At 43.6% G+C, this 61,404-nt stretch overlaps 1 protein-coding gene across 2 annotated transcripts; it reads left to right on the top strand.

The window, feature by feature from the left end:
• The first annotated feature begins 2,560 nt into the window (after positions 1-2,560).
• On the top strand, positions 2,561-27,790 carry LOC115478565 (neuroepithelial cell-transforming gene 1 protein-like). Of its 2 annotated transcripts, XR_003943546.1 has the most exons (10): positions 2,561-2,795; positions 12,703-12,810; positions 15,290-15,457; positions 17,161-17,320; positions 17,862-17,938; positions 19,944-20,201; positions 21,193-21,363; positions 23,391-23,577; positions 25,474-26,462; positions 26,515-27,790. XR_003943546.1 is itself a non-coding variant. In XM_030216008.1 (9 exons), exons 1-9 carry the CDS (start codon positions 2,703-2,705, stop codon positions 25,869-25,871), a joined length of 1,620 nt encoding a protein of 539 aa, XP_030071868.1. In that variant the 5' UTR covers positions 2,561-2,702; the 3' UTR covers positions 25,872-27,790. The 2 variants fall into 2 exon arrangements, 1 of the variants encoding a protein (XP_030071868.1); XM_030216008.1 differs by having other exon boundaries at positions 25,474-27,790.
• The last annotated feature ends 33,614 nt before the right edge of the window (positions 27,791-61,404 follow it).

Below are 61,404 nucleotides of genomic sequence, written 5' to 3'. Positions count from 1 at the left end.
AGCCTGCGCGGCCACATTGGTGATCTACAAGGGCCGACTTCTACATGGAATGTTGCTAGTGGAATAGCAACATTCCATGTAGAATCTCAAATAGTAGCAACAGTGGAGGAGTGGCCTAGTGGTTAGGGTGGTGGACTCTGGTCCTGAGGAACTGAGTTAAATTCCTGGCACAGGCAGCTCCTTGTGACTCTGGGCAAGTCACTTAACCCTCCATTGCCCCATGTAAGCCGCATTGAGCCTGCCATGAGTGGGAAAGCGCAGGGTACAAATGTAACAAAAATAAAATAGATACTATTGGAGATTCTACATGGAATGTTGCTACTATTGGAGATTCTACATGGAATGTTGCTATTCCACTAGCAACATTCCATGTAGAAGGCTACGCAGGCTTCTGTTTCTGTGAGTCTGACGTCCTGCACATACGTGCAGGACGTCAGACTCATAGAAGCAGAAGCCTGCGCGGCCACATTGGTGATCTACAAGGGCCGACTTCTACATGGAATGTTGCTAGTGGAATAGCAACATTCCATGTAGAATCTCAAATAGTAGCAACAGTGGAGGAGTGGCCTAGTGGTTAGGGTGGTGGACTCTGGTCCTGAGGAACTGAGTTAAATTCCTGGCACAGGCAGCTCCTTGTGACTCTGGGCAAGTCACTTAACCCTCCATTGCCCCATGTAAGCTGCATTGAGCCTGCCATGAGTGGGAAAGCGCAGGGTACAAATGTAACAAAAATAAAATAGATACTATTGGAGATTCTACATGGAATGTTGCTACTATTGGACATTCTACATGGAATGTTGCTATTCCACTAGCAACATTCCATGTAGAAGGCTGCGCAGGCTTCTGTTTCTGTGAGTCTGACGACCTGCACGTACGTGCAGGACGTCAGACTCACAGAAGCAGAAGCCTGCGCGGCCACATTGGTGATCTGCAAGGGCTGACTTCTACATGGAATGTTGCTAGTGGAATAGCAACATTCCATGTAGAATCTCAAATAGTAGCAACAGTGGAGGAGTGGCCTAGTGGTTAGGGTGGTGGACTCTGGTCCTGAGGAACTGAGTTAAATTCCTGGCACAGGCAGCTCCTTGTGACTCTGGGCAAGTCACTTAACCCTCCATTGCCCCATGTAAGCCGCATTGAGCCTGCCATGAGTGGGAAAGCGCAGGGTACAAATGTAACAAAAATAAAATAGATACTATTGGAGATTCTACATGGAATGTTGCTACTATTGGAGATTCTACATGGAATGTTGCTATTCCACTAGCAACATTCCATGTAGAAGGCTACGCAGGCTTCTGTTTCTGTGAGTCTGACGTCCTGCACATACGTGCAGGACGTCAGACTCATAGAAGCAGAAGCCTGCGCGGCCACATTGGTGATCTACAAGGGCCGACTTCTACATGGAATGTTGCTAGTGGAATAGCAACATTCCATGTAGAATCTCAAATAGTAGCAACAGTGGAGGAGTGGCCTAGTGGTTAGGGTGGTGGACTCTGGTCCTGAGGAACTGAGTTAAATTCCTGGCACAGGCAGCTCCTTGTGACTCTGGGCAAGTCACTTAACCCTCCATTGCCCCATGTAAGCTGCATTGAGCCTGCCATGAGTGGGAAAGCGCAGGGTACAAATGTAACAAAAATAAAATAGATACTATTGGAGATTCTACATGGAATGTTGCTACTATTGGACATTCTACATGGAATGTTGCTATTCCACTAGCAACATTCCATGTAGAAGGCTGCGCAGGCTTCTGTTTCTGTGAGTCTGACGACCTGCACGTACGTGCAGGACGTCAGACTCACAGAAGCAGAAGCCTGCGCGGCCACATTGGTGATCTGCAAGGGCTGACTTCTACATGGAATGTTGCTAGTGGAATAGCACCACTAGCAACATTCCATGTAGAATCTATAGAAATCAAACAAAATAAAACATGGAAAAGAAAATAAGATGATACCTTTTTTATTGGACATAACTTAATACATTTCTTGATTAGCTTTCGAAGGTTGCCCTTCTTCGTCAGATCGGAAATAAGCAAATGTGCTAGCTGACAGTGTATATAAGTGAAAACATTCAAGCATTACTATGACAGTCTGACAGGGTGGGAGGGTGGGTCGGAGGTATGCATGGGGACATCAAAGCATTTCATTGATATTCTAACAGGATGGGTGTGGATAGGTGAGGGGTGGGGTGATCAACAGAGACATACAGCTTTATGGTTTATAATGGGCTAGGAACCCCAGGTCCTTGTTAAGTCCTTTCTGTTGGGTGTTAAAATATTCAATCATTCTGACTTCAAAGGTCTTACGTTCTTGTATGGTTTTAAAGTTACCTTTCAGGATTCTCACTGTGAAATCACTGGTACAGTGTCCTGGTCCTGTAACATGATAACCTTAAGAGTGGACTAACACGGCTACCACACTCCTCTACTTAAAGAAAAACGAAACAGTGGCTGTACTATGTAAACTGAGAAGTGCTGAGCTGGGGGGGTGGAGAAAGGCCACCTGATTCCATTTGAACACGCCCTTGGAGCGTAGCCTCCTTGCCCCACTCCCAGTCCCCTCCCAGGCCAGCTCAGTTGCAGTCGGGGAAGCATGCAGCATGGGAAGGAGCTGTGAGTGTTTCTTAGCACACCGTAGGCTCATTTATGAAAAAGTGGCAGCTCTTTACCGGACTGACCCGGTTCGGTGAAGGAAACCTAGGAAAGCATGGTGGCGCATGATGACATCGGAGGGCTCCTACCGATTAAAAGGACTATCCGAGTCCTAGACGTTCAGAATCAGTCGTCCAGAGAACTTGAGGTGAGGATTGCACATTTTGCTCGGCTTTGTTTAATCACAGCACCGTTTGAAACGGAGAGGAAAGGTTTTATTTTCACCTCCTCCTCTGTAGCCTTAGGATTAACAATATAGTGTGAGCCACAGCTGCGAAGTACTTGAGCATACAAGACCTACAATCGTCACATTATAGCAGGTTGGTTTAATTTGCCTTGTCCAAAAAGAGGTCAACTTTTTGGTTTGTGCTGGTCCCCCCTCCTCGATTGAATTTTCTTAATGGCTATATTGAGGTTTAGAAGGCAGCTGTGAGATTGTATGTCATTTCGGCTGCCTGAAGCAAGAGTCTGCATGAAATGTTGTGAAAGTTTGGAAGCAAAAGGCCCCCTTTCAGGCAAAGCTTTCAACTACTGATTAAAATCGACAGTCCCTTTCAGTAGCTTTTGAAGTACTCTGGATGAATGTGGCTTCACAGGCGGGCGAGGGTTATTAGGAAAGGGTGTTTAAAAGACGCCTTCCTCCTTCTGTTAAGCACGATGAATATTATTACTCTTCAGTGCTGCTAGAATTAAGTTTAAGCTTTCTTTGTCTTGGATTTATGTCCCTTTTTCTTGCTAAGCAGACAAGTTTTCTGCTCACAGTAGACTATTGGGGAAAAAAATCTAGTTTAATGTAACATCTTTCATTTTTAGCCTTGTGTATATAAAAAGGGTTTTGGTTTTTTTTGCAGTGCAAAGTATGTTATTAATCCAACTTACCTTTCTCCAACACCTTTCATAATGAGATTTCTGTCATAACCATGTTGAGTGTTTTGCTAGTTTTGATTTATTTAATCTGTGGCGTGAGACACCTCCCATCTAGCATCTTTCATTTTCAGAGAATAAGCTAATATTTTATTATTTAAAGCAGGTTTGGGAAAAAAAAATCCATGGAGCTAGGGGCACTTGGATGTTAACATTTGGTACCTAGCTGATAAAATTCAAAAAGGAAAAAGCAGCAAGCAATGAACAAAATGAGGAAAAGAAAACCAAAATAGTTGCAACAATAAAAGGAGTGAAAAATGTAGGAAAAAATTTTAAGAGAATTTCACCAGTCTCAAAAAAAAATAAATTAATTGACTTATGCCTAAGTTTTTAATAAACCCATTTCCACCTCTGTCCTATAGTATTGAATTTTAGGTTGTAATTTTTATTTATTTATTTATTTATTACATTTGTACCCCACATTATCCCACCTATTTGCAGGCTCAATGTGGTTTAGAGTGTTATTATGACATATTCATGAGAGGGATAATAGATATAGTCAGTGGTAGGACGAAGATATTTGAAGAAAGAGAAGGGGGTGTTAAACAGGGTGATGTAGGAGGTGTAGGTGGGTTGTGTGTGGTGATTTGTGTCTTTAGAGGTTCTTTTTGTAGGCTCTGTTGAAGAGATGTGTCTTCAAGGATTTGCGAAAGTTGCTTAGATTGTCCATGGTTTTTAAGGTTGGGGGTAACGCATTCCATATCTGTTTGCTTCTGTACGAGAAGGTGGTGGCGTATGCTTGCTTGTATTTAAGTCCTTTACAGCAGGGGAAGTTCAAATTGAGGAATTTGCGGGCTGATCTCTTGGCGTTTCTGGGCGGTAGGTCCACTAGGTTAGACATGTAAAGTGGGGCATCTGCGTGAATGATCTTGTGTACGACCGTGCATATCTTGAATTCGATGCCTTCCTTGAGTGGTAGCCAGTGAAGGTTCTCTCTTAAGGGTTTCGCACTTTTCGTATTTGGTTTTACCAAATATGAGTCTGGCTGCGGTATTTTGGGCTGTTTGGAGTTTCTTAATAGTCTGTTCTTTGCGTACAGAGCGTTACAGTAGTCCAAGTGACTTAATACCATAGACTGTACCAGGGTACGGAAAATGCTTCTCGGGAAGTAAGGCTTAACTCTTTTGAGTTTCCACATCGAATAGAACATCTTTTTTGTCGTGTTCTTCACGTGGGTATCGAGAGTGAGGTTTTTAAGTTTTCACCAATAGAATTTGAATAGGCATATCAGTATTTGGTTTTATTTGTTAGTTATTTCATGAGCTTGAATAGATGGACTACAGTTAGACAGACCCACCTCAATTTGAAAGTTGGTTTATATTGCCTATATCAATGAACATTAAAATATTTGAAAAGCAAGAAGTAAAATACTTGATGCTTGCTTCTAATATCTTATCTGTGGGGCATATACAGAGTTGTGTGAGGATGAGCATTATCTGTGTTAAATTATCACATAGGTTCATGAAGCAGTAATCTGGACCTGCTACTTAAGTCTCTTGAGATATAAACTGTCCAGTTATTTGGAGTTGAGTGGAACCTTTGGTTCGATCGTAGACGAACTGTGCGAAACGATACAGCTTCACTTAATGTGAGCATTGTGGTTAGGTCCCAGTGCAGCAAGAAGGTAGATCTCCAGTACAATCAGAAAAAAAACTTCCTAAAAGTACTCTTGCTGGAGAGGGTGTTGTCTTAATTAGAGATGTGAAATTACGCCTTAAATTTGCCAGTCAACAGAGCTGCTGTATAACTCTTTTATGTAATACTTTTGCCAATTGGATTTTTTTTTTTTGTTACGTTTGTACCCCGCGCTTTCCCACTCATGGCAGGCTTAATGCGGCTTACATGGGGCAATGGAGGGTTAAGTGACTTGCCCAGAGTCACAAGGAGCTGCCTGTCCGCCACCCTAACCACTAGGCCACCACTCCACCGTTGGCCAATGTGGCCGCGCAGGCTTCTGCTTCTGTGAGTCTGACGTCCTGCACGTGCAGGACGTCAGACTCGCAGAAACAGAAGCCTGCGCAGCCTTGTACATGGAATGTTGCTAGTGGAATAGCAGCATTCCATGTAGAATCTCCAATAGTAGCAACATTCCATGTAGAATCTCCAATAGTATCTATTTTATTTTTGTTACATTTGTACCCTGCGCTTTCCCACTCATGGCAGGCTCAATGCGGCTTACATGGGGCAATGGAGGGTTAAGTGACTTGCCCAGAGTTACAAGGAGCTGCCTGTGCCTGAAGTGGGAATCAAACTCAGTTCCTCAGTTCCCCAGGACCAAAGTCCACCACCCTAACCGCTAGGCCACTCCTCCACTGTTGCTACTATTTGAGATTCTACATGGAATGTTGCTATTCCACTAGCAACATTCCATGTAGAAGTCGGCCCTTGCAGATCACCAATGTGGCCGCGCAGGCTTCTGCTTCTGTGAGTCTGACGTCCTGCACGTACGTGCAGGACGTCAGACTCACAGAAACAGAAGCCTGCGCAGCCTTCTGCATGGAATGTTGCTAGTGGAATAGCAACATTCCATGTACAATCTCCAGTAGTAGCAACATTCCATGTACATCTCCAATAGTATCTATTTTATTTTTGTTACATTTGTACCCTGCGCTTTCCCACTCATGGCAGGCTCAATGCGGCTTACATGGGGCAATGGAGGGTTAAGTGACTTGGCCAGAGTCACAAGGAGCTGCCTGTGCCGGGAATCGAACTCAGTTCCCCAGGACCAAAGTCCACCACCCTACCACTAGGCCACTTTAGTCTGTCCAATATTTTTAAAAGGTTCTGTAAATGGTGGCGCATTCAGAAATGTGGCCCTGGCAGAAGAGAGGCACCAATGCTGCTATGCCAGGAAAAGTACAAGAGATTCTGAAACATTTGGCTCTATTTTATGATTAAATATTGTATCTCAGGGAGGAAGGGGAATACTGAATCTTCCCTGACAACTGTAATACCCCATTCCGTGTGTCCGCCCTCTTTCAGAATGAAAGAATAACATTGTTTTCATAGAATTATACAGTACATGACAGAAAACCAGTTTTTGATAAGCTATAAAACCAAGCAGTATTCCTTCCTCGGAGCTAAACCTTTCTGGGGATAATTGTTACAGAAGTCTTGGTGTAGCCAGGTGCCTGTCTTTAAATTAGTTGCTCGGGATGTTTTGTAGTTCTTGAGAGCAGTACTGTGTGCTCTGAGGAAAACCATGTTCTTTTTGTGGTTTTCTTTATTTAAAACTTGTGTTAGACGATCATGTTTTGCATTTCAACATATCTTTGTCTGGAGGGTGGTAATTATATCTGCATTCAGACAGGAGGCTCATTGTTCTGCTTGTTGCAAAAGGGGAGGCATGCCCTCTACCAGGACCTTGTACATATGCCTGTGTCATGTCAAATGTGCCGGAGAGGCATTCACACATGTCCACTAGCAAATCTAATGTGTCACTGTGGTACATACCTGGGATGCTGAGCAGCTTTAAAACGGAGCTTTTACAAGTGGGCAAAATTAAAACATCCATTAGTTGGAACTTTTCTGAAGGAAAATTGGTAGCTGTGCTAAATGCTTACTCGTGAGTCACCAAATAACTGAATTTACAATAGTGACAGTTTCCTTCTGTCTATTCAGCGTATGTTGGACTGGTGGACTTTGGATAATTTGGAAGTAAATAAGCTAATAAAACACAGAAGCATTAGGGTCTTGCTTTGACGCTGATTAAAGTCTTGAGTTCTTTCAGTGCACAGACTTGACTGAAAATTGATTTTTTTAAATTTTTGTTACATTTGTACCCCGCGCTTTCCCACTCATGGCAGGCTCAATGCGGCTTACATGGGGCAATGGAGGGTTAAGTGACTTGCCCAGAGTCACAAGGAGCTGCCTGTGCCTGAAGTGGGAATCGAACTCAGTTCCTCAGGACCAAAGTCCACCACCCTAACCACTAGGCCACTCCTCCACTGTTGCTACTATTTGAGATTCTACATGGAATGTTGCTATTCCACTAGCAACATTCCATGTAGAAGTCGGCCCTTGCAGATCACCAATGTGGCCGCGCAGGCTTCTGCTTCTGTGAGTCTGACGTCCTGCACGTACGTGCAGGACGTCAGACTCACAGAAACAGAAGCCTGCGCAGCCTTCTACATGGAATGTTGCTAGTGGAATAGCAACATTCCATGTAGAATGTCCAATAGTAGCAACATTCCATGTAGAATCTCCAATAGTATCTATTTTATTTTTGTTACATTTGTACCCTGCGTTTTCCCACTCATGGCAGGCTCAATGTGGCTTACATGGGGCAATGGAGGGTTAAGTGACTTGCCCAGAGTCACAAGGACCTGCCTGTGCCTGAAGTGGGACTCGAACTCGGTTCCTCAGTTCCCCAGGACCAGAGTCCACTATCCTAACCACTAGGCCACTCCTTCACTCACGCAGGATGTCAGACTCACAGAAACAGAAGCCTGCGCAGCCTTCTACATGGAATGTTGCTAGTGGAATAGCAACATTCCATGTAGAATGTCCAATAGTAGCAACATTCCATGTAGAATGTCCAATAGTAGCAACATTCCATGTAGAATCTCCAATAGTATCTATTTTATTTTTGTTACATTTGTACCCTGCGTTTTCCCACTCATGGCAGGCTCAATGCGGCTTACAGGACGTCAGTTCCCCAGGACCAAAGTCCACCACCCTAACCACTAGGCCACTCCTCGACACTCTTTCTAGCAATCTGTATTACAAACCACATTAAAAAAAAATGTATACTGCATCCGGCTAAGCTCTGTCCGTTACCTGGACCAGACTAGCGAGTCCAAACCGGGTTTTGGAATTGAATCCAGGTCTTCCATGTGGCAAAGCCTTAGAGGCATTTTTAAAAAATATACTGTAATACAAGATGATTTCTTAGTCTGTTACAATAACTTATAGGTTGTGTTGTAAACGTTCACAACTCTAGTCCTTTAATCATTCCTTGGTTAGGCAAATGAGCTTGTTTTAGTAGTGGAATAGCCGCCTAATGGTTAGTGCAGTAGTCTGAGAACTAGGAAAACTGGGTTCAAGTTCCACTACAGCAGCTTGTGACTCTTGGGCAAATCACTTAACCCTCCATTACTCCGGGTTCAAAATAGGCACCTGTATATAATATGTAAAACACTTTGTAACCACAGAAAGGCGATATTTCAAATCCCGGCCCTGTTCCCTAGTATACTGTCAACTTCTGTGAGCATGAAACATTTTACAGTGACAGGAAAGATGACTACTCATACAAAAGGCCACACGTGAAGGGTACAGAATCGTACTAGCCGCAGGCTTGGAATAGATGGAGGAAAATGCAGTGCATGGGAAGAGAGGATACCATTCCCTGTTAAAATGCACAAGGACATTTCACAATAAACTCTTCTAATACAGGAGCTGCACACAGTATTATCAGTCCATTTATAAATAAAGTTTTACAGATCATTTATAATATTCAAGGGGGGCTTCATTTGTAGGAATTAATTATGGAGCTCTAATAATTTAAATGTATGACATGAGAGAAATTGCCTTTTTGGACAATCTACTCATGACTCCTTTACTTTGGTAGTGAAGAGATAGATGGATGTTGATGTGTGAGCAAGACTGAATCTTGAAAAATGTTTTAACAAACATCTTTATGCCAGTTTTTAGATTGGTTTAGGCCTCCTGCAATGAGCATTTATCATTTTATTTTTCTATGTTGGTATAAGGATGTTTTACTCTATGTTCAAGCAGAGGCAGACTTTTTATTGGCAAAACCTGTTCCCTAAATGCAACACTTTGGGAGTCATTTAATAAATGCCTGGTGTATACAGGAGTGAAATTAGGCTCTGGGAAAGCATAGCAGCTGCTTTTATGTAACCTGCGTTTATGCATTCTCAGGGGTGGAGAATGCACGTGAGGGTGTGATTGACACTTCTGTATGTTTTCTAAGATACACACATGCACAAGTTGCACCTGCCTCAGGGCAGTTTCTGCTGGAGCTTTCAGGGAGGTGGTTCCGTAACGGCACATGGGTTACACCTGTTTTAAAAAGGAAGCATATACATGTTCTTAGGCAGCCTGATACAAGATTACTTCAGTTGAAGTTGGCAGTCCAAAGTTGGGAATAGGGAATTTTGAAAATTCACCTTTGCACAGATTCAGATGAAAAAAGTGTTACAGTACATAAGTAATGCCACACTGGGAAAAGACCAAGGGTCCATCGAGCCCAGCATCTTGTCCACGACAGCGGCCAATCCAGGCCAAGGGCACCTGGCAAGCTTCCCAAACGTACAAACATTCTATACATGTTATTCCTGGGATTTTGGATTTTTCCAAGTCCGTTTAGTAGCGGTTTATGGACTTGTCCTTTAAGAAGCCGTCCAACCCCTTTTTAAACTCTGCTAAGCTAACCGCCTTCACCACATTTTCCGGCAATGAATTCCAGAGTTTAATTACACGTTGGGTGAAGAAAAAGTTTCTCCAATTTGTTTTAAATTTACTGCACTGTAGTTTCATCGCATGCCCCCTAATCCTAGTATTTTTGGAAAGCGTGAACAGACGCTTCACATCCACCTGTTCCACTCCACTCATTATTTTATATACCTCTATCATGTCTCCCCTCAGCCGTCTCTTATCCAAGCTGTATAGCCCTAGCCTCCTTAGTCTTTCTTCATAGGGAAGTCGTCCCATCCCCAATATCATTTTAGTCACCCTTCGCTGCACCTTTTCCAATTCCACTATATCTTTCTTGAGGTGCGGCGACCAGAATTGAACACAATACTCAAGGTGCTGTCGCACCATGGAGCGATATAACGGCATTATAACATCCTCACACCTGTTTTCCATACCTTTCCTAATAATAACCGTTGACTCAGTGCAGCGTCCGCGTACTTTGATCTATTGAGGCGCTGCACTCGCATATTGGGAATTTAAGTTCCGTCCACACCCAATCTTAAGCTAAGTAGTTTTAACACTTGTTCATATAGTGTTTGAAAGGTTTGCCACTAAATGACAATATTTGGCTGGAGGCAGGGTTGTGCGATGGTGTGAGTAATGCTTCTCAACTCTTTGGGTTACAGTAACACACCAAAAAAAAACTGAGCACAGAATTACTCATTTAAACAGTGGCTATATTTTTTTGTTTTTTGTTTGCACAAATTTATATATTTTTAGTATGTTGTTTTGAACTACGGTTTCTGGATGTATTCATCAGTCCAAAGAATTGGCCAATCATACCCAGTTCACATATATGTATTGGTTAGCCTTAAATTTGTCGGGATAATGCTGAAAGCTAGTGCAGGCCAAAGTATAGAACTGGTGCAACTTCTGTGCTCAGTTGTTTTGGGGTGTGATGCAGAAAAGGGTTTTGCACTGAGTTAGAAACTAATGCCCATCCTGTTTAAAGTGGAGGAGTGGCCTAGTGGTTAGGGTGGTGGACTTTGGTCCTGAGGAACTGAGTTTGATTCCCACTTCAGGCACAGGCAGCTCCTTGTGACTCTGGGCAAGTCACTTAACCCTCCATTGCCCCATGTAAGCCGCATTTAGCCTGCCATGAGTGGGAAAACGCAGGGTACAAATGTAACAAAAATAAAATAGATACTATTGGAGATTCTACATGGAATGTTGCTATTCCACTAGCAACATTCCATGCAGAAGGCTGCGCAGGCTTCTGTTTCTGTGAGTCTGACGTCCTGCACTTACGTACATGCAGGACGTCAGACTCACAGAAGCAGAAGCCTGCGCGGCCACATTGGTGATCTGCAAGGGCCGACTTCTACATGGAATGTTGATACCACACCTCTCTACATGTAAAATCTCAAATAGTAGCAACAGTGGAGGAGTGGCCTAGTGGTTAGGATGGTGGACTTTGGTCCTGGGAGACTGAGTTCGATTCCCACTTCAGGCACAGGCAGCTCCTTGTGACTCTGGGCAAGTCACTTAACCCTCCATTGCCCCATGTAAGCTGCATTGAGCCTGCCATGAGTGGGAAAGCATGGGGTACAAAAAAAAACAAAAAAACAAAAAACAATGGTAATGGGACGCTATTCCATCCTGATGCAGGGAACTGCTGCAGAAAACATTAAGGCAAGTACATTGCAGGAGCAAGATTGCCAGGGCAGAGGAAGTGTTGAAAAGTTGTCTCCTGCAGCAGTCTCATCAGGGTAGAACAGCAACAGCCCCATTATCTATGGCCTCAGGCCACCCCCCCCCCCCCCTTGACCCCAGAAGGGGACCCATAATCCTTCTTCCATTACATGACCCCCAAAAATCCCTTTTAGTTTAGTAGACCCCCATCCCCTCTTCCTCAATTTGCAGGTTGACCCGCTACAGTGCATCCCAGGATGCATGGTGCAGGATCAGGCTTTGCCATTTTGTAAAATTGAACACGAGAACAAGTTGGCACCGCTCTGCTTCTAGTTAAGGATACTGGGGTGGGGGGAGTCGGAGTCAGCTAAACTACTTTTTGGGGAGGGCAGGTATAGAGGTACAGACTACCAGGGGGTTTCTTGAGTAGTGGGGGGAGGGGGAATTGAAGCATGGGGGATGCTTTCTTGGGTAAGGGATCAAGGGATTTTTTGGGAGATGGAGGTGTGACCCATTACACAACACCCAATCATGCTCGCACACCGGTAGGGAGGGAGACTTGCTGTTCAGTGACAAAAGACTGCTTTGGTATGTACTGTTTCCGACAATACATTCTTTTTAACGCTTTGGTAATTTGCATGCCATTGGTTTACTAAATTGAGGGGCAAAAATTGTGCACTCGGCGTGCATTAGAAGCTGTGTGCTAAGCCATCAGCTCATGGCTGTGTTGTAAGTTTTCTGCATTGGCCCCTCAATATTCTGGCATGGATAGGTTTCAATAGTAGCTGCATTATTTAGAATTAAATGGAAGGGCATATCTTGGAATAGACTTTCAAGCATTCAAACCGCTTATACTTACAAAACAGGTGTGCTCAATTCATGTATTGGGATTTATTGATCGCATTTTATGAAGTTTATTTTGTGTTTCAATGAGTTTTGATAGATTGCATGCACTTTTTAATAACCGTTTTGGACAATGCCACTCCGGCTTAACAACTCAGACTTGTTAAAGAGTTCAAACTTTAACCCTTGCTCACTATTCCTTACTTTTCACTTCACAGGAGCCAAGTAATAAACGAGTTCGACCTTTGGCACGTGTTACATCACTGGCAAACCTAATCTCGCCAGTCAGAAATGGTGCAGTCAGGCGTTTTGGACAAACAATTCAAGTAAGTTTGAAAACTGTGTGTCTATATTAAAAGTGGGTAGTAGACAACACACATGGTCGTCCTCTTTTTTGAACAGATGCCCTGGAGTGTCAAAATTAAGGAACTTCTATTTCTAGAGGGACAGGCTGTACTGCTGCCTTTTGGAGCAGATCAGAAATGTGAATCACTGCCTTTGTGCACACACTTCATTTTTTGTATGGCTAGGAAGTAGGTCAGACTTTATTATAAGAAATGGACATGTGATTGTATTACATAATGTCTTTTGTCAGGTGCAGCATTCATAGTTAATATTATCTACTAGAGAGTTTCAAAGAATTCTTGAGATGAATTGGTATGGACAGCTGTCCATCTTAGAAAGGACATCCAAGTCAGAATATCACAAATGTTGCCATACTGGGACAGACCGAAAGTCCATCAAGCCCAGAATAATACTATTTCCAACAGTGGCCAGCCAGATCACAAGTATCTGGCAAGATCCCAGAACAGTAAAACAGATTTTATGGTGCTTGTCCCAGAAATAAGCAGTGGATTTTCCCATGTCCATTTTTAATAATGGCTTATGGACTTTATTTTAGGCAGCTAGCCAAACCTTTTTAAAACCCTGCTAAGCTAACTGCTTTTACCACATTCTCTGCGACGAATTCCAGAGTTTTACACGTTGAGTAAAGAAATATTTTCTCCAATTTCGTTTTAAATTTACTACTTTGTAGCTTCATTGCGTGCCCCTAGTCCTAGTATTTTTGGAAAGAATAAACAAGCGATTCACATCTACCCGTTCCACTCCACTCGGTATTTTATATACCTCTTTCGTGTCTCCCCTCGGCCGTCTTCTCCAGGCTAAAGAGCCCAAGCCATTTCAGTCTTTCCTCATAGGGAAGTCGTCCCATCCCCTTTATCGTTTTCATCGCCCTTCTCTGTACCTTTTCTAATTCCACTATATCTTTTTTTTTTTTTTTTTTTTTTTAAAGATCTGGCGACCAGAATTGCACAGTATTCAAGGTGCAGTTGCACCATGGAGCAGTGCAAAGGCATTGTAACATCCTCCATTTTTATTTTCTGTTCCTTTCCTAATAATACCTAACATTCTATTTGCTTTCTTTGTTGCCGCAGAACACTGAGCAAAGGGTTTCAAAGAATTGTTAACGATGACTCCTATTCCTGGTCGGTGACTCCTAATTTGGAACCTTGCATCACATAGCTATAGTTTGGGTTCCTCTTTTCCACATTCATCACTTTGCACTTGCTCACATTAAACATAATCTGCCATTTGGATGCCCAGTCTCCCAGTCTTGTAAGGTCCTCCTGCAATTTTCACAATCCTCTTGCGATTTAACAACTTTGAATAACTTTGTATCGTCGGCAAATTTAATTACCTCACTAGTTATTCCCATATCTAGATCATTTATAAATATGTTAAAAAGCAGTGGTCCCAACGTAGACCCCTGCAGATCCCCCCAGTATCTACCCTTCTATATACTCTTCTAAAATGCAAGCGAGATGGATATCTGTATATTGGAAACGTCCAGCATGAGCATCCATTTTACAAACCGAATGGTGAAAACAAGGTGCCTGGCTTTCTGCATGGCCCCACAGACCTTCGTATAGAGCAGTGGGTTGAGAATCAGGGGACCCAAGTTCAAATCCCACTTCAGCTGTTTTTTGTGTTTTTTTTTTTTAATTGTAAGCCCTCAAGGAATTGAAAAATACCTACTGTAGCTGAATATATATGATGCCTGCATTTATTGAAGTAGTGTCTATTCAGGTACAGCAGATATTTTTCTGTTCTGGAGGGTTCACAAAAAAAAAATCACAACAGTTGAAGTGAAATTTGAACCGGGGTCCCTTGTCTCAGTCTACTGCACTCACCATTAGGCTGCTCCACAAATCTGCAGGCTGCTTAGAGCCTGGTTTCCCTTGCCGGATTCACGCACAGAGGAGAGGGAGGGTGACAGCAACTACTGGGGGATTAAGGAGGTGTTGTGCCCTGATCCCTCCAGTGGACAGCTGCTTAATCAGAGCTTCTTTCTGTAACCTGAACATGACAAGTACCTGATCTAAATATAAGTACGTAAGTATTGCCCTACTGGGAAAGACCAAAGGTCCATCAAGCCCAGCATCCTGTTTCCAACAGTGGCCAATCCGGGTCACAAATACCTGGCAAGATCCCAGGACATCCATCTTTTTAGACTTGGATGTCCCTTACTTTTTTGTTATTGGAGTTGGACGTCCATATTTTGGGCCCTCCCTAGTCCCACCTGGACCACGCCCCCTTCCCATATGGACATGCTGCAGTCTTAGACTTCTGTATTCTGCCTTTGTAAAATTGAGATTTGGACATCTAAATGCCAGTTTTTAAACGTCCAAAACAAGAGTAGAACTTGTATTTAAGAAAAAAAAAACCCCACCTTAGTGGGTGTATCGTTTTGTGCTATATTTGTAGTAAGCTGCTTGAAACATTAAATCTCCTCCTTTTCAACAGTCCTTCACCTTGCGCAGTGACAGCAAATCCCCAGCCTGTGCTCAGAAGGCATGCTGCAGATCCATTGCCCCAACTCCTCCCAAAAGAAGAAATAGCGTCCTGTGGTCAGAGATGTTTGATGTCAACATGAAGGAGACACTACCCACCAAAGAAATCAAACGTCAGGAGGTAGGTATGCTGTCGGCAGAGTTGATCCTAGGGGAATGTGGGGCCCTTGAAGAGCAGGAAGGGGACGGAGCTAATAGAAGGAATGACTGAATGCCACTCTTTCTTCGCAACACCTCACCTACTGATGCTGTAGCATATTTCTCCCATTTTGGTCTTTGTAGGAATGGTAGGATTGGGTGACTGAACCATATTGGCTTGAATTCATGTCCTCTCTTCCCCCCCCCCCCCCCCCCCCCCCAAATGAAGAAAAAGTTATCTTGGTTGTCAGACTAGAGCCTATATAGAAAACCAACACACGATGAATGCCAATGTTCTGTGAATAAAATTTTAAGAAAATCTGTCTTGGAGTAAATCGTCAGAAGAATGCAAAGAGTGGGAGAGCGACCAATGATGCCAGAACTGGAGGATGTTCGTTAATAAAGAATTTTATTAAAAGTTTTGAAGACTTCAAGTCTTCAAAACTTAATAAAATTCTTTATTAACGAACATCCTCCAGTTTCTGGCATCCTTGGTCGCTCTCCCACTCTTTGCATTCTTCTGTTTTTACCGTGGGGTGTTTGAGTTCTCCGCTTGCCGGCGGATCTCCGCCCTTGGAGTAAATCATCAGCATCAAAATTACGCGTTTCTAAGTAAATCCAGGAGATACTTAATCTGAATCCTTCTACTCTTACAACATAAGAGACCGTTTAGTAAATCTGACTGTTAATAGATGCTCTCTAACGTTTCAAGCATGCACTAACTTTTAGGAAAAACCACATTTTTACTTTGCCTTTAATCAAACATATAAATGGCAAGAGGCGTACTCACTCGCAAATGCGCAGTAGAGACCCTCTCTGTACTGCCCCCGCGTCAATACGTGATGACGGGGGCGTGACAGAGAGGGAGCCTGCTCACCTGCAAGTGAGGGAACCGCCGTTGCCACCGCTCTCCCCTCCCCCAGGGTTGCCGCTACCGCTCCACCCACCCACCCGGAGTCACTGCCGCCACCCACCCTCCACCCGGCCCGGGTACCTGGCTTCACTATTCAAACCGCCGGAACGCAGCACACAGCTCATCTGAGTTGCCGTTGGCCTTCCTTACCTGCCTGTGTCCCGCCCTCGCCGATGTTACGTCACACGAGCGTGGAACACACGCAGAGAAGAAGGAAGGCGACGGCAGCTCAGATGAGCTGTGTGCTGCGTTCCGGCGGTTTGAATAGTGAAGCCAGGTGCCCGGGTGGAGGGGTGGCGGAGGGGACTCCCGGGGGAGGGGGGGCCTTTCAACCCCCCCCCCCCCCCCTTCCTTTACTAGCCCGTTTTTACGTGCTGAACGGCTAGTATGTGAATATTAAGAGGGATCAAGACCAAATCCTTCTCCCGTCTGGTTCTCATATTTAGGCTATGAGCAAACTTCAGTTTTTCACACCTCTCTTAGATGTTTACCTTTCTCAGTACGCTCCACATAATCTTGTGGTGTCAGGTATCACACCCAGGTGTAACAGAGTTAGTCAAGATAGCAAACTTTTGCAATTGTTTTATTTCCAAGTTAAACTTTGCGTAGGTTTCTCACACAAAGAAATATATATCGGTCAAAGGTAAAACTGAAAATGATGAAATTGCTGTCGGCACCTGATCATTCTTTAAAGCAAAAGTCTGAGGAAAGACTTAAACTTTTTGTTATATGCACTCGTATCTGTGAATTTCTCCTCTTCTCCTTACCTGTAGGCTATATTTGAAATGTCCCGAGGGGAACAGGATTTAATTGAAGATTTAAAGCTTGCCAGAAAGGCCTACCATGATCCAATGCTGAAGTTGTCCATTATGTCTGAGGAAGAACTGGCACACATATTTGGAGATTTAGATGCGTACATACCCCTACACGAAGGTAGGAAGGGTTTCTTGTTCTATAAAGACTTGCAAGTTTGTCGCACAGGAGACCCCGTGTTTGATGTCCTATCTAATCCTCGGGCCTGCTGGGTCTGGGAACCCTGCAGAGGTAGCTCCTGCAGTCCCCAGGGGGAGGGGAGGGGACCCTGGCAGTTGAGTTACAGCAACACCTACTAGTTGCTCAAAGAACTGCAATCTGCCTGTCTGCCAACAAATCCCTGTGAAGGTTAGGGTGGATGGATAGGACTAAGTAGAGGAAAGCCTCCAGTAGCTTCTCAATGAAAGTTCAGTGCTTGAGGGCTGCCAGGAAGCTTTCTGGCAAGAAATAAGGAATGATTACTCTTCTGTAATGTCCTTGTTGGTCTTTATGACTTCAGTAACTTATGATATTAATGAATGTCAACATTTTATAATTTTGAATTGCCTAAAATGTACTGAATTTGTCTTTAGTGTTTAGTGCAAGTGTACATCTAGTAGCGCTATACAAGTAATAACTGGTAGCAGTAGTGTTTTCAACCTTTTCCATTTTTTTTTTTTAGATTTTCTAGCCAGAATGGGAGAAGCAACACAGCCTGATGGAACAGTGGGACAGATCGGTCACATTCTTGTAAATTGGGTAAGATGTTTTATCTAAAATACCTTAACGGTTTTGATGCATTTTCAAAGTGTTTACCCGGAATTGCCCTCCTCTACTTACCTCAGTGTGCATGGGCTTCCAAAATGCACACACTATTAGCCAAGTTAAAAGGTGTTCTAGGCATATTGTACCCCCTCTTTGTCTGCCTATGCAGTGAGAGTATATGGGTGGTTTTAGTGTGCATATATTTCACTTGCTAACTTTCAAAGGGAAACTGTACCTTGTTTCTCTTTGAAACACAATTGCAGTGTACACAGACTGAAGGTGCAAATAACCCTTTATACCTGACATCCTTGCAAAATCATTTAACATCCAGCAAGAATTTTGATACATTTTTCAGAATTCTTGAGGTTTGCTCATAATATGGAATTTGGTAGCTAAGATATGACTCTTGACGACATAAAAGTATTGTAGCAGCCCAGAAAGGAAGTCATCAAATCCAATATTAATTTAATACAGCACTTGTAACCTCAAACCCCCTGATATTCAGCCATCTGCAGGCAGCGCAATTAGCTGCTGGCAGTGACCCTAGATATTCAATGCCAGGCCATATCCAACGACTGGCATTGAATATCTGCTTTCAGTTTTATCCATGGCAACTTAAACCATTTAGCTCTGAGTATCGGTTTAACTAGTTAAGTGCTTAGGCCACATAAATAGGCTTATCTTTAATCGCCAACTTGGCCGGTTAGCGCTGAATATTTGTGCTTAACCGGCTAAGTCGCACTTCTAGCAGCTAAGGGCTAATATTCAACAGAGATAACCAGCTACCTCGCACTGAATATTAGCGGTTAACAGGCTGAACACTATCCGGCCAGGCGCCATTCCTGGCTTTTTAAATAGCGCTGAATATTGGGCCCAAAAAGTTCAAGGTTGGCAACATTCAAATTCCATTTCCCCCTTTAAACATTTAAAGTCAAATAGATAATCACAATATTTGATTGTTTGTTCCCTGATGAGTGGAAGGATTTCCATAGCTTTTTCAAGGCTTTCTGCACGTATGAATGTTACATTTATCCGATAGAGTTGCAATGTCTAATTTAAATATCTTCAGGATTAGTGAATATCCTACTCAGTCAAGGGTATTGGGCTTCATAAGTTGACAACTAGGCTGATTGTGTCTGATATGCTGAAAAAGGTCACATTTGTCAAATATGTTTCGAAATACACTACCCTGTGACTAGGGTTACCATATTTTGTCCCCCAAAAAGGACACATGCCCCCACCACACACCCCACCTGCCCCCTGTCACCCCCCCCCCCCCTTACCTTACTACTGCCCTGCTGGTCTAATGACCTCTTCAGGGCAAGAAAGAGCCCCCTCTTTCCTGCCCGGAGCCCTGCATGCATCCTTCCTGTTCCTGATCTTGGCGCTGATCCAAAATGGCCGCCGAGAGTTGAAGTCTCTCAAGGTCACTTCAACTCTCGGTGGCCATTTTGAATCGGCGCCGAGATCAGCAACAGGAAAGAAGCATGCAGGGCAGCGCTCCAGGCAGGAAAGAGGGGCTCTTTCCTGCCCCAAAGGCGGAAGAGGTCACTAGACCACCAGGGCAGTAGTAAGGGGAGGGGAGGCTAGCAATATGCCCATTTGTCCGGATTTCTGGACAAACGGGCAGGATGGCAGGCGGGCTATAGGACGGCCCGCCCGCCAGCCAGCCTGCCCGTTTGTCCAGAAATCCGGACAAACGAGAGATTGGCAAAACCCGCCCGGTTGCCCAGACATGTCCTCAAAAAGAGGTAGGGACCTGTGACCAGTGTGGCATCATCCTTGTATGTAATTATGGATAGCTTTATTCTCAGTCCCACAGTGATTAACAAAAGCTTGTAGTCTGATAGTTTCCTTTCACTAAAGGAGAATAAATGGCTGTTTTTAAAACACTTCCGAATGATAATAGAGTAAAACTCATATTCTTACATCGGGACAGAAGGTATCTGGAAGAAGTCATTTACTAAACTAACATTCGAGTACTTCTGTCTACCTTTAGCTGCCTGGTCTGAACGCTTACAAAGGTTACTGCAGCAACCAGCTTGCAGCCAAGGCGCTTTTGGATCAGAAGAAGCAGGACCGCAGAGTTCAGGACTTCCTTCAGCGGTGTCTCGAGTCGCCTTTCAGTCGCAAGCTGGACCTCTGGAGCTTCCTGGATATTCCACGAAGTCGACTGGTGAAATACCCCCTGCTGTTAAAGGAAATTCTAAGACATACTCCTAAAGACCACCCGGACATCCCAAGCCTGGAAGAGGCAGTGAGTATACTAATAGTGAGGGTAACGCATGAATGTATATTCTTAAAACAGCTTATAATTCTAGAGAAGGTGTACTGGGCCACCTAATATTGTAATACTGCTTTATACTGGGACCACGTATAGCACCCCCTCAATTGATCTTCTAAAAAGAATTAGCCTTGATCGCTCAACATTAGTAAGCAGATTTGCCACATAGTTATGCAACCAATGCGTATCGGTTTTTGCTTCAATGAAACAAATTAAAAGGAAACATAAATATCAGCAAAATTCGCCCTTTCCTTTCTGAGAACACTACCAGAACCCTCATCCACACTCTTTATCACCTCTCGCTTAGACTATTGCAACTTGCTTCTCACAGGTCTCCCACTTAGCCATCTCTCTCCTCTTCAATCTGTTCAAAATTCTGCTGCACGACTAATATTCCGCCAGTGTCGTTATGCTCATATTAGCCCTCTCCTCAAATCACTTCACTGGCTTCCTATCCGTTTCCGCATACAGTTCAAACTCCTCTTATTGACCTATAAGTGCATTCACTCTGCAGCTCCTCAGTACCTCTCCACTCTCATCTCTCCCTACATTCCTCCCCGGGAACTCCGTTCACTGGGGAAATCTCTCTTATCTGCACCCTTCTCCTCCACTGCTAACTCCAGACTCCGTTCCTTTTATCTTGCTGCACCATATGACTGGAATAGACTTCCTGAGCCGGTACGTCAAGCTCCATCTCTGGCCGTCTTCAAATCCAAGCTAAAAGCCCACCTTTTTGATGCTGCTTTTAACTCCTAACCCTTATTCACTTGTTCAGAACCTTTATTTTATCATCCTCACTTTAATATTCCCTTATCTCTTGTTTGTTCTAATTAGATTGTAAGCTCTGTCGAGCAGGGACTGTCTCTTCATGTTCAAGTGTACAGCGCTGCGTACGTCTAGTAGCGCTTTAGAAATGGTTAGTAGTAGACTAAAAAAGTGCTAACCTGTGAAACTTCTTTTGCAGATCTCTATAATTCAAGGTGTTCTATCCGATATCAACGTAAAGAAAGGTGAATCGGAATGTCAGTATTATATTGACAAGCTCGAGTATTTAGATGAGAAACAGAGGGACCCTAAAATTGAAGCTAGTAAGGCGTTGCTTTGCCATGGAGAGTTGAAGAATAAGAATGGACATGTAAGTTTTTGTGGGTTTTTTTTTTTTTTTTGGGGGGGGGGGGGGGTTCTTAGCATTGTTCTAGTATGCAATTTCATTTAAAAGGGAATCTAATATATAACTACTTTTTTTTTTTTTTTTTTTTTTTTTTTTTACTAAATTGAGGAACGTGCACCTATTTACTCCTAGGGGAATTCATGCCTGTCACGTAAACAGTCAAGTTTAAGCCAGCAGAGGAGGAGGAAATAACTGATGTGCAGCAGTTCACTTCCTTGTCCTCCTGCTGCGTTATCTCTGCAGGGGAGGAAGGAGAGCAGCTGATGCCAGCAGCTTTGCAGAATTCTGCCCTGGGAGTAACTCATTATATAAACAGAATATTACATAAGTATTGCCATACTTGGAAAGACCAAAGGTCCATCGAGCCCAGCATCCTGTTTCCAACAGTGGCCAATCCAGGTCACAAATACCTGGCAGAAACCCAGAGTAGCAACATTCCATGTAGAACTGCAAAGAATAGCAAGATTCTGGAATCCTAAAAAGTAACAAGATTCCATGTAGAACCCCAAAGAGTAGCAACATTCCATTTAGAATCCCAAGTACATAAGTATTGCCATACTGGGAAAGACCGAAGGTCCATCGAGCCCAGTATCCTGTTTCTAACAGTGGCCAATCCAGGTCACAAATACCTGGCAAGATCCCCAAAAAGTACAAAACATTTTATACTGCTTATCCCAGAAATAGTGGATTTTCCCCAAGGCCATTTAATAACGGTCTAGGGACTTTTCCTTTAGGAAGCTGTCCAAACCTTTTTTTTATACTCCGCTAAGCTAACCGCCTTTACCACATTCTCTGGCAACGAATTCCAGAGTTTAATTACACGCTGAGTGAAAAAACATTTTCTCCGATTCGTTTTAAATTTACTACATTGTAGCTTCATCGCATGCCCCCCCCCCCCCCCCCCCCCCCCCCCCCCCCCCCCCCCCCCCCCCCCCAGTCCTAGTATTTTTGGAAAGCGTGAACAGATGCTGAGGTCCAAAATATGAGGGACTGTTTGAAAGGTTATGAAAATGTGTTTCTTATGCTGTGTTGTATTTTTGCAATCCTTAAAGCTATAAAACACATTTTATTTTATATAATTTTAATCTGGACAGAAGTTCAGCAAAATCTTACCGCTGACGGCTTAATCCCCCAGATTTCCTGATTTAGCATTAACTTTGAAGTTTCAGTAAAACATTGTTGTGTGGCTGCACAGAAAAGCAGGATCCAAGACAGATAAAGGGAAGTGGCGGTTTCTGCTGGTCTTGGATAAACACCTAGTTTACTTATTTTTCTCCGGGAGTTATCTTGTTGGGCAGACTGGATGGACCGTGCAGGTCTTTTTCTGCCGTCATCTACTATGTAAGCCACATTGAGCCTGCAAATAGGTGAGAAAATGTGGGGTACAAATGCAACAAATGTATATCTGAACCCAGTATGTAACAAAATGCTATATAAAATCTTTCTGCCTCGCCTCACCTCACCCTATGCTTGGAATAAACTCCCCGAGCCCATACGCCAAGCCCCCTCTCTGCCCATCTTCAAATCCTTGCTCAAAGCCCACCTCTTCAATGTCGCCTTCGGCACATAACCATTATACCTCCATTCAGGATATCTAGACTGCCCCAACTTGACATTTCGTCCTTTAGATTGTAATCTCCTTCGAGCAGGGACTGTCCTTCTTTGTTAAACTGTACAGCGCTGCGTAACCCTAGTAGCGCTCTAGAAATGTTAAGTAGTAGTAGGTGTTATATTAGTTACAGCCTAAAAGCAAAAGCTGTATTTATGAATGTTCTAATTTTTAAATTTGACTTTTGGCAGTGTTTGGAACAGGGTCAGCATTCTGGTAAACACCAACTTAAATTGTTACAATAGGGAAGATTATAATGATTAATCATGCTTCCCATTTGCCTTCCTTACCTCACTGTTTCGTTTCTAACTTTCACTACTAGTACAAGAAACCTAAATATTTAAAAGTCAAATAACCTTGACTTTCTATTTTCTCTTCGTAGAAACTGTACCTCTTCCTTTTTCAAGAGATCTTGGTTCTAACCCGTCCAGTTACTCGCAATGACGGTCAGTATTACCAGGTTTACCGACAACCCATTGCAGTTCAGGAATTGACCCTAGAGGATCTCCAAGATGGTGATGTGAGGATGGGCGGGTCTTTTAGAGGAGCCTTCAGCAATTCAGACAAAGGTGAGCACCAACGTGGATAAGAAAACTTCTCTATTAAAAGTTCAGCTTCTTTCAATTTCTGTGTAAACTGAGTTATACCTTAAGATCACATTGAGTGATTGGTGCACCCAGATAAGGCACAGTTGAGAAATGAATGTGTGTTTAAACTGTTTCCTTGTAGATATCAGTGGTATGATTAATGTCACAAGATTCTGAAGCAACACTGTGGTGCAATAAATATCACAGCACGTGCCAGTCTGTGTAATGCTATTTTAAACATGGCTGCTGCTGAGGGTTCCGGGTAGTGGTGGAGGTGCTGCTTATTTAACACGTCTAACTTGTCTTTATTGCTAAAGTGCTCAAGGCAGGGTGTATTGTTTATTGGGATTTATTAACCGCCTTTATGAACAGATACACCCAAGGTCCAGTTTAACATAAAACTTTCAATTTTGTTAACATAACATTAGTAAAATGACCAAATATAAACAAATAACAATAAACGAGGTAAACTTGGAAATATGAGGTCAGTACAATACAAACAATACGGAACAATATGGAAGAATATTCAAATAGCATAGATATAAAAAAAAAACACAATGAACAAAATTACAATTTAGAAAAATATTGTATAAAACAGGGTTATTCCGTAAAATCCGCCCCTTTCTTTCCGAGCACTCTACCAAAACCCTCATCCACACCCTTGTCACCTCTCGTTTAGACTACTGCAATCTGCTTCTTGCTGGCCTCCCACTTAGTCACCTCTCCCCTCTCCAGTCGGTTCAAAACTCTGCTGCCCGTCTCGTCTTCCGCCAGGGTCGCTTTACTCATACTACCCCTCTCCTCAAGACCCTTCACTGGCTCCCTATCCGTTTTCGCATCCTGTTCAAACTTCTTCTACTAACCTATAAATGTACTCACTCTGCTGCTCCCCAGTATCTCTCCACACTCGTCCTTCCCTACACCCCTTCCCGTGCACTCCGTTCCATGGATAAATGCTTCTTATCTGTTCCCTTCTCCACTACTGCCAACTCCAGACCGCGCCTTCTGTCTCGCTGCACCCTACGCCTGGAATAAACTTCCTGAGCCCCTACGTCTTGCCCCATCCTTGGCCACCTTTAAATCTAGACTGAAAGCCCACCTCTTTAACATTGCTTTTGACTCGTAACCACTCGCCTCCACCTACCCTCCTCTCTTCCTTCCCGTTCACATTAATTGATTTGCTTACTTTATTTATTTTTTGTCTATTAGATTGTAAGCTCGTTGAGCAGGGACTGTCTTTCTTCTATGTTTGTGCAGCGCTGCGTACGCCTTGTAGCGCTATAGAAATGCTAAATAGTAGTAGTAGTAGTCTCTTGTAACCAGAGCTAATAGTGTGATGTCATAATGCCTCAGGCCACCAATAAGAGCCAACCTCATCAGTGATGTCACAATGGCTTGATTGTCCTATACTTGGCTCACTTTTATTACATAGCTCTTTGAGCAGGGACTGTCTTTCTTCTATGTTTGTGCAGCGCTGCGTATGCCTTGTAGCGCTATAGAAATGCTAAATAGTATTAGTAGTAGTAGTAATTTTTAATGGCTTTTTGTTGCATTACAGTGTGTGCTTGGTTTTGTGTTTTTTTTTTGTTTGTTTGTTTCAGTCTTGTATATCACTCTTCAGTGCATTATGCTGTCTAAAAAGAATTTTCCTATTCTGTTCATGGATTCCTTTGGCCCTTTCTCCATAGTGGTAGTTGCATTGATGTATTGCTATATCTGTATTAGTAATTCCTGACCCTATTGTTTGTACTCAGCCTGTTTTTATTTAAGTTACAATTTTGTCTGTAACTTAAAAATGTTAAGCAATGTTCAAGTATCCAAAATAGCTAATCACTATGAGAGTAAGCTAATATGATTTGTGATTTTCTTTGTTTTCAGCTAAACATATCTTCAGAGTTCGGTTTCAAGATCCCTCGTCAGGCCAGTCCCACACCCTGCAGGCCAATGATGTTTTTCATAAACAGCAGTGGCTAAATTGTATTCGAACAGCCATTGCGCCATTTCAACAAACTACACCCACAGAACTGAAAGAGTTGACGGAGCTCAGCGAGGAATCGGAAGAAAACCATCCACCAGCAAACATGAAAGCACAACAATCTGGTCTTTGTGGTATTATTCAAATGGAATTGGAGGAGAGTGCATTAGAAAGCAGTCCTGATGCAGAAATAACCAAAGAAGTTTCACGTGTCAGAACAGTCCACCGAGCACAAGCTGGCTGCAGGCGGACGCGAGAGAAAACGCAACATGGGGTTAAACGGAAAGAAACATTAGTTTAAGTCACGAGCTGACTTAACAGGACAGTCTATTTATAACTGTACATTTTTTTTTCATGTAATGTGAGCATGCTAGGGTCATTTTATTGATCCAAATTTTCTGTAAAACTTTTTTTTTTTTTTTTTTGTATTTGTCTCAATGGCAGCTACTGGTATACAGTTAAGCGTTGTTAAAACTGGAATCTGTTTTTGAAGATGTGGCCAGCCAATATATATATTTTTAAAGTTTTCTATTGAAAGCATTGGGTCAGTTAAGTGCCTAAGAGGCATATTTTCAAAGCACTTAGCCTTCCAAAGTTCCATAGAACCCTATGGAACTTTGGAAGGCTAAGTGCTTTGAAAATGAGCCCCCGTGATCCATGTGAAATGTCTCCCATGTGCTCTATTAAGAGAGAATAAGTTTGGGCTCTAGTTAAAGCAGTAAAATGACCAAAAATTGACATGACATAAATTTAGAATCATTAAAGTCCTCACTATATTCTCCAATTTCTTTTTCATTCTTGAAACAGTGTGCATTTGCTGTCTTTGATGCATCATTCTGTTTGGGCACTTATACCTCCTGTAGATCCAACTGAATCAGGAGCTTGCTATAACGTTCTTCATTAACACACAATATTTGCACCACACTCGATAAAACCCAGTGTAGGTTTTTAACAGCAGTTAATCATAATCAAAAAGAACCGAGCCCGAAGGGGGGGGGGGGGGGGGCTGTAGTGATGCAATTTATTGGACTACACTTCTGAGAGCCCATCTTTCTATTTTATGAATGATCTACCTTGAAACTTGAACCTTTCGCAGGGTATAGCCAATGTAGCAGTCAACATTATTCCTATGGATTGTTCTGACGGTACAAGTACTTCCAAGTCTAACTTACAGTACACCTTGTTTTTCTTGTATATGGTGACTTTTTATTTTAATGTACCATATATTTAAATTTCAGCATAAAAACAGATCCCAGTATTTAACGGACTTTCTGCTTTACCTACTGGAACTTTGTCGTCTTTTGTTGTTCAGTGTACATTCCTCATTTTGTATAACCTGCCAGGTGTTTTATGTCAAAGTAGTTTTCAGAATTTTTGTTGTATTTTTTTTATATATATATATTTCAGTATATTTTACTTTCAGACTTAAATGGACATGCCGAATATGTCTTAATCCTCTATGCTAAAAAAAAATAAAAATAGATGGTATTTAAGTTGGTTTAAATTTGCAAAGTGAAGCCAAACCATAATGTACTGTATTGAGCCAGTGGAAGGGAAGGGGAGAGAGCACTCCTTGATTTTGTTTTTTAGTTTTGAGTGGTTATTAAAAAGTACACAGATGGCTTGTGTGTGCTGTAGACTATTGAAAAGGAACCACTTGATTAGCCAAAGGATGTGGTTTATGTTGCCAGAGAGTCTTGAGTTTGGAGAAATGTTGACTTTTATAGTAAAGAAAGAATATAGGTTTTGGTCTTAATGCCAAAATGGTGTGTTTTATAAAAAACCTTATAAAATACTGGACTGGAGGTGAAAGATGAGAGCTTTTTGGAAGTTTGAAGAAGGTCTGAGAAAGGAGGATTTATTTGAAGAAAGCAGAGATGATGTAAATGTGACAAGGAGTGACCAAGTGTATCATGGGGCATGGTGGCCTGATTTTGGTTAAATCACAGCAAAGAATGAAGGCAGATCAAGAAGAAACTGTCAGCAATTAAACTTTTTGTAAGAATAAAAATCAGCAATGAAAAAAAAAATGTAAAACCAGTCATACAATGACTACAACTTGCATATACTGTAAAGATTTTTACAAAGGCGGACCTTGGGAACATTGGTCTGTAGCCTTTAAAGCTGGAAAAGATTGTAAATAGATTAAATGCGTGGTTCTGTGTAAATGCTTTGTACAGTTTTAAGCATGAGACTATAATAAAAAAAAAATCCACACCATGTTTTGTGTATATATTAATTTCAGGATGATCACTTTATTTGCAAATCATTCATACATAAACACTTTTAATCACTCCTGTAGCATGGAGGACAGTTGGAACCACATCTCTAAAAGAAAACTTCAGGTGTCATTATAGATGAGTGATAGCGAACCTTTCAGAGACCGAGTGCCCAAACAGCAACCCAAAATCTAATTTTATCGCAAAGTGCCAACAGGGCAATTTAACCTGAATAACAGGTGCCGGTACTCATTGTGGGTGGGGTCACCACATATGACTCCACCCCTATGATAGCCACACCCCTTACACCAGCCATGGCGCATATGAACAGACATCATTGAAAATATTATACTAGTATAGGAGAAAAAAATAACATTTTTTTCATTATAAATCATTTCTGTAAGCTGTTACAGCTCCAGTATACCCAGTGCAAAATAAGACAGCAGATGTAAATTCTCAAATTGGACATATTCCAAACACTAAAGTGAAAATAAAATTATTTTTTTCTACCTTTGTCTGTTGATTTTGTTTTTCTATCCACATTGGTCCTAGTCTCTGATTCTGCTGCTCTTTATCTGTTCTCTTAACTCCGTTTCCAGGGCTTCCTTTCCATTTATTTCTTTACTTTCCTCCTTTCTTCATTTCTTGTGCAATTTTTCTCCTCCCTCCCACCAAGCATCAGGCATCACTCCCACCCAGCACCAGGCCGCCTAAGCACCAGCCCCCCCCCCCCCGAATAAAAGTCATACCTGGTCGGAGTTAAGGCGGCACCGAGCCAGCACGCTTTTCGCCGACGCCACCTTAACTCCGACCAGGTATGACTTTTATTCAGAGGGGGGGCTGGAACTGGCTGAGGCGACGGCACGCGTGCCAACAGAGAGGGCTCTGCGTGCCCTCTCTGGCATGCATATACCATAGGTTCGCCATCACTGTTATAGATGAATTGCTTTCCAGCTGCAAATCATTAATGTAATTCAATTCACTCTTTCATTGATCCACCTGTACTAAATATACTTATTCATTTCTTTGTCATCAGCAAACTTGATTACTGTAACTCACTGTACCTGGGTCTCAAAACAACTGACATCAGGCATCTACAAATAGTCCAAAATACCAATATCAAACTACTGGAAAAAAAAATTCAACCACGTTACTCCACTCTTGAATTTGGCCCATTGGCTCCCCCTGCCTAATCGTATTATTTACAAGATTTTGCTATTAGTTTATGAAACCCATCTGTCTGGTGAACTACCATACCTCTCGCTCACATGTCAACACCATATTCTATTTCAAGAATATTGCGATCATCATTCCAAAATCTACTGATAGTACCGTCTTTTCGGGAACTAGGAAGGCAATTTTCTCAGTTCAGTGACCTGAACATTGGAATAAACTACCCAATCTCTTCATCATCAAACGTCTCTCCGAAGCTTTATAAAACAGAACGTAAAACGTTTGTCTTCTCTGATGCTTATCCCTAGTCTCTCTGTTGCAGTCCATGGAAGTGAGCTTGTCAGACCTAACAGGCTAGTCAAAACCCCTTCCTTCCTATTATTTCTTGTCTATAATATTTAGATTGAAAGCCACCCAGACATGCGTTTTTGATGGGCAGAATAGTAAATTCTGAATAAACTTGAAACTTGTGTTTATATAAATGTATTCACAATTACAATCTAGGTCTCGACTCTATAATTAGTTACACATTATATTACAAATTACTCACTAGTAACTGTTTAACATTTTAAAATTTATTTCTTTATTAATAGATCAATACAATTATCCTAAAATAAAATCCATTCCCTTAACCCATAGTTACTAACCAATCCATACACCAATCCATTTAAAACCAAACAATTCTCCACAATACTCTTTCAATACACATTCAAATAGCATATATCTGGCAATCTTTTACATCAATGTGTGATCATAGCTCTTTAGTCATGTGTCAACCCACTGCTCCAGAGTCTCCCACAAGATTCAGCCTTGCTTCAAATCAGACTCATTGAATCACCAACTTGTAAAATAGTTCTGTCCTTTTTTCCAACAAACCGTTGTAACGTTAGTGATAAATCTTGATGATGTCAGTCAGCAACATCCAAAACTGTCCATTTTCACTATTAGCAGTATCATGTGTTCCAGATATATATATTTTTTGAAAATGTGGTTACATTTGTATTAGAGTTTCTAGCTCACCACCGCATCGCTGGTATTTGACTACCCCACCACCTGGATGAGCCAAATTCAAGATCCCTGATGACGCTTTTATAGCGAAACATGAGCATGTTGGGTCCTGGTCGAATGGTGGAATACTATAAGAACAGGAGAGATTGAAACTGTAATACAGATGTAACAACATTTTCAAAAAATATATGTCTGGAACACATGATACTGCTAATGGTGAAAATGGACAGTTTTGGATGTTGCTGACATCATCAATGGTTGTTCAAGATTTATCACTAACGTTACAACGGTTTGTTGGAAAAAAGGACAGAGCTATTTTACAAGTTGGTGATTCAATGAGTCTGATTTGAAGCAAGGCTGAATCTTGAGGGAGACTCTGGAGCAGTGGATTAACACATGACTAAAGAGCTATGATCACACATTGATGTAAAAGATTGCCAGATATATGCTATTTGAATGTGTATTGAAAGAGTATTGTGGAGAATTGTTTGGTTTTAAATGTATTGGTGTATGGATTGGTTAATAACTATGGGTTAAGGGAATGGATTTTATTTTAGTATATAAATGTATTGTGATTTTAATTTATAGAATGCTGATATAGAAATTGGTTCCCATTATGTTATAGAACTTAACTGACTAAACTTCTAAGAGAGCTTCTACCTTTCTGTGAATCACTAAAAACATAATTGCAGTGGATATTTTGAACTCCAGACATGTCAACTTGTCTAAGTTTAGCCAAACTATGCAACCAATAATGAATACGTATATTACCGGTTATCTATTATTTTTTTCTAAGAGGAGAAGTAGGACATAGTATACTCGCATGTTAGAAAATAGATTGGACTTGAGGAAAAACTCTTAAGAAACAAAATTGCAAAAGGAAAAAAAATGAATCGTCAGAAAATCAGGCTCACCAATAAGGAGAAGGCAAAGGAAAACTAAAACAGATAAATTAACAATTTAAAAAAAAATGATGGATCCACTAGTGATGGATCAAATGCAATGCAAACCAGCAAAACCCCTTAATAACAATCATTCAATACTATTTGCTCTTTAGAGTTCACAAACGTCTTTGAATGGTCCACTTCCAAAAAAGAAAAGCTACCCCATTTAAACCGAGAATACATTTTGTAGGAAATTTAAGAAAGAAAATACCTCCCAGATCCAGAAGATGTATCTGGTCTGAAAACCCATTTTATAAACATCGAAACATGATGGCAGATTAATGCCAAATGGCCCATTCAGTCTGTCTATCCATATCAACTGTCTCCTCCTCCTTTCCCTATAAGATCCCATGTGCCTGTCCCATACTTCCTTGAATTCAGACAACCTCTCTTCACTAGGAGGCTATTGCATACATCCACCATCTTTTTCTTTAAAGTATTTCCTTCGATTTTCTTCTAAGCTTATAACCTCTTAACTTCATCCTATGCCCTCTCATTCTGGAACGTTCTTTCCTTTGAAAAAGGCTCACCTCTTGTACATTAATGCCAGTCTCTGTCATATCCCCTCTCTCCTGCCTTTCTTCCACATATTGAGGTCTGTAAGTCTGCCTTCGTATGCTGACCTCCTTCCAATCTGCTCTTTTACGTGCCAAACAGGATTATTATATCCAACTGACCAACTCTCTTGGCTCTAATCCTCGACTTCTCTTCACCACATTGAACTCTCTCCTCAAGGTGCCCCCTCCCCCAACTCCCCCTTCATTATCTCCTCAGACCCTTGCTGAATTCTTTCACAAGGTTGAAAAGATAAACCTTGCTTTCTCTACCTCACCACCTCTCCCTCCACTAGTCCGTTCCCCTCTCTCTCCTTCCCCTCATTCCCTTTCCTCCTTTCCTGAAGTTACTATTGAGGAAACTACACTTCTCCTTTCTTCCTCAAAATGTACCACCTGTTCCTCTGATCCCATTCCCACCCACCTTCTTAATGCCATCTCTCCTGCTCTTATTCCTTTTATCTGTCACATTCTCAACCTCTCACTTTCCACTGCGACTGTCCCTGCTGCCTTTAAACATGCTGTGGTCACACCTCTCCTTAAGAATGTCCCTGCTGCCTTTAAACATGCTGTGGTCACACCTCTCCTTAAGAAGCCTTCACTCGACCCTACTTGTCCCTCTAATTACCGACCCATCTCCCTCCTTCCTTTTCTCTCCAAATTACTTGAGCGTGCTGTTCACCGCCGCTGCCTTGATTTTCTCTCCTCACATGCTATTCTTGACCTACTACAATCTGGTTTTCGCCCTCTCCACTCAACCGAAACTGCGCTTACTAAAGTCTCCAATGACCTATTACTGGCTAAATCCAGAGGTCAATATTCCATCCTCATTCTTCTTGATCTTTCCGCTGCTTTTGACACTGTCGATCACAGCATACTTCTCGATACCCTGTCCTCACTTGGATTCCAGGGCTCTGTCCTTTCCTGGTTCTCTTCCTACCTCTCCCTCCGCACCTTTAGTGTTCACTCTGGTGGATCCTCTTCTACTTCTATCCCTCTGCCTGTCGGCGTACCTCAGGGTTCTGTTCTTGGTCCCCCCCTCTTTTCTATCTACACTTCTTCCCTTGGTTCATTAATCTCATCCCATGGCTTTTCCTACCATCTCTATGCTGATGACTCCCAAATCTACCTTTCTACCCCTGATATCTCACCTTGCATCCAAACCAAAGTTTCAGCGTGCTTGTCTGACATTGCTGTCTGGATGTCTCAACGCCACCTGAAATTAAATATGACCAAAACCGAGCTTCTCATTTTCCCCCCCAAACCCACCTCCTCGCTCCCCCCATTTTCTATTTCTGTTGATGGCTCTCTCATTCTCCCTGTCTCCTCAGCTCGAAACCTTGGGGTCATCTTTGACTCTTCTCTCTCCTTCTCTGCTCATATCCAGCAGATTGCCAAGACCTGTCGTTTCTTTCTTTACAACATCCGTAAAATCCGCCCCTTTCTTTCCGAGCACTCTACCAAAACCCTCATCCACACCCTTGTCACCTCTCGTTTAGACTACTGCAATCTGCTTTTTGCTGGCCTCCCACTTAGTCACCTCTCCCCTCTCCAATCGGTTCAAAACTCTGCTGCCCGTCTCATCTTCCGCCAGGGTCGCTTTACTCATACTACCCCTTTCCTCAAGACCCTTCACTGGCTCCCTATCTGTTTTTGCATCCTGTTCAAACTTCTTCTACTAACCTATAAATGTACTCACTCTGCTGCTCCCCAGTATCTCTCCACACTCGTCCTTCCCTACACCCCTTCCCGTGCACTCCGCTCCATGGATAAATCCTTCTTATCTGTTCCCTTCTCCACTACTGCCAACTCCAGACTTTGCGCCTTCTGTCTCGCTGCACCCTACTCCTGGAATAAACTTCCTGAGCCCCTACATCTTGCCCCATCCTTGGCCACCTTTAAATCTAGACTGAAAGCCCACCTCTTTAACATTGCTTTTGACTCGTAACCACTCGCCTCCACCTACCCTCCTCTCTTCCTTCCCGTTCACATTAATTGATTTGATTTGCTTACTTTATTTATTTTTTGTCTATTAGATTGTAAGCTCTTTGAGCAGGGACTGTCTTTCTTCTATGTTTGTGCAGCGCTGCATATGCCATGTAGCGCTATAGAAATGCTAAATAGTAGTAGTAGTAGTTTGACAGAGACCACTGTCCAATTTTGTAGCTGCCTTCTGGACTGACTTCATCTTGGCTATATCATTTTGCACATGATATTCTAAATGGAGCCTCACCAGAGACTTATACAAGGGCACTATCACTTCTTTTTTTTTCCTACTGACAATTCCTCTCCCTTTACACCCTCACAACTTTCTGGCTTTGACCATCGCCTTTTTTACCTGTTTTGCCACCCTTAAGATCAGTTACGCTCATCCCCAAGTCCCACTCTTCTTTCATACACTAGTACTTCATCCCCTATACTATACCATTTCCTTGGATTTTTGCAGACCAAGTGCATGACCCTACTTTTTTTTTTTTAAGCATTAAATCTTAGTTACCAATTTCTGGACCATTCTTCAAGCTTCACTAGATCCCTTCTCATGCTATCCACGCTCTCTGGGTTGTCTACACTATTGGAGAATTTGGTATCATCCACAGAAAGATAAACCTTACCATACAGTTCATCTGCTATATCACTCACAAGGAGGTTAAAGAGAGCTGGCCCAAGGACTGATCCCTGCATCACACCATTGATAACATCCATTTCCTCAGAGCGAACTCCATTTACCACTACCATCTGTCTCCTTCCACGTAACCCATTTTTAACCCACTTTAGAGTCCATACTGAGGGCACTCAGTTTATTTATCAGCCACATATGTTGAACTGTATCAAAGGTTTGCAAAAATCCAAAACGCACCACATTTAGCTCCCCTCCCATATCCAACTGTATGGTGAACCAGACAAAGAAATCAGATTTGTCTGACGAGACCTGCCTCGGGTCCTGCATTCCATTAAGTTATATATGGTATATATCATTCAGTGTAAAAAATGTAACGAAGGATGCTATATTGGAGATACAGGCCAGATGCTTAAGACAAGATTCAATTTACATAGACATCACATGAACAATACTGGTGCCAGTAGGGTTCCCACACCTGTTGGTCAACATTTTACAGGACCAGGACACTGTACCAGTGACTTCACAGTGAGAATCCGGAAAGGTAACTGTAAAACCATACAAGAACGTAAGACCTTTGAAGTCAGAATATTTTAACACCCAACAGAAAGGACTTAACAAGGATCTGGGGTTCCTAGCCCATTATAAACCATAAAGCTGTATGTCTCTGTTGATCACCCCACCCCTCACCTATCCACACCCATCCTGTTAGAATATTAATGATATGCTTTGATGTCCCCATGCATACCTCCTACCCACTCCCATCCTCCCACCCTGTCCGACTGTCATAGTAATGCTTGAATGTTTTCACTTATATACACTGTCAGCTAGCACATTTGCTTATTTCCGATCTGAGGAAGAAGGGCAACCTTCGAAAGCTAATCAAGAAATGTATTAAGTTATGTCCAATAAAAAAGGTATCATCTTATTTTCTTTTCCATGTTTTATTTTGTTTGATTTCTATTGATAACCTTAAGAGTGGACTAACACGGCTACCACAATCCTCTACTTAAGAGCATTTCTATTAGTTTACTCACCACTGAGGTCAGGCTAACAGGCTTGTAATTCCCAATCTCCTCCTCCTGCTCTTGTTTAGAGGAACCACCACATCCACCCTTCTCCAGTCCTCTGGGACCACTCCAGACTCTAAAGAAGCATTGAAAAGGACAGACAACGGAGCTGCCAGAACCTCTCCGAGTTCCTTGAGTACCCTCACTTTGTCTACTCTTAGTTTAGCTAGCTCTTCACGAACAGAGTCTTGTAGGAATCTGTCCTGGTCTTCCACACAACCAATTCCTATCAGCATTTGTTTTCTGCAGTCCTACCCCTGGCCTTTCATCTGTGAACAGGGAGCCGAAATAATTGTTAAAGCAGTTCAGCTTAATCCTTATTAGCTTCTACATAGTCCTCCTCCTCTTCACCCTTGAGCCTTCCAATGCCATTTTGGCATTTCCTCCTGTCACATATCTTTAAAAAAAAAAAAAAAAAAGTCTTGTCCCCCAATTTTACCATTTTAACTTCTTTTTACAGACAAAGGATTTAAGTCTCTCTCAGATTCCAGTACAAATGAGGCTAAAGCAACACTTTTTTTTAAATTCTTTATTTATACTTTTTAACAATCATAATAAATCCTTATGAATGATAATACATGAATTAGTAATCCAAATACAAAATTCTAACAATTCCACAAGTGTATTCTACTATCGATCACAAATTTAAGGTAATGGTCCAAGAATATTAGAAAAATTAAAAATACTTAACTATAAGCATAATCACAAACAAATCAAAAGAGCAAGTTACATCTACTACTACTACTAAACATTTCTAGAGCGCTACTAGGGATACGCAGCGCTGTACAAATTAAACAAAGAAGGACGGTCCCTGCTCAAAGGAGCTTACAATCTAAAGAACGAAATGTCAAGTTGGGGCAGTCTAGATTTCCTGGGTAGAGGTGTAGTGGTTAGGTGCCGAAGGCGACATTGAAGAGGTGGGCTTTAAGCAGTGATTTGAAGATGGGCAGGGAGGGGGCCTGGCGCATGGGCTCAGGGAGATTGTTCCAAGCATGGGGTGAGTCTCGAGCGGCTGCCTCAAGTTGCCATACAGTGTTACATGTGAGACTAGACTTCTACATTTACCTCCTCTCTGCTTAACAGAAATTCCTCCAACTGTTTCGGGTCAAAAAATTGGTATTGCCTAGATTGAAATTTTATTCTACATATACATGGATATCTCAAAATAAAGTCTGCACCTATTGGTATTACTCTAAGATGTAAAGATAGAAACTTTTTACACCTTTGTTGAGTATCTCTAGCCAAATCAGGAAACACCCTAACCTTTGATCCTAAAAACATAGAATCCAAGTGTCTAAGGGAAAGTTTAAGGACTGCATCTCTATCTAATTCCAACGCAAATGTCACCAAAAGTGTAGTTCTTTGAGTTATAACCTCCAATGAAGACTCAAGGAATGCCGTAAGATTCATTGCTTCTTGTGTTTGTTGATTTTCAGATGATTTCACATCTGTTTGTATATAATAAGCTCTAGTTATGGGAGGCAAGGAATTCTCCGGCATTCCCAGAGTCTCCATTAGATACTTTCTGACCATTTGAATTGGGACCACCAAGGAGGACCTAGGAAAATTTATAAAGCACAAAGTCAATCTCTGAATAATTTTCCAGATATTCCAAGCATCTTGAGGTAGAGTTTTTGTCTTTAATTAAAGTTTGTCCCACAAGATCAACTTTCTCAGTTTTTTCAGACAGCCTTCGAACAGCCTCAGTAGCTTGGAATTCACTGGATTGAATCTGTTTTAGAGCAGTCTCAGATAAAGCTTTAATTGTCTCCATGTTTTTCAAAATCAAAGTTTGTAAGGCAGATTGGGTAGAAGAAGTCAGGTCCCACAGTGACTCTCTAAGGTCACTACAGCTGGTTTTTCTACCTTTCCCATTGAAAACTCCGGTAGGAGGGCATTAACAGCTTGTTCCAGGATACTCACTGTCTTTTCCAAGGCTTGAGTAGATGTTATACCTGGTTCAGCTTGTATTATAGCTCCAGTTGTCCGCTCGTGCAGTCTCCCTCCCTGGTCACATAGCACTCTTCCAGACGCCATGGCTCCAGGACTTGCAACAAAAGCTTCCCTTCCGGGTTGTGGGGATGCTGCACGTTCGACGGGGCTCAGGGAAGCCCCGTCTACACTGCTGTCCAGCGTCGGAACGCTAGCACCGGCAGATGGAGTCGACGCCTGCTCGGCACCGGACCCAACACGAAAATGATCCAGCGTTGTCTGGCACGGCTGAGGTGTATCGCCCGGTACGAGGGGAGCCACACGAACTTTACCTCTTCTCTTACCCATCGCATCGACGGGAAAGATGCTCGCGTAAGTCTAGGCTGACAGCAGATTCGAGATGCGTCAGTTTGCCTTGCTCAAACAGTCGCCATCTTGGACCCTCCTAAAGCAACACTTTTTACCAATTCAGTAGATAACAATAAAGCAGAAAGTAGCAAAATAAAAAAAAAAAACCCAAAACAATGGGGTCCCCTATTGAGGAACACTGGTGTAAGCTTTATATGGAATTGTTAGAAGTCATACGAATAACATCACTGTATATGGAAACAATGTTTAAGAGAGTTCTGGCCCAGCCTTTAGATTGTAAGCTCTCTTGAGCAGGGACTGTCCTTCCCCATGTTTAAACTTGTACAGCGCTGCGTAACCCTGGCAGCGCTATAGAAATGCTAAGTAGTAGTAGTAGTAGATGACTAGTATTTAATGCTCTACAGTACCCTACATGCTAGTCTGTGCTGCCTGTTATGTTACACTAGCCGTTAAGCCCGTTAAAACGGGCGAGATTTCCAGCTACCCTCCTTGCCACCGCTCCCTCCCCCCTCCAGTCTGGGCCCCCTGCACTGACCTGCCAGTGCCTCTCGCCTCCGTGTGAAAGCGCTGCAGGTAGCAGCAGATCGCTCCGCTGCTGCCTGCAGCGCTTCCACACAGAGGTGAGAGGCGCTGTCAGGACAGTGCAGGGGCCTGATACGGAGGGGGGCAGTAGCGGCGGGGGGGAGGGTGGAGGTTGGTGCGCGCGATGTTCGTTTACAGACTCCAGCGGCAGCGTCCGACAGTCCACTCCATTTCCCTCTCTGTTCCGCCCTCTGACGTCATCACGTCTTGACGCGAGGGCAGGACAGAGAGGGAAGTCTCTACTGTGCATTTGCAGGTGAGTCGGTCACTTGCCATTTATATGTTTGATTCCACCTTCAGCAGTCCTTGCCGCCTCCTCAACCCATGTAGGCCACTGGCTGCTTGTTCTTTCCGCTTCTGAGCCCAGTTGAGCTGCTGATAATGCTACCTACTGACCTGTGGTTCATGTGGACACAGGAAAGGACCCTGTGTATAGGAAGCTTCCTGTGGCTTTGGGTACTGCAGTATAAGAGAAGTCTTGTTGTTGTTGTTGTTTGTTTTCTCTTCAGAGACTGGCCAGCATTCTTAGGCATGAGTATGATGTCAATAATTTCAGCTTGATTTTGATTATGGTGTCAGAAAACTGTACAAAAGGCTTGTGAAATTAAGATGGGCCTGAAAACCGAGACGTGCGATGTCCATTACCTGATTTCATAAATGCCACTGCTTACTGAATTCTTGATCCAGTAAACTCCTCCCATCAGGTAGTGGGCAGTAAGGTTTCTTAGGAGAGCTGACATATGTTTTTCCTGCTATGCTTAAATCTACAAAGCTCAGGGGCTATACTGAAAAAGTCAACAGTAATGAAGATAGCAAAATTTCATTTGGAGTAATTATAGTATGAAGAACCATCACGGTTAGAGAGAAACTTGATGTTGTATTATCTGCAATAGTGATGCGTCAACAAGGATGTCGTCATGCCTATCAATAGACCAGTAGTTTGTGTAGAGACTAAAAGGATGCCGTGTGCAGACAGTCTAAAATATCTTGTAACCCAATCCAGCTTCTGGTAATGCGTGTAATACAACCGTGATCCTTCTCAGCAGAACCAAAGAAGTTTGAAAAACAGATTAAATGCTGCTCGCCCTTGTTAGTCAAATGTCAGGCAGGTCTTCAGACACACCTTCTTGACTTTAGGCTTACTTAACCAGGATACACCCCTGTTATGTGAGTGCATAGTTTGAACTTTGTACACTTACTTCCTTACAGGCAAGTCTGTGCGTGCTGATAGAGTATGCTTCAGAGATTTTTTAAATGGGTGCTGCAAAAAAAAAATCATGCACATAAGATTTTGAGCTGTGCTATTCTATGAGAGACTTATGACCCGCCAGTGCTCTTAATCAAGATTCAAGGCTAGTTACATCTGTTAATTAAGAAACTGATACAATCTACTACTACTACTTAACATTTCTAGAGCGCTACTAGGGTTACGCAGCGCTGTACAGTTTAACAAAGAAGGACAGTCCCTGCTCGAAGGAGCTTACAATCTAAAGGACGAAATGTCAAGTTGGGGCAGTCTAGATTTCCTGAATAGAGGTGTAGTGGTTAGGTGCCGAAGGCGACATTGAAGAGGTGGGCTTTGAGTAGGGATTTGAAGATGGGCAGGGAGGGGGCCTGGCGTATGGGCTCAGGGAGTTTGTTCCACGCATGGGGTGAGGCGAGGCAGAAAGAGCGGAGCCTGGAGTTGGCGGTGGTGGAGAAGGGTACTGAGAGGAGGGATTTGTCTTGAGAGCGGAGGTTACGGGTAGGGACGCAAGGGGAGATGAGGGTAGAAAGAAGGCAAACTGTTTAATTTTGAAGCAAGAGGCTATTGAGATAGACGTGGGAAAGTCACTGCTTTCCCCTGGGGTTGGTATGAATTTTACTACTACTATTTAGCATTTCTATAGTGCTACAAGGCGTACACAGCGCTGCACAAACATAGAAGAAAGACAGTCCCTGCTCAAAGAGCTTACAATCTAATGGACGAAATGTCAAGTTGGGGCAGTCAAGATTTCCTGAATAGAGGTGTAGTGGTTAGGTGCTGAAGGCGACATTGAAGAGGTGGGCTTTGAGTAGGGATTTGAAGATGGGCAGGGAGGGGGCCTGGCGTATGGGCTCAGGGAGTTTATTCCAAGCATGGGGTGAGGCGAGGCAGAAAGGGCGTAGCCTGGAGTTGGCGGTGGTGGAGAAGGGTACTGAGAGGAGGGATTTGTCTTGAGAGCGGAGGTTACGGGTAGGGACACAAGGGGAGATGAGGGTAGAAAGAAGGCAAACTGTTTAATTTTGAAGCAAGAGGCTATTGAGATAGACGTGGGAAAGTCACTGCTTTCCCCTGGGGTTGGTATGAATTTTACTACTACTATTTAGCATTTCTATAGCGCTACAAGGCGTACACAGCGCTGCACAAACATAGAAGAAAGACAGTCCCTGCTCAAAGAGCTTACAATCTAAAGGACGAAATGTCAAGTTGGGGCAGTCAAGATTTCCTGAATAGAGGTGTAGTGGTTAGGTGCCGAAGGCGACATTGAAGAGGTGGGCTTTGAGCAAGGCAGGGAGGGGGCCTGGCGTATGGGCTCGGGGAGTTTATTCCAAGCATGGGGTGAGGCGAGGCAGAAAGGGCGGAGCCTGGAGTTGGCGGTGGTGGAGAAGGGTACTGAGAGGAGGGATTTGTCTTGAGAGCGGAGGTTACAATCAAACAGGAGTCAACAAATAACTAAAAAAGAAAATACAAATAAGTAGAAATAAAAATCACAACAACCCATTCAAAGCAAATAAGTGTTCAAGGCTTTTCAAAATGATAAATAACTACTTGTTGAACACAACTCTGAAGGAAGAGTATTCCAATGACGAACAGCTGAGAAGAGAAAAGGCAGCTTTTAACAGTATACCTTTAACAGATGGAAACACTAGCATCAAACAATTACAACTCCTGGAGCTTGCCTTAAATTTTAATAAACCTACTGTACAAGTCGGCATTGAGGATTTGAGCTCTATTTTTCGATGTTATGTGACTAAAAAAAAAAAGAAAATGGGAAGATAAGGAAACCCCACCCCCATCCCTTCCATGCTCAACCCATGAGTCACTGAAAAAAGAAGACCTTAAAGGTTATAGGCAATATATTAAAAGCTGAATTTGGACTCTAAAAGGCTGAGCTCAACTCCAAGGCTTTAATACAGGGAGGCATCACAGATTAGTTTGCTCTTCTATAGTCAGCTTTTGCAGTGGTCTTTACTAATTTTTAAGTAGGAACCACTTGAGATCCAAATGAGCTGAACTAAACTGATATTTCTATACTGCAACAACCTTAATGGTTCTGAGCGGTTTACAAGTAAAAGATACGAGGCATACCTGGGAAAATGCAATCAATACAATTAATCCATAAATAAAACTATTAAAAACAAGCATCCATTAAAATCTCAGTAGGGCTGAAGGAGAACTCGCCAAATATCTACCCATGTTGGGCCATGACACTGCTGACCAGCCCACCTTCAAACTTTTCATTGGGGGGTATCCTCAAGGAGATGGGCATTTCCAAATACATTCTCTCATTCTCTTTGTCTATTGAGAGATGCTTTGTCTTGAAGCCTGTGGCTCTTCCCCCCCCCCCCCCCCCCCCATCCACTTGTCCTTTAGGAAACCGTCTAACCCCTTTATAAACTCTGCCAAGCTAACCGCCTTCACCACGTTCTCCGGCAACGAATTCCAGAGTTTAAGTATGCATTGGGTGAAGAAACGTTTTCTCCGATTTGTTTTAAATGTACTACACTGTAGTTTCATCGCATGCCCCCTAGGCCTAGTATTTTTGGAAAGCGTGAACAGATGCTTCACATCCACCTGTTCCACTCCACTCATTATTTTATATACCTCTATCATGTCTCCCCTCAGCCGTCTCTTCTCCAAGCTGTATAGCCCTAGCCTCCTTAGTCTTTCTTCATAGGGAAGTCGTCCCATCCCTGCTATCATTTTAGTCACCCTTCGCTGCACCTTTTCCAATTCTACTATATCTTTCTTGAGATGCGGCGACTAGAAGTGAACACAATACTCAAAGGTGCGGTCGCACCATGGAGCGATACAACGGCATTATAACATCCTCACACCTGTTTTCCATACCTTTCCTAATAATAGCCAACATTCTATTTGCTTTCCTAGCCGCAGCAGCACACTGAGCAGAAGGTTTCAGTGTATTATCGACGACGACACCCAGATCCCTTTCTTGGTCCGTAACTCCTAACAAGCTTAGTGGTGATTAGGTGGCAACACCAGTAAATGGGAAGCAAAGCCGGTGCTAGGTAGACTTCTACGGTCTGTGCCCCCTGATCATGGCTGGTCAGATTCAGCTTCAGTAGCTGGAGAACAAGGCCAGTGCTGGACAGCCTTCTATGGTCTGTGCCCTGAAAATTATACCTTATACTATGAGTTTATCTTGTTGGGCCGACTGGATGGGCTTTACAGATCTTTATCTGCTGTTATCTACTATGTTACTATGCCAGGCCGGAAAGAGACTAGAGTGCTCCCAGAATTACGTTATAAATTCAATGCCATGCCATCTTTTTGTTGTCCTAAACATAGCAAAAGCTATACATACAACCTACAGCCAATACTGAATTCTGCAAAAGAAAATGCTGGTGTCAATCTGCAGATGGGAACTCAATTTAACAACCACCAGGCTTTCAAGTTCTCCCACTTCTTGTTCCAGTTCTGCTTTCTGTTCTGTAGGACTTCTCTTTGGTTTTGGAGCTTTTTCCACTTGTTGCTAGTATTTCAGTTTTGTTTTGTTTTTTTGTTACATTTGTACCCCGCGCTTTCCCACTCATGGCAGGCTCAATGCGGCTTACATGGGGCAATGGAGGGTTAAGTGACTTGCCCAGAGTCACAAGGAGCTGCCTGTGCCTGAAGTGGGAATTGAACTCAGTTCCTCAGTTCCCCAGGACCAAAGTCCTCCACCCTAACCACTAGGCCATTCCTCCACTCCATATTTAGATGGTTCCCTACTCATGTTGCCTTACAGCAGGAAATATTCAGAAAACAAATGCTGGATGAATAAACATAAAAGCCTAAATGTACAAACTGAAGAAAACCAGATGAAAAGTGGGCAGACCACACAATCCTGGCCAAGGAAGGATAAGTGGAAAGCTGAGGAACACATGTAAATGAAGGCTTGTGACTCTAAGAGCGGATGGACCTCTGATCACCACTGCTTCAGGCCCAGTTTACAGAGGGAAGTTTTTTAAATAATCATTGTACGCTGAAAGGATTAACGCTACATTCCTAGTCTGCTGGATTGAGAATTGCAGACCTCAGGGTGGGTAACAAGGGTATGCCTTGATTTTTCTCTGTTTCTAGGGGAGGCATTCCCAGGGCATGTTCTGGGCAGACTTAAGAAACAACACATGTAAATTTGATTTTCCTGTCTTTGCTTGTTATTACCAGCCACGATCTGGCAGAAAAGTCTGCAGGTCATTTGGGCCTCTGGGCAATTTTCTAACAAATACTTTCCCTTTGAAAATAATGTGCTAGGTCCACAGGTGCTTTGCATCTAGGGTAGCTTTTTGAAAATTGTCCTGTAAAGTTTGTGAAATCACCTGTGGAAGGTGGTGGAGATGAAAACGGTAATGGAATTCAAACGTGCCTGGGACAAACACAAAGGAATCCTGTTTAGAAGGAATGGTTCCGCGGAATCTTAGCAGAGATTGAGTGGCAACACCGGTAATTGGGAAGCAAAACCAGTGCTGGGCAGACTTCTACGGTCTACGCCCTGAGAAACGCAAGGACAAATCAAACTCGGGTATCCATATAAAGTATCACATACCTTGTAAAAGGAGTTTATCTTGTTGGGCAGACTGGATGGACCGTTCAGGTCTTTACCTGCCATCATTTACTATGTTACTATGTTACTCTTTGGGGTTCTACATGGAATGTTGCTACTAATTGGGATTCCGGAATCTTGTAACCCTTTAGGATTCCAGAATCTTCAGAACTTCTAGTACAAGAGTGCTGGGCAGACTTCTACGGTCTGTGCCCCGAGAATGACAAGGACAAATCAAACTCAGGTATAAAGTATCACATACCATGTAAAATGAGTTTATTTTGTTGGGCAGACTGGATGGACTGTAGAGGTCTTTATCTGCCATCATTTACTATGTTATTATATGCTACTATGTTACTCTTTGGGGTTCTACATGGAATGTTGCTACCAATTGGGATTCCAGAATCTTGTAACTCTTTAGGATTCCAGAATCTTCAGAAAGTTTAGTACAGGAACAGTGCTGGGTAGACCTCTATGGTCTGTGCCCTGAGAATGACAAGGACAAATCAAACTCAGGTATACATATAAAGTATCACTTACAATGTAAAATGAGTTTATCTTGTTGGGCAGACTGGATGGACCGTTCAGGTCTTGATCTGCCGTCATTTACTATGTTACTCTTTGGGGTTCTACATGGAATGTTGCTACCAATTGGGATTCCAGAATCTTGTAACTCTTTAGGATTCCAGAATCTTCAGAAAGTTTAGTACAGGAACAGTGCTGGGTAGACCTCTATGGTCTGTGCCCTGAGAATGACAAGGACAAATCAAACTCAGGTATACATATAAAGTATCACTTACAATGTAAAATGAGTTTATCTTGTTGGGCAGACTGGATGGACCGTTCAGGTCTTGATCTGCCGTCATTTACTATGTTACTCTTTGGGGTTCTACATGGAATGTTGCTACCAATTGGGATTCCAGAATCTTGTAACTCTTTAGGATTCCAGAATCTTCAGAAAGTTTAGTACAGGAACAGTGCTGGGTAGACCTCTATGGTCTGTGCCCTGAGAATGACAAGGACAAATCAAACTCAGGTATACATATAAAGTATCACATACCATGTAAAATGAGTTTATCTTGTTGGGCAGACTGGATGGACCGTACAGATCTTTATCTGCCGTCATTTACTATGTTACCTTATGGAGGTCCAAGGAGGTGAGTGGCAGCAGCCACGAATTGCACCAGTATCCTGAGTGAGAGCAGCTTGCGGTGTAGTTGCATCTTTAGAATAATGATTGAGTTTATTTATTTATTTGTAGCATTTGTATCCCACATTTTCCCACCTATTTGCAGGCTCAATGTGGCTGGTGATCACCAATACGGAAAAGAGAAATACATAATAGAATGGAGGTAACAGAGTAGGTTAGGTAGTCAGAAAAAGAAAGTTCATTTTCATAGTAAGTAATAAAAGATATGGATTAAACTTCAATCGTAATAGATTAGCTTGAACAATCAAGAATAAAGAGTTACGATTTGTGTAATTTTAGTGTAAATTTTGTTACTGGTATTCAGGATGGATCTTTGTGGTGTGCCTTATTGAATAGATTGGTTTTCAGTAATTTTCAGAAATGATTTATGTCGTGTGTTGTTTTTATGGATTTTGGTAATTCATTGTAGAGGACTTAAATACAAATCAATACATGCATCTACCTTCACATACCTCTGCACAAAAGCATGGAACAAACTACCAAACACTATAAAAATAACACGTAACTTGACAAACTTCAGGAAATTACTGAAAACACACTTGTTTGAAAAATCTTACAATAAGTATCCTCCTTAGGACTTGATTATTCTATATCTAAACCAACCACCTACTAATCCCTCTAAACTGATTATATTAGCCATATTATCATATTTGTTTCTTTTTCATTATGTGTTATGTAAATTATTCCGCAGACATATCTTCCTTAATTCTTACATAGTAATATGTTAATTTAGAACAAACCTCTTACTCTGTTCATAGCTATATCTTTTGCAATAATATAATGTAAGCCACGTTGAGCCTGCAAATCGGTGGGAAAATGTGGGGTACAAATGTAGCAAATAAATAAATTCCATATTTGCGTGCCTATATAGGAGAAACTGGATGCATTTGTTGATTTATATTTTAGACCTTTGCAGCTGGGGTAGTGGAGATTCAGGAACGTAGGTGATAATCTAGTAGAATTCCTGGTTGGTAGGTCTATAAGGCTTGACATATACCCCGGAGCTTCACCATGTATGATCTTATGACCCAGAGTGCAGACTTTGAACACAATGCGTTTAGTGGAAGCCAATGCAGATTTTCTCTTAGGGGTCCGGCGCTTTCGTATTTCATGTTACCAAATATGAGTCTGGCTTCTGTGTTTTGTGCGGTTTGGAGTTTCTTGATGATTTGTTGGCTGAAAAGTAAAGTTCATGACTCATTAGACCCCTTTCACACAACCCACATCTCTGATAGAAGGGAGAAGGCAGAGAGGGGTAGACTTAAGACTTTTTCTTCATTCATCAGATTTCCTCTTGTCTGCACAGAAAGCTGTTCAGTGCAGCTCGCAGGTTAATGCCTGACTATTTCTTATCTGAACTTTCAGTGAGAAATGTGGAGTGGAGGAGTAGGGCTGCAATTCCCAGTAACCAGCATTCAAACCTTATAGATGCTCTTTGTGACCCTGGACAATTCAGCTCACTTTTTATTTTTGTTACATTTGTACCCCGCGCTTTCCCACTCATGGCAGGCTCAATGCGGCTTACATGGGGCAATGGAGGGTTAAGTGAGTTGCCCAGAGTCACAAGGAGCTGCCTGTGCCTGAAGTGGGAATCGAACTCAGTTCCCCAGGACCAAAGTCCACCACCCTAACCACTAGGCCACTCCTCCACTGTTGCTACTATTTGAGATTCTACATGGAATGTTGCTATTCCACTAGCAACATTCCATGTAGAAGTCGGCCCTTGCAGATCACCAATGTGGCCGCGCAGGACGTCAGACTCACAGAAACAGAAGCCTGCGCAGCCTTCTACATGGAATGTTGCTAGTGGAATAGCAACATTCCATGTAGAATCTCCAATAGTATCTATTTTATTTTTGTTACATTTGTAACCTGCGCTTTCCCACTCATGGCAGGCTCAATGTGGCTTACATGGGGCAATGGAGGGTTAAGTGACTTGCCCAGAGTCACAAGGAGCTGCCTGAGCCTGAAGTGGGAATCAAACTCAGTTCCTCAGTTCCCCAGGACCAGAGTCCACCACCCTAACCACTAGGCCACTCCTACATCAGCTACAAACTTGGGGCTGCATTTTCTAACACTGAACACTAACACTAACTACACTAACTTAACATTTCTAGAGCGCTACTAGGGTTACGCAGCGCTGTACAGTTTAACAAAGAAGGACAGTCCCTGCTCGAAGGAGCTTACAATCTAAAGGACGAAATGTCAAGTTGGGGCAGTCTAGATTTCCTGAGTAGAGGTGAAGTGGTTAGGTGCCGAAGGCGACATTGAAGAGGTGGGCTTTGAGCAAGGATTTGAAGATGGGCAGGGAGGGGGCCTGGTGTATGGGCTCAGGGAGTTTATTAAAATTAGTGCTGCAAATCCCATAATGCATCAGGATGAGGTGGTCTGAAATCCAGGACTGTCCAAAATCTCCAGCCTAGAACTGGATAACTTGGCATCTTGGAGGTTTCCTCCAAGAATTTGTCCAAACCTTTTTTTTTTAAACCCAACTATATTAATTGCTTTTACCACTTGCTCCAACAAAGAGTTCTGAGTTTAACTATACATTGAGTGAAAAAATATTTTCTCCTATTTGTTTTAAATGTGCTACTATATAACTTCATGGCGTGTCTCCTGATCTTTCCTCTTTTTGAAAGAGTAAGCAATCAATTCGTGTTTACTCAAAACCCAGCTTCAGCTACCAATGAAAAAGTGTGAACTTAACATTAGACTGCAAGATACCTCTGTCCTACAGTCCCCTAAGATTGTCGGATCAGCATCACATGAGGCGATTCGATTTCGTTTTTGAACTCCAGTGATCCGCTCTGGATGCGTTATTTCTATGCACCCAGAGGTGACTTTGATCCTTTTGAGTCAGGATTCCAACTCTCTTCTGCAAAAGTTCATTTTCCTCTACCAGACCAGCATATAAGATTTAGGGGAGGGTGCCAGTGCCCTCCACTCTGAGGCTGCTGATCATTTTCATTCGCCTCCTCACATTCTTCACATGCCAAAGCTTATTATTGTCTCATATTTCTCATCCTTGTTTAGCAGGGGGAGCTCAGGCTGGCTGGGAACTGCAATCCCCTGCTCGCCTTTAGCCCACTGCAGTGCAGACAAAGCTTAAGGACTTGATATTTTAGCTCCTATCTCTAGTACTGCAGGGCTTCTCAAACCTGTCCCGGGGACCCCACAGCCACTCAGGGGTTCAAGATCTCCACAATGAAGACGCATGACTTAAATCTGCATGTGCTGGAGACCTAGCATATGCAAATTTATCTCATGCATATTCACTGTGGGTATCCTAAAAAGCTGACTGACAATGAGGGTCCCAGGATTGATGTCAGAAGTCCTGTCTTATTGCTTCTAATGTTGAGACTAGGCCAGTGGTCCCCAAATCTGTTCTGGGAGCTCCCCAGCCGTCAGGTACCTCTCCACTCTCATCTCTCCCTACATTCCTCCCCAGGAACTCTGTTCACTGGGTAAATCTCTCTTATCTGCACCCTTCTCCTCCACTGCGAACTCCGGACTCTGTTCCTTTTACCTTGCTGCACCATATGCCTGGAATAGACTTCCTGAGCTGGTACGACAAGCTCCATCTCTGGCCACCTTCAAATCTAAGCTAAAAGTCCACCTTTTAGATGCTGCTTTTAACTCCTAACCCTTATTCACTTGTTCAGAACCCTTATTTTATCATCCTCACTTTAATATTCCCTTATCTCTTATTTGTCCTGTTTGTCTGGCCTAATTAGATTGTAAGCTCTGTCGAGCAGGGACTGTCTCTTCATGTTCAAGTGTACAGTGCTGCGTATGTCTAGTAGCGCTATAGAAATGATGAGTAGTAGTAGTAATTGAGGTCCTATATGGAATCTTGTTACTCTTTGGGATTCCGGAATCTTGCTACTCTTTGTCCTTATCCATTATTTGTCCTGTTTGTCCTAATTAGATTGTAAGCTCTGTCGAGCAGGGACTGTCTCTTCATGTTCACATGTACAACGCTGTGTACGTCTAGTAGCGCTTTAGAAATGATAAGTAGTAGTAGTAGTAGGTTTTCAGGATATGCACAATGAATATTCATGAGACAGCTTGGAATGCACTGTCTCCACCATATGCAGATCCCTCTCATGAATATTCATTGTGATTATTCTGAAAACCTGACTGGCTGGGGAGCCTCCAGGACCAGGTTTGGGAACCACTGAAATAGGCTGTTCTTCCAGTTAACAAGTTATTTCCACAGGCCAAATTTTGCTCCTAACCATTGCCAGAATTATCTTACTCTCCACAGCGCTGGTGTTTCAAACAGCTGTCTTAAATCTTGTTTAATAAGGAACTGATTGCATTGCCAAATCTAAAAAAAAAAAAAAGTTATATATTCAATCATATGGGATAAGAAACCATTAGAGGCCTGACCATGCAACCCTGGGACTGTTGCAAGTTTGACCATTTTCAGACAAGTTCTGTGATCTAACTGAGCCCTAGTTTTTTTTCTTAGCGGTTAATGTGTGTAACTCAAATTTCCCACACAAGTCGTGGGCTCTGATTAGCTCTTTGGGTTGGGTACCCTAGACCCAGGCCACAAACAAAAGTTCTGTTCTTATGAGCTGCTGGGTGTAAGCCGGGGCCGGGCTTGATCCCAGTAGGCCGTAGGGTAACATAGTAACATAGTAGATGACGGCAGAAAAAGACCTGCACGGTCCATCCAGTCTGCCCAACAAGATAACTCATATTTGCTGCTTTTTGTGTATACCCTACTTTGATTTGTACCTGTGCTCTTCAGGGCACAGACTGTATAAGTCTGCCCAGCACTATCCCCGCCTCCCAACCACCGGCTCTGGCACAGACCGTATAAGTCTGCCCAGCACTATCCTCACCTCCCAACCACCAGCCTCCCAACCACCGGCTCTGGCACAGACCGTATAAGTCTGCCCAGCACTATCCCCACCTCCCAACCACCAGCCCCGCCTCCCAACCACTGGCTCTGGCACAGACTGTATAAGTCTGCCCAGCACTATCCTCACCTCCCAACCACCAGCCCTGCCTCCCAACCACCGGCTCTGGCACAGACCGTACAAGTCTGTCCAGCACTATCTTCACCTCCCAACCACCAGCCCCTCCTCCCAACCACCGGCTCTGGCACAGACCGTATAAGTCTGCCCAGCACTATCCCCGCCTCCCAACCACCAGCCCCGCCTCCCGATCTTGACTAAGCTCCTGAGGATCCGTTCCTTCGGCACAGGATTCCTTTATGCTTATCCCACGCATGTTTGAATTCCGTTACCGTTTTCATTTCCACCACCTCCCGCGGGAGGGCATTCCAAGCATCCAGAGGGTTTTAAGCCAATCTTTCTGCTTATTTCTCAGTCTATGAGCAAGTTGACTTCACTCAAACTACAAAGAAACTGTCCACTCCAAGACTTCTATTGAATGCAAAATAACTTTACTGGAATGCTGCAACAGGCAGGTATCCAAACTTCATCTGATTCTTAAACAACAGTCTAGATTTCCAACTTCATATGATCCACTTAACAGCAGGTCTCCCTGTCTATCCTCCTTCCACTTCTTCAAGCTGCCCACTCTGGCACCCAACAGGCTTCTCCCTGCTCTGCTGTCAGAGTTAACCCTTTCTACCCACCAGGAGCTCTTCTTTCTGCTACTGTTCTCAATAGCAGAAACTGTTAGATTGTAAGCTCTTTGAGCAGGGACTGTCTTTCTTCTATGTTTGTGCAGCACTGCGTACGCCTTGTAGCACTATAGAAATGCTAAATAGTACTAGTAGTAGTAGTAGTATCTCTTTGGTTAGCCTTAGGTTATAGGGCCTGATCAGGATATCCCCTCTCCTCATCCTGGTGGGGGTGAAAGCAACCAAAGACCATGTGATATCCTCTTTCATTCAACTCTCAAAACCTCCTTCTGGGCAGGTTCTTCGCCCCCTCCCCTCTACTAACACTATCCTCTCCCCCTCCCCCCCCCCCCCCCCCCCCCCCCAGTGAATCTGGGGAGTTCTCTGTACCAGTTTTATTTATTTTTCAACTAGCCGTTAAGCCCGTAAAAACGGGCGAGTATTGCAGCCCTCCTCTCTCCCCTGGCCTCACCCCGTCCACCGATCCTCCCCCCCATATCCAGTGACCCTCCTCTTCCCCTTGGCCTCCCCCTCCCCCCATGTCCAGCAACCCTCTGTGCCCTGCTCTCACCCCAAGTCCAGCAACCATGGCCTCTCCCCCCTACCCTCCCCCCATGGCCAGCCACCCTCATCGCCGCCGCTCTCCCCCCCCTCCGTGCCGGGCCCCCTGCACTGACCTGACAGCGACTCTCACTTCCGTGTGAAAGCGCTACAGGCAGCAGCAGATCAGTGCAGGGGGCCCGATACGGAGGGGGGCGGGAGCAGCGACGGGGATGGGGGGAGGGTGGAGGTTAGTTCGCGCAATGTTCCTTTCCAGGCGGCGTCGGCGTCCGGCAATTCGACTCTGTTTCCCTCTCTGTTCCGCCCTCTGACATCATGACGTCTTGACACGAGGACGGGAGAGAGAGGGAAGTCTGTACTGCGCATTTGCAAGTGAGTATGGTCACTTGCCGTTTATATGTTTGATTTATTTATTACATTTGTACCCCGCGATTTCCCACTAAAGCAGGTTCAATGCGGCTTACATAGTAGTTGGGATTACATAATATTGATAGAGAAAATATAAGTGAAGTGTAGTAGAATAATAAGACAGATTGGTAGATAGGGAGAGGTAAGGGTGAAGGGAGTAGGAGAGGTATAAGCATGGGGTAGGTGGGCATAGGAGGAGGGGTAATGTAGGTGGGAGGGGGATGGGACACGGGATAGACATAGGAAATTTAGGTGGTAGATGTAGTCTGTATCATTGTCGTTGACTCCTGGATATGTGTTGGGTAAATGGGTTCATAGGACTAGTTTGGGCCATTTGGGTAAGCTTGCTTGAACAGATGGGTTTTTAGAGATTTACGAAAGGGCAGATATTCACTGATTGATCGGATAGGTCTGGGGAGAGCTTTCCAGAATTGGCTGCCTAAGAAGGAGAAGTTGGATCCGTAAAAGGTTTTGTACTTGAATCCTTTACAATTGGGATAATGCAGGTTGAGGTAAGTTTTAATAACCCCCTGAGGCACTGGTTCCCAAACCTGGTCCTGGAGGCAACCCAGTCAGTCAGGTTTCCAGGATATCCACAATGAATATTCATGAGAGATTGGCACGCACTGCCGTCACTGCATGCAGATCTCAACTATGAATCTTCATTGTGTATATCCTGAAAACCTGACTGACTGGGGTGCCTCCAGGACCAGGTTTGGGAACCACTGCCCTGGGGACATCCACACACTCTCACACCCAAACTACCAGGGGGATTACATGGTCATTCATAGGCTCTGCAGCGTAGATGCTGAGTTATCCAGTTCCTCACTAGAGAGCTACACAGAAATGAGGATTGCGGGGGATAGAAGAAGTTGCTACTACTACTACTACTTAACATTTCTAGAACGCTACTAGGGTTACGCAGCGCTGTACAAATAAACAAAGAAGGACGGTCCCTGCTCAAAGGAGCTTACAATCTAAAGAACGAAATGTCAAGTTGGGCAGTCTAGATTTCCTGGGTAGAGGTGTAGAGGTTAGGTGCCGAAGACGACATTGAAGAGGTGGGCTTTAAGCAAAGATTTGAAGATGGGCAGGGACGGGGCCTGGCGTATGGGCTCGGGGAGTGTTCCACGCGTGGGGTGAGGCAGAAAGGGCGGAGCCTGGAGTTGGCGGTGGTGGAGAAGGGTACTGAGAGGAGGGATTTGTCTTGAGAGCGGAGGTTACGGGTAGGAACGTAAGGGGAGATGAGGGTTGAGAGGTAAGGAGGGGCTGCAGATCGAGTACATTTGTAGGTTAGTAGCAGAAGCTTGAATTGAATGCGGTACCTGATCGGAAGCCAGTGAAGTGACTTGAGGAGAGGGGTGATATGAGTGTATCGGTTCAGGCGGAAGATAAGACGTGCAGCAGAGTTCTGAACGGACTGGAGGGGGGATAGGTGGCTAAGTGGGAGACCAGTGAGGAGTAGATGATAACCCAGATGATACTGGAAGCCATGAGACGAGATCAGGGAGCCCAAGGAAGAGGTGTAGGTAGAGAAAAGAAGGGGTCCAAGGACAGAACCCTGAGGGACTCCAACAGAGAGCGGGATAGGGGTGGAGGAAGAACCATGAGAGTGTACTCTGAAGGTACGATGGGAGAGATAAGAGGAGAACCAGAAGAGGACAGAGCCCTGGAACCCAAAAGAGGACAGTGTGTCAAGAAGTAAGTTGTGATTGACAGTGTGAAAGGCGGCGGATAGGTCGAGGAGAATGAGGATGGAGTAATGACCTTTGGATTTGGCGAGGAACAGGTCATTACAGGTCATTACAGACTTTGGATAGTGCCGTTTCTGTCGAGTGAAGTGGGCGAAAGCCAGATTGAAGCGGATCGAGGATGGTATGAGAGGTGAGAAAATCAATGCAACGGCTGTTCAAGTATTTTGGAGAGGAAGGGTAGGAGGGAGATGGGGCGGTAGTTGGAGGGACAGGTAGGGTCAAGTTGCTGCAGGGGTTCCTGCAGAAATGTAGTCTAAGGTTCTGTGATGCTATAATAAGGCTTGGAATGCACTGTGAGAGGTAACTGAAGTGCCAGAATGAGGCTTGGAATGCCCAGAGAGGCAGCCGGAAGTTCGAAACACTCATTGGTTGAATGGTGAATACCACCCAAAAGCTATGGAGGCTGTTGGGGAAGGGAGGAAACAGAGGGGGCTGCGAGTGAGTAAATAACAGTGTCAACTCCTGCAGGATGGAGCAAATTGTGGGGATGGAATGGATCTTAGCAGGTATGAGTGGGTTAAGTGGCGCTGAAAATTCACGGTCAGCCCCGGACAGGCGCTAGGAGCCTCTCCTGGCCCTTTAAATTATTTTGAATATCAGGCCCTATGTTTGTACCTGCGCAATACAGGGTTAGCTGTCTTGCCCAAGATCACAAGAAGCTGTCCTGGGATATGAACTGGGATTCTCAGCCTACATACCAAAAGGAGTTCGGAGTGGCTTACAGACTCAGGGTAGGCCATAGCCTAGAACATAGAAGCTTTAAACCATTTTAATACTGCTCCTTTTATACCATACCACTCCATGATGTTTAATAGTAACTTGTGGTCCACAAAATCAAAAGCGCTCGATATGTCAAACTAGCCGTCGAGCCCGTAAAAACAGGCTAGTAAAGGAAGGGGGGGGTTTGAAAGCCCCTGCCCCCAGATAGGTCGCCGCCACTGCCGCCCCCCCCCCCCCCCCCGGAGTCCCCTCCGCCACCCCTCCACCCGGGCCGGGCACCTGGCTTCACTATTCAAACCGCCGGAACGCAGCACACAGCTCATCGTAACGTCGGCGAGGGCGGGACCCAGGCAGGTAAGGAAGGCCAACCGCAGCTCAGATGAGCTGTGTGCTGCGTTCCGGAGGTTTGAATAGTGAAGCCAGGTACCCGGGCCGGGTGGAGGGTGGGTGGCGGCAACCCTGGGGCGGGGAGGGAGCAGTGGCGACGGCGGTTCCCTCACTCGCAGGTGCGCAGGTTCCCTCTCTGTCACGCCCCCGTCATCACATATTGACACAGGGGCGGGACAGAGAGGGTCTCTACTGCGCATTTGCGAGTGAGTACGTCTCTTGCCATTTATATGTTTGATTGTAATAGCAGCACGCACTTTCCTAAAATTAATTTCCCTTCGAATGTTGGAAATCACGGTGACCATTATGGTTTCAGTTCTGTGAGCAAAATACAAATAAAAATAAAATCTTAAGGTTGAAATTAGCAAGTAAAATGTTAGCAATATCATAAGATTGTGTATTGATAATGAAGGTCAGAATGATAATATGGCTGGCCAACTTGGGCAGACTAGATGGACCATGCAGATCTTCTTCTGCCCTCATTTACTGCCAAGTGCCATCCCCTTTTTAGTCACTTCAAGCACAGTCCAAAATCATACCCTAGATGACAATGGCTGGGTATGTCTCTAGTAAAAGCCTGTCTGCTTCTGAGACCCTCCAAACAATTTGATATATTTCAGCAGGCTGCGTAGTCTGCACTCAGGGCTTGCCAAGGGCTGGGACGGAGCCGCTGTCTGCAGTGTCCATGGCTCCGATATTACCAGGGCTTGCAATAGCCTCTCACTTTTCTGTCTGTAAATGCCGGAATGTCTACCAAAAGGTAATTGAAATTGTATGTAATAAAATACACATCCTAAACCAGCCTGTAGCTGACTGTGAGCATTCTCTCCCAGCAGACCTGTGTGCTGACATAGGACTTTCAGAAATAGACCAGGGCCCAACTGAATACTGAAGGCTTGCCAGGCACACTGCAGAGGACTGAGGTTATGGGCTCAGTCTGAATGTTAAAGTGCAAAAGCCATGTTCAGTAACCATCCTATTTGAAATAATAACAAATGAAGAACAACTCACTAATTCTATGTTCCTTGAATATAAATGCTGAGGCTCGCAACAGACAAAGTAAACTGTGCAAATGAAAGATTTGAGAATAGATTGATTTTTCCACATAACAACGGAAACCTAGTCCAGTGCAGGAAATCCTCCCAGAAAGCATGGACGTTTTTGGGAGCTGTTATATGACTTTTTCTTATCTGTGTGGAATCCGCCCTTCAGGGAGAGCTGTCCTGTAGAACATTCTCTGATCTCTCCACTGTCAGCTGGATACTTTACAGTGCCACCCGCAGCGCTGAGTCCAAAGGTATAGCATAGGCTAGCAAATGAATAGGGCAGGAACAGATAACCCTGGTGCATTTGTACCAGTATGAATTTGGATGGGAGTCAGAACAAATATTTTCCTACAAAGATCCAGTGGAGCTAAAATAATAAATAGCTTTTGGGGATTTTGTTCACACCTTTCTCAGTAATTCAAGGCAAGTATTATTCAAGGGCAGATGTGGGGGTTTGACCCAGACTGCTCTGCTTCTTCTAGGACCCATTTCATTAACCATTAGGTTATTCCTCCGCTATACAGGGTGAGGCAAAAAAAAATAAAGTAACCCCCTAGAGGTTTTTTTTTTGCTGTTTTCTCAGCAACTGCTTTGAATTTCAACAAGAAAGTTTACATAATTAGAGGTCTATTTACTAAGGTGCGCTGAAAAATGGCCTGCGGTAGTGCAGACGCGTGTTTTGGGCGCGCGCAGAATCATTTTTCAGCACACCTGCAAAAAAAATGCCTTTTTAAAAAATGTTTGCCGAAAATGGATGTGCGGCAAAATGAAAATTGCCGCGCGTCCATTTTGGGTCTGAGACCTTACCGCCAGCTATTGACCTAGCAGTAATGTCTCACGCGGTAACCGGGCGGTAGTGACCTACGTGCGCCAAATGCCACTTGGTGCGCGTAGCTGACGCGTGCCGGAAAATAAAAAATATTTTTTTGGGCGTGCATAGTGGACACACACCAAAAATGAAATTACCACAAGGGCCACGTGGTAGCCATGTGGTAACTCCATTTTGGCGCGAATTGGGTGCGCGTAGACGCTTACGTGGCTTAGTAAAAGGGCCCCTTATTTTGTCATTATACTTACGTATTAATATCAAACAACATTTAATTATATTAAGCTACGTTTATTAAGCTTTATTAATAAATTAATGATAAATTAATAAATAATAAATAATAAATTAATACATAAATTAATAATATTAATAAATTAATAAGCTTTATGTTTATTAAGCTATGTTTATAAGCTTTAGATTGTAAGCTCTTCTGAGCAGGGACCATCCTTATGGTTAATTTGTACAGCGCTGCGTAACCCTAGTAGCGCTCTAGAAATGTTAAGTAGTAGTAGTAGTATTACATATAGCAGTGATTTAACCAGAGCTGAGATTGTGATGTCATAATGCCTCATTCCACCAATGCCTAAGAGCCAACCTCATCAGTGATGTCACAATGGCTTGATTGTCCTATATTTGTCTCACTCTTATCTATTAGATTGTAAGCTCTTTGAGCAGGGACTGTCTCTCTTTGTTAAATTGTACAGCGCTGCGTAACCCTAGTAGCGCTCTAGAAATGTTAAGTAGTAGTAGTAGTATTACATATAGCAGTGATTTAACCAGAGCTGAGATTCTGATGTCATAATGCCTCATTCCACCAATGCCTAAGAGCCAACCTCATCAGTGATGTCACAATGGCTCGACTGTCCTATACTTGGCCCACTTCCCCCCTTAGTGTGAAGAGTTTCGGTCTCTGGTATCCAGAGCTGAGATTGTGATGTCATAATGCCTCATTCCACCAATGCCTAAGAGCCAACCTCATCAGTGATGTCACAATGGCTTGATTGTCCTATATTTGTCTCACTCTTATCTATTAGATTGTAAGCTCTTTGAGCAGGGACTGTCTCTCTTTGTTAAATTGTACAGCGCTGCGTAACCCTAGTAGCGCTCTAGAAATGTTAAGTAGTAGTAGTAGTAATGTTGATGTTACTGACATTTTAGCTTTTCTACCTAGTGATTTTTGCACGTTAAAAATGTTTCAGCTAAAAAACTTAGTAAAATAACATCATTCAAACGATACAATTGAAAATATGTGTCAGAATTTTGCGGTCAGTATGAATGCTCGAAGTGTCCACCCCCAGCTTTAACACAGGTCTTCAGTCACTTTGGAGAGTTCTTAATAGCCTTGTTGATCGATCGGTCCCTGTGGCAGGCTGTCCCAGATCACCTGCAGCGCTTCCTTGAGTTGGGCGATTGTTTGCGGCTTTGGGTGGAGCCTGTGATAGGCCTCCAACATTACTCCCCAGACGAAAGTCTACGTCACTGTGATGCAGGGGCGTAGCCAGACACCCAATTTTAGGTGGGCCTGGGCCCAAGATGGGTGGGCAGAATAACTCCGCCTTGTCCCACAAGTGATTTCATCTCTCCCTCTCTCGCCTGCATGCCATGTGGTCTCTCACACATGCCCCCTCCCCCGCTTACCTTTTAAAAAGCAGATTTTCACCAGCAGCAACTAATACACACTGCTCTTGTTGGCCCCACAGCCTTCTCCCTGATACAACTTCCTGTTGCCGCACAGGCGGGAATACATCAGAGGGAAGGCTGTGGGGCCAGAACGAGCAGTAGGTATCAGTCAGTGCTCACTGCAGGCGAAGATCTGCTATTTATAAGGTATGAAGGAGGGACAGTTATTGGGAGTTTTCGGCTGCTGAGGCTTCGAAATCCCTGCCAGCCACATCACAGGTGTGCTGCTACTGGGTGGGCCTGGATCCACCTGGGCCCACCCTTGGCTATGCCACTGCTGTGATGTCATTAAGCTGTGTAATAGGCGCGTTAGCGTTTTTAACACACGCTAACTATGTACACGCGTTAACAGTTTACGCGCCTACAATATCCTTATAGGAGCCTACACAGTTACCGTGTGCACTAATTGTAGGTGCGTTAAAAACGCTAATGCACCTTAGTAAACAGGGACCTGCTGGTACCCCCTTTTTTTGTTTTGTTTTCAAATAATGGTAGTTTTACAGTGCAACCATTTTTGAACACGTGAAAATTGCTGGGTGGTCACACTAAAAAGTCTGTAACTTCACCATATTTAAAGATAATCTCATTCCATTTGGCAAATAAAAGTAGATAACAAATAAAGCTGTAAAATTTCACATTGAAATTCCAATCAGTTGCTGAGAAAACAACAAAAAAACTCCAGGGGGTTACTTTTTTTTTTTTTTGTCTCACCCTGTAGAGCAGTGTTTCTCAAGTCTGGTCCTGGACTTCCCCCTTGCCAGTCAGTTTTTCAGGGTATCCACATTCATGAAAGAGATTTGCATATAGTGGAGGCATTGTATGCAAATCAAGTTTATGCATATTCATTGTGGATATCCTAAAAACCTGACTGGCAAGATGTACGCCAGGTCTGGACTTGGGTAGGGTTACCATAGGTCCGGTTTTACCCGGACATGGCCTCTTTTTGAGGACATGGCCGGGCAACCAGGCGGGTTTTTTGCCAGCCTGCCCATTTGTCCGGATTTCCGGACAAACGGGCAGGCTGGTGGGCGGGGCTAATGGTGTCCTATCCTAGCCTCCCCACCCCTTACTTTCTGTACTGCCCTGGTGGTCTAGTGACCTCTTCGGGGCAGGAAAGAGCCCCCTCTTTCCTGCCCGGAGCACTGCCCTGCATCCTGTTCCCCTTGCAATGCTGAGTGCTGACGGTCCCGGCGCCAATTGAAAATGGCCGCCGAGAGTTGAAGTCTTGAGGATGGAAGAGTTGAACTGCTTCCATCCCCACAGCAACCCCACAGAGCTGCTTCCGTCCCTGTGGGAACCCCACAGCCCCAGAGGGGATTCCGTTCTCGTGTAGGTCTCTAGTCTAACTAGACTAGAGACCTACACAAGAACGGAATCCTCTCTGGGGTTGTGGAGGGCATCTCTTAGCTGTCAGCCATGCAACACGAATTGCCTGCAGGAGATCACGCCATCTCAAGTGGGTTTTCTCCTTTCCCCTTTTGGGTGTTGTACTGTTCCAGGAAAACGAACATGTTCCAGGAAAAGGAACATATGTTTTTATACTTAAGACCGTCTCTTCTCCCAACATCCACCCCCACCCCATTTAATTACCCGGCCTCTCCTCATCTCTATAACAATTCTATGCTATCTTGAGTTCTGTCGTAGTGTTGGTTACCACCACCTCTGCTGGTAAGCTTTTTCAGAAAGCTAGGACTCTCTCAGTCAAGAAGAATTTCCTTATATGTCCTCAGAGTTTTCCTTCTTCCAATTTCATGACTCTTGTTCTTAAAATTCTTTTTTTTTTAATGGAAAATTGTGCCTTCTTGTACCTCATTGGAGCATGCCCAATAAACGTTTCCCTTTTTTCCTCCAGCGAGTAGATTTTATAGTACATAAGTACATAAGTACATAAGTAGTGCCATACTGGGAAAGACCAAAGGTCCATCTAGCCCAGCATCCTGTCACCGACAGTGGCCAATCCAGGTCAAGGGCACCTGGCACGCTCCCCAAACGTAAAAACATTCCAGACAAGTTATATCTAAAAATGCGGAATTTTTCCAAGTCCATTTAATAGCGGTCTATGGACTTGTCCTTTAGGAATCTATCTAACCCCTTTTTAAACTCCGTCAAGCTAACCGCCCGTACCACGTTCTCCGGCAACGAATTCCAGAGTCTAATTACACGTTGGGTGAAGAAAAATTTTCTCCGATTCGTTTTAAATTTACCACACTGTAGCTTCAACTCATGCCCTCTAGTCCTAGTATTTTTGGATAGCGTGAACAGTCGCTTCACATCCACCCGATCCATTCCACTCATTATTTTATACACTTCTATCATATCTCCCCTCAGCCGTCTCTTCTCCAAGCTGAAAAGCCCTAGCCTTCTCAGCCTCTCTTCATAGGAAAGTCGTCCCATCCCCACTATCATTTTCGTCGCCCTTCGCTGTACCTTTTCCAATTCTACTATATCTTTTTTGAGATACGGAGACCAGTACTGAACACAATACTCCAGGTGCGGTCGCACCATGGAGCGATACAACGGCATTATAACATCCGCACACCTGGACTCCATACCCTTCCTAATAACACCCAACATTCTATTTGCTTTCCTAGCCGCAGCAGCACACTGAGCAGAAGGTTTCAGCGTATCATCGACGACGACACCCAGATCCCTTTCTTGATCCGTAACTCCTAACGCGGAACCTTGCAAGACGTAGCTATAATTCGGGTTCCTCTTACCCACATGCATCACTTTGCACTTGTCAACATTGAACTTGCTTAGCTTTACCAGCTAATCCTTTTACTCTTTGTCTCTGATTTCATGGATTCATGGTCATAGCCCTAAATTACTTCACATTTTGTTTTAAAACCTGGGTAAATGGCCTGTTTGAAAATAGTAAAAAAGTCAATAAGACTTAGGACAATATTCACAAAGGGCCTGATATTCAGCCCTCGGCAGTAAGCGACTGGTAAGCTGCTTCCAGAAATGACCTGGATGTTCAATGCCAGGGCATGCGTGGCCAAGGAGGTTTAATGACAGGGGGCAGCATGAGCCTATCTGGCCCATTATCTGGGCTGAAGCCAGTGGGCGGAGCTTGCTGCCATATTGATTAGTCCAAAACAATAGCAAACTTGTGTGGTTTATATTGTTTTGCGTTATTGCTTTTAGGAGGGGATTGGGGGGATGTAAGGGGAGTTGGGGAATTTTTGAGGGGTCTGTGAAGGGGGGAGGGTTCTTGCTCACCAACAAGAAAGGACCTGTCAAAAAGCCTGCCGTGCACTTTATGGATAACACTTGGGGAACAGGGGGCGAAAAAAACAGTAAGCCAAAAGGTTAAAGATGTACTAGGGTCACAAACAGATGGCCTCTTCCTGATCTTATTGAAGAATTGGGAGCACAAAGTC

Source organism: Microcaecilia unicolor, chromosome 10 (assembly GCF_901765095.1).
Source record: "Microcaecilia unicolor chromosome 10, aMicUni1.1, whole genome shotgun sequence".
Lineage (NCBI taxonomy): Eukaryota > Metazoa > Chordata > Amphibia > Gymnophiona > Siphonopidae > Microcaecilia > Microcaecilia unicolor.
Note: the sequence above shows the minus strand (reverse complement) of the source record. Positions and strands in the feature narration are given on the sequence as shown.

Bases quoted from the DNA above. Each gene is read 5' to 3' on its own strand.
- LOC115478565 (XM_030216008.1), top strand. From the start codon at position 2,703: ATGGTGGCGCATGATGACATCGGAGGGCTCCTACCGATTAAAAGGACT. The intron at 21,364-23,390 runs GTAAGTTTTTGT...TTCTCTTCGTAG, and splicing joins TGAAGAATAAGAATGGACAT to AAACTGTACCTCTTCCTTTT. The intron at 23,578-25,473 runs GTGAGCACCAAC...CTTTGTTTTCAG, and splicing joins CTTCAGCAATTCAGACAAAG to CTAAACATATCTTCAGAGTT.